This window comes from Raphanus sativus, chromosome 4, assembly GCF_000801105.2.
Source record: "Raphanus sativus cultivar WK10039 chromosome 4, ASM80110v3, whole genome shotgun sequence".
Lineage (NCBI taxonomy): Eukaryota > Viridiplantae > Streptophyta > Magnoliopsida > Brassicales > Brassicaceae > Raphanus > Raphanus sativus.
In genome coordinates, this window is record NC_079514.1 from 24,166,279 (window position 1) to 24,238,367 (window position 72,089).

Genomic DNA, 72,089 nt, shown 5'->3' on the forward strand with positions numbered 1-72,089 from the left:
GGTCACCTATCCTAGCACTACTCTCGCCCAAGCACCCTTAACTGCAGAGTTCTGATGGGATCCGGTGCATTAGTGCATGTATGATCCCACCCGTTAATACATGAATCGCAATTCCATATATCCTTTTAATCCGAGAGTCCGAGCAGATTTGCGTGGGGCCCACCTGATTTTTTTTTAATTTTTTCATGCATCAAAATGTATGGATATTGATGTAGAAAACTACAAAAAAACACCCGGAAACAGCGAATCGCATCTCAATCACGGCCGGTAACATTCGACAGCCTGTTTGAGGCTCTAAACCGCTGAATTTGGGCTCGAAAAATAGCTAGCCCTATTCACTGGCCTTGATGGTTTTGGGGGCTTTCCGAAATGGTGATGTGGGCGTCGTAGTTCCACACGGTTCAAAAGTTATGGGGTTTTCAAGATTTGACCCGTTTCAAATTGAAGAAAAAAAAATAAAAAAGGTGTGCAACACGAGGACTTCCCGGGAGGTCAACCATCCTAATACTACTCTCACCCAAGCACGTTTGACTGCGGAGTTCTGATGGGATCTGGTGCATTAGTGCTGGTATGATTGCACCCGTTAGTGCATGACTCGCAATTCCATATATCCTTTTAATCCGAGAGTCCGAGTAGATTTGCGTGGGGCCCACCTGATTTTTTTTTTCATTTTTTCATGCATCAAAATGTATGGATATTGATGTAGGAAACTGCTAAAAACACCTGGAAACAGCGAATCACATCTCAATCACGGCCGGTAACATTCGAAAGCCTGTTTGAGGCTCTAAACGGCTTTTGGGCTCGAAAAAATCGCAAGCCCTATTCACTGGCCTTGATGGTTTTGGGGGCTTTCCGAAATGGTTCTGTGGGTGTCGTAGTTCCACACGGTTCAAAAGTTATGGTGTTTTCAAGATTTGACCCGTTTCAAATTGAAGAAAAAAAAATAAAAGGGGTGCAACACGAGGACTTCCCAGGAGATCACCTATCCTAGCACTACTCTCGCCCAAGAACGCTTAACTGCAGAGTTCTGATGGGATCCGGTGCATTAGTGCTGGTATGATCGCACCCGTTAGTACATGACTCGCGATTCCATATATCCTTATTGTTCAGATATTTCGACTGGATCGACGTGGGACTCATATGATTGTTTGGTAGTTTTGTCTAGCAGAAAATGCATCGCTAACGATTTAGAACACAGCAACAAGTAAAAAAAACACGCGGAAAGACCTCATCGCAGGTTTTCAACGGCCATCAAAGTTCAGCAGCCTTTTTGAATGTCAAAATGGCTGAATTTGACTTCGAAAAATCGCGACGACCTATCACCAACTTTTACGGAACATCCTGAATAAAAAATCCTAAATATTTAGATATGGGGGTTGAACATCCTAAATAAAAATATCCAATTCAGAGGGTTCATAAATTTATGGAACATCGACGTAACTGTATTTAGATTTGATTAAACTGCTTGATGCGAATTTGCGGATGATTTCATTTATACACTCAATTGAAAGGAATTGAACCCGATCTTGAATTTGAACACCAGGCTGTGGGAGAAATGCATCAACTTACTTTTTATATGCACAAACACAAAAATAAAATTATAGACTTGAGTCCGAAAGTTTTCGTTATCAGTTAATTTGTCTGGATCTATATCCAGCATAGCATGAGGTAAATTCTATTCACGTGATCATTAAGGTTGTTACTAGTTAGGTAGATACATGCACTGAGGATTCATACTGTTCTTTTCTTCCCATGTGGAGATGTTCTTTGTTTCTGAATCTCTGTACCTTTCACATGTCGCAAATTACATGGTCCTTAAAACTCGAAATAAAAACGTTAAAATAAGTATTTCCTCATCCATATAAGAGCTCTCTTCATGTTATCTACATGATAGTAGTGGTAGTGAAATCGTACCCTATTAGTTAGGGCCCATGAAATGACGTAACTATAGGTGGTCCTGCTTCTTCACAAAAGTGGTATACACAGATACGTTAAACAATAAAATTGTTTAGTTATGGAGCCTAGTTTTTCGACAGAATGCACATAAAACATGAAGGACCACACCACACATAGGTTTTGGAAGAAGTGGTGATGAAATGAAGAAACATATTAACTTGTAAGAGCATTTGTTACGTCAAATTTTATTTTTTCTCTGAAATTAAATAAAAGAAAATATTGAGTAAAAAATGAATCTATACTAATAAGAATTTTACTTGGGTTCACCCCCTACGATGAACCTTTAGGTTCACCAACCAATAGGAAGTTGTCATTTTAAATCTAGTATCTTTTAATTAAGGAAACAAAATAATTTGCCAAATTATGTTATGCTTTTAAAATAAATAAAAAGATTAAATAAATAAAAATAACAATAGTTCTAAAAAAATATTATTTTTAAAAAATATTTATTTATAAGATTTAGAGTTTAGTGTTTAAGATTTATAGTTTAGAATTTATCCAAATGTTTATTGTTTTTCCAAGGGTTAGAGTTTACCCAAGGTTTAGGGTTTACCCAAGGGTTTAGGGTTTAGGATTATAATTTAGGGTTTAGTGTTTTGTTGACAACATGTTTAGTGTTTTTCCAAGGGTTTAGGGTTTACCCAAGGGTTTAGGGTTTAGGATTAGAGTTTAGGGTTTAGTATTAGAGTTTAGGGTTTAGTTGACAACATTATTTTTTTTAATTCGTTTTTATATACTATTTTTATTTATTTTTAAATTTTATTTTGAAAAGATAATATAATTTGACAAGTTATTTGTTTCCTTAATTAAAAGATACTAAATCTAAAATGACAATTTTCTATTGGTTGGTGAACCTTTAGGTTCACCCTAGGGAGTGAACCCAAGAATAACTCAATAATAAAGTAGGCTTTTTTATTTCCTTGGAGGGAAAAATACCATGTGACATTTTCTTTTTAAAAATTAAAATATTTTCTCAACTTAAATTTAATGAATTTTGGTATTAATTGTGAAATAAATGGGGGGAGGGGAGGTTAAACTTTTCTTGATACATGTTCAAGCGTTTATAAGAGTGTTTTAAATCTGACCCATATCCGTAACTGAACTGATAAATCTGTGACCCAATAGAAATCGAGTTTGGGTTTTATTGCAGCACTGGTTGAACCAATATATAATTTTTATTTTTACTATTTTAGTTTAAGTTATATTTTGAAATTATTTTTTATATTCTAAATTTTTAATTAAAATTTTGAAATTTCAGTTTTATTGTCGTCTTCCTCCTCTTCTACACTACAATTTACGTTTGCAAAAAAAGTGAGTCATGATTGTGCTTGAGCTGCACGTCCGTAAAACAGACTAAAGCACGATGAGACTTATTATTCCTCTACACTACAATTTACTTTGGCAAGAAAGGTGAGTAAATTATTTTTTTATTTTTTATTTAATTTAAATTAATACAAATCATTACATTTTTAATTTACAGATCAAAAATATAAAATCATATGATCATATGAATTACAAAACAGAGTTTGGATTGTTGATGAAGAAAAACCTGGCGAGATTGATTATAAAAAATTAGAGAATGTTCTTACTGAAAAATATCCCAAAAATGATGAAGTGACAAATTTAGAAAAAAAATTGTTGGTAAGTTTTAAAATTTAGAGAAAACAAAAATTAGTTGATGTGATCTGGTGTTAGTTTATTCTTGTTATTGATAATTTATTACAATAATGTTTTAATTCTGATTTATTTTGGATTGGAAAATGTCTTTATTTTTTTAGATGTCATAATTCTTATATTACAACTTTTTAAATAGTCTAAACTATTTCGTAATATTTTGTATATATTTGTTTTCATAGCTAATATATTATTATATAATAAAACTAATTTATTTATTAACCCGCAATTCATCTGCGGTTAATCCAATGATCCAGTGATTCGGTAAATCATCTGATTTTGTGTCCGGGTCGGGTTTTAAAACACTGGTTTATAGGATTTTTTTGTATTTGATGTTGACGATGGAGAATATAGCCTCTACAATTCTCCTTCTTTAACGCAATCGACGTAATCATTCATATAATTAATCCAGAAATCACATTCATCCCACCATCTCCTATTGAATGCTTCTTCTACTTTCTCAGTTTCATTGTATATGTATAGATGGTGTGAGAGTTCGGACGATACTCCCTTTACTTTTTCCAATTCAGTCATTGTCGAATTTCCGGTTTCATTGCTCGGAGTTAAAGACAAATCAGTGTAGAGATGTTCAAACTAGGCTACAACAATTTTGGCAAGCTTGAAATGTTAAGAAAGGAGAAAGATATTAGGGTTGATATGTTGTTGATTAATGGGAAGGTACTCCGATTTCTTATTTCAGTTTACCAGTTAATGTTTGCTTACTTTTAAAGTAGCAGTTTTCTTATGCATCATCTCCTTTCTCAGATGGTGCTTCTAAATGCATTAATCATCTTTCTCTGGCTTAACACTTTTAAACATTTCTTGAAAGAAAACTCAGTCTATGACACGAGTATTTAAGATTCCAACTAAAATTTTTTTTTACGACTATTAATTTTTATTCTATTTTTATTAAATCGATTAGTAACAACTACTTATGTTATTTTACTTTGAACTAAATAAATTCAAACAAAATAATATATTATGGTTGCCAATCATTATAAAAAGATCAGAAAATATTATTTTTTACTTATTTTCATTTTACATATTTTGTTTACTAAGACCATATAATAAATTATAAATTTAAGTAAGAAAAAAACATACAAATCCGGCGCGTAGCGCCAGAATATCACTAGTATGAAATAAAAATGTTGCAACACCATTTCATTTTTCACTCTATAATAAACACAAAAAATAGATTACTTCATAAATACAATAAACTCTATTATATAGTAGAAAATAAAATATAATTAGAGTAACCTACGTGTGGTCCTTCATGTACATAAAACATGAGAGACCATACGTAGGTTTTAGAAGAAGTGGTAATCAAATGAAGAGACATACTAACTTGTAAGAGCATCTGCTATGTCAAAAAAAAATTTTCTCTCAAATTGAGTAAAAATAAATATAGAACAAAAATGTTCCAACATAATTTTATTTTTCACTATATAATAAACACAAAAAATAGATTATTTCATAAATACAATAAATTCTATTATATAGTAGAAAATGAAATATGATTAGAAAAATCTACGTGTGGTTCTTCATGCACATACAACATGAGAGACCACACGTAGGTTTTGGAAGAAGTGGTAATCAAATGAAGAGACATATTAACTTGTAAGAGCATTTGCTACGTAAAATTTCATTTTTTCTCTTAAATTGAGTAAAAAAAAATATGGAGTAAAAATAAATTTGGATTAAAAATGTTCCAACAAAATTTCATTTTTCACTCTATAATGGAATGATAAAAAACAAAAAAAATAGATTACTTCATAAATAGATTAATTCTATTATATAGTAGAAAATGGAATAAGATTAGAGTACTTTTTACTCCATACTTTAAAATAGAGTGGGATTATTAATGCCCTACAAACTCCGATCGGATATTCCACTAAATTTTACCGCAGCTGGAAGTAGATGAAACTTTCAAATTGAATATGAATCGTTATAATTTTGCCTATATTTTAAAACCTGTTTTGGAACCAAACCCTATCAGAAACATGAAGAGAAGATATTTTTTTACCTACATACTTTCAAGAAAGATGAAAGACATGTTTTGTCTACCTTTTATCTGATTAGTATCAGGCCATACAGTAAGAATCATATGTAGTGATTAGTGAGTGCAATTAGTTAGACATAGAAAACTAGGTCGTTTTGGTTAGTCATCCCTTAGTTTTAAGTTGTTTTTAGTTAGGATTTTCAAGTTAATGTTCAACTTCCCTTTTTAAACCACAGCCCAAACAGAAAACTATGAATTTATGTAAACGGTATATTTGTGAGTAACGGTGCTAACATTTTGATTAGTGGATGTTGGATAACAGGGTCCACCGAGCAGAAGCGGTAAAGGCCACAAACTCGTTAAATCGTGTGTGTTGTGAGATCGTTTTATTAATAGTAAAAACAGATCCAAATTTAACTAAAATCATATGATAGTTTATGTTTACAAGTGCAACCAACAAGGCTGCTTGATTGAGTGATCAGGATCAGTAATCAGGATCATGGTATAAATAAAAAAATTGTTGGTTCGGTGATACTCCGAGTTTAAACTCATTCATCACACTGCAAGTAGACATCAAATCACATTAGTATAGAAGGGTTTTAATCCACAGAATAGTATTATACAATCAGTTTGCGAAAATACAATCAAGCTAAAATGTGAAGAGGGGTTCTTGTTTTTCTAAAGCTAAGAAGAAAATAAATATGCAGATATAAATAATGCAATAAAAGCAATACACGTTAGGAAAATCACAGAAAATTAGATTATGAATGTATACAATCTATCACAGAATCAATTAAGCACTATTGTATAACGCAGTACACGAAGATATAATCTTTAAACTAACGTGGCTCAAATGACTATTCCTAACAACCTAGAGAACTAACTCTCGTCGAACTTAAGAGATTAGACATGCATTAAGCTCGAGTTTGGATAGGTTCAAAAAGCGCAATAATATCAACTCATGTTGGCTAAGTAAACTTTGCTCATAAGGATTATTTTCAAGCAGTAAAATCAACTCCCACTGCACTCATATCATGAACTAGGTGATTCATGTGGATTAAGTTTACTATAGAACAATAACTAATGAATGACGTGATTCATATGGATAAGTTTACCAACCAATCTAAAGCTAAAAAGATACAACTTAATGATTCAAACTCAAGTAAGAAGAAGCAAGACAAGTATTCATTCAAGTTTTAAAGAAGAAATAATTGTCAAAGTAAATTGATCCAAGATGACAAGCTTCTATGTCAGGGTGTTAGTGCAATCAAACATGCTGATGTTAGGAGTTTTGAGGCTCCTAAGTCAAATGATAGTATAGGGAAGTGTGTTGTCGAACCAGTTCTGAGAGATTCAAATGCAGAGAGAATGCAAGTATTTGTCTAATCTAAGTGCAATCAGTGAATTGGATGGTTTTTAAACTAAAACTAGAATGCAAGTAACAGAAATGATACTTTTAAGCTATTAGAAAGGAGAACTCATGGGTATAGAGATTTCAGACCTTGGGTGATCAAGTTTTGAACTAAGGACGACAAATGAATCAATCAAACTATTAACCTTAAGCCTAGACACAATTCTAAGCAAGCTCTATGTTTAGATGAATGCTCATTTGCTAACATGTCTCAAACATCAAATGTCTTTGGTTGAATAACATGCAAGCAATCATTACTAACAAGTCTATTAGCTATCTTAGCATCTTTAACAACAAATATCTTTGGCAAAGTACACTAAGAGTCTAGGAGAGTTAACTCAGGCATTTCATCAAACATCTTTTGGGTGGGAAATGCCTAGAGATCACCCTTTGAGTGGCCTACTCAAATGATGCATTAAGATCACTCTACTATGCAAGGAACAAGTATGATTTACACCTAACACATCCTAGAACTAACCTAATCACCCTAAATCTCCCTAACCCATGAATCCAAAAGTGGATTACTCACTAATCTCCATGATTCCTCTTAAACCCATGGTGGATTTCAGATGAATCATATAGAGAAATAGAAGAGAAACTCACAAGAACACAAGAACAATCAAATCCAAATTAAAGATAACTTTTTTTGAGAGAGTTTTGTGTATTCAATAGATAAAAGATAATCTGCCAAATGGTGGCTACATAGTACTTAAACATTAGGTTTTCCAAGTGCAAAAACGTGCACAACAATTGCAAAAAGGTCCTTGAAAAATAATAAAATCGGGCAGCAGATAACGCGGAGCGACCTCAGAGGGTCACTCCAGGAAGTCGCTCTGGGGTTGGGAGCGACCTTGGGGGGTCGCTCTGAGAGGTCGCTCCAGCCTCCATTTTTGTGTCTCCGGGCGATGAGAACGCGAGCGACTTAGGTAGGTCGCTCTGGTTGGTCGCTCTGGTTGGGAGCTACCTTAGGGGGTCGCTCCAGAAGTTCACTCTGCGGTTCTCGGCCAGGATGGATATGCCTCTAGTAAATTGATTAGGGGTGGGCACTTTACCCGATATCCGAAGTGGCACCCGAACCCGATCCGAAAAACCCGAACCGAAATCCGAACCAAAGTAGCAAAATACCCGAATGGATATTAAGTTAGGAGAGATTGGATATCCGAACCCGAACGGGTAATACCCGTACCCGAATGGATATCCGAAGATAACCGAACATATGTATATTTACCTTTATTTTTCTAGTTTACATCTCTCATTTTATTTAAAATATTTAAATTGATGTTACACATACTTTAAGATCATATAGTATATATATAATTATGAAGAAAATAATTTGATATTCATTTAAAATGCATGTCAAATTTTTTATTTCATGTATTAACAAAAGTTACATCCAAAGTTTAAAAACAATAGCCAAATTAATATTTTTATTTTTGAAATGTTATATCCAAATCTATTAATCACTAAATCTATAAAAAAATAGAAAAATCAGTTAAGTGAAATCTATATTTTTAAATACAAGAAACTTTAAAAAATTGAAAATTTTATTTTTATTTCTTTTAAAATCTAAATATCCGAACCCGATCCAAAATAACCGAACCCGAATTAAAAATACCCGAACCCGACCCGAATTACAGAAATACCCGAACGGGTTTTATATCCCTATACCGAAATGCCCGAAAATCCGAAATACCCGATCCGAACCCGAACGGGTATCCCGACGCCCACCCCTAAAATTGATCATAACTCCTCCATTACATCTCCAAATGACTTGAAACCACTTCCATTAGAAAGCTAACTCAATTTCCTGTGTCTCCACAAAATCTTAGCAGCAGAAGATTTCTCTAAGGCCTCCATCCATGCTCATCTTTCACCCCCTTTTGATCACATTGCTTCCAAATGTTTCCAAATGTTTCCAAGAACTCCATGTGGTGTTCCAATACCTAATAAAGACTTATGTATGCAAAATGCAACCTGAACATGTCTAAATATTATTCTATATGGTGAAAATGCATATAAATGAATAGCTAAAACAATGCAAATATGCAAGATATCAACTCCCCCACACTAGTCCTTTACTTGTCCACAAGTAAACTTTCAAGAACCAAGGAGAAGAGGTTTGAAGATGGGGACTCATAATCAAAAGAAACTCTTCTTAGTTCTCAACCTAACAACCTTGCATAATCATACCAAATAGCAAGAGCAAAGATTTTAGCCATCTCTAACTTCTCTAGGCCTATCACACCTCCTTTGATCTCTACACTCATCATGCATTCCTACAAGTCCACATCTCTCTAACATTCAGGAAGCAAACTCAATAGACATCTCACAAATGGTCAACCGGTCCAAGTCATTTGGTTTGGTAAGACAAAGGCTTTAATACAAGTGAAATCAGAGGTTCAAAATGATCTTTTAAGGTGGTTTACTCTCAAAACAAAGTAGCTTTGACATTACACATAATATATCTAAGAAAGGGATCAACTCATGCATACAATGCTCAATCTCCATTGTTCTACCCTTTTCCAAACGTACAAGATATTTAATTATTCCTCAATGTCAAACCCAACTCACATCTCTCACCAAAAGATTCCAAGAACATTTTTCACTTCAGACTCTTTCTTTTTGAAATCAATAAGGGGTTTTCACAATTTTTAAACAAATCTCAGCTCCTAACAACTTTGCTAGCCCCCTTTTTATTCTTTTTTTTTTCTTTTTTCTTTTCCTTTTTTTTTATTTTTTTTTATATTTGGGGGCCAAGACTTTTCACAATAAGAGCTAGATACTTCTCCACTTTTCCCATAAAGACTAATCATTTAAGCACAAAGAGTCAAACCTTTCATATTCCCAAATCACAATCACAACACTCACCCCCTTCCTATAGCTAGACAATAGAGTGACTAATCTAGCAAGAATGGATACTAAGCATTGTCGTTTCCAATACTCTCAACATTATGCACATGTAAAGCTTTCCAAAGAGTTCTCACTCAACAAATAATGATGGTTTAAAAAGGAGGTATGGGTTTTGGGAGTGGAGTACCACTTGAGTTTGTCAAGAAGATTGGTAAAAAGGATGGGACAACTCAAGTGTGTATATCCATGACTTAGTACACAAGGGACCATATGCAAGAGACATTAAAACAGGAGCTTGCTTCCAAGAGAGAGTATCAACAGTCAAATGAGTTTCAAGAGGAGCATTCAAGGCGCGAAGTTTACAAGCTTTCCAAAGGGTGCTCAAGCTACTTGTCATGATTACAAATGTCAACAAATTCAGTACTTAGCATGAGCTCTTTACAAGGTTGAAATCCCCCTAATGCATGAATGCAACCTATATGTTTCTAGACTCAATCCTAAAAATGCAAATGATGCAACTAAATGATTCTTTTTGTGTTTTTCAATTTTTTTTATTTTTTTTTGAATTTTTCTATGCAAATAAGAATGTAATATTCAATGCATGAGACTCAAAATCATGAAAAAAACATGATCAAATACTTGGTACCTCCCCCACACTTTAAATCACACAGTGTCTGTGTGAGTGAGGTACCCAATGGAAATGTGAAATACAAAGAAAAGTGGGATTGTGTGTTACCTTCCGTGGAGCGAGGTGTGAACGTCGTTGCGACAGGTCGCTCCCAGTGGAGCGACTTCGGTATGTCGCTGTGAGAAGATCGCTCTGAGTTTGGTTTCTGTGTTTCCACTCGCGTGTGACGCGAGCGACCTCGGCATCTCGCTGTAGCGACGTCGCTCCCAGCTGGAGTGACGTCAGCATGTCGCTGCGGAGACCTCGCTCTGGTGTCCGACTTTCTGCTCAATACCTGCACACAACTTCACTTTCCCATTGTTTTATGCAATAAAATGATAATGCAAATACTAATGAAATATATACAAGGATACTCATGGGACTTCCTCCCAAGTGAGCTTGTTTTAAGTCTCTAGCTTGACCTTGCCTCCTTTGGATCAGGCTGGAGTAGGTGCAGAAAGTGGAGTTGACACCCCATCTTCCTCAGGTGGTAACTCATCAAAGTGATCATCAGCAGGAGGAGGATTCATCTCTTCAATGGTGAAGGCTTGTCCAAATACAGTGGGGTTCCTCATCTTCTCCTTGGTGTCAAAGTGGAGAATGTTCTCCTTACCCAAATGGAGGTCAATCTTGCCTTCTTTCACATTCACAATAGCTCCTGTTGTAGCTAAGAATGACCTTCCAAGAATCAATGGGTCTTGAGCCTCCTCACCCATTTCAAGCACCACAAAATCTGTAGGTATCTCATACCTTCCAATCTTCACAGGGAGGTTCTCTAGGATGCCCACAGGGTACTTCACTGAACGATCAGCCAACACTAGAGAGAGTCTACACTTCTTGTATTGAGTGAAGCCAAGCTTATTTGCCACAGACAAAGGCATCAAGCTGACACTAGCTCCCAAATCGCAGAGACATTTCTCAAATACCATAGGTCCAAGAGCACAAGGTAGTGTGAAGCATCCTGGATCCTCTAGCTTCTCTGGAGCATCAAGCCTCTGAATGATGGCATTGCACTCATGAATCAGAACCATCATTCCCTCCATCTCCTTCTTCTTAGCAGCTACAGCATCTTTCAGGAACTTGCTGTATTGAGGAATCAGCATGAAAGCATCAATGATGGGCATTGTAACCTGAGCTTCACTCATCTGCTTCTCAAACAAAGCTTTGTACTTCTGTAGCAGCTGCTTCTTGAATCTACCAGGGAATGGAAGCTTGGGTTCATAGGGAGGAGGGACAGAAGAGCTCTCACTTGCTGGAACAGCAGATGAACCATCTTTTGTTGTCTTCTTCTCTTCTCCAACCTTTCCTTTACCCTTATCTTTCTCAATTTTCTCCAAGATCTCATCATCTGTCTTCTCATCAACAATGAACACTTCATCATCTAGATTGATGGCTACCTCCTCACCTTGTTTCTCAGCATCCTTGGTGAGGGTTCTAGGAGGTAACTGCTTACCACTCCTGAGTGTGACAGCTTTTGCTTCTTTGGGGTTTTGATCAGATTTTCCAGGTAGAGATCCTGGCTGGCGATTCTGTTGGGTGCTCATGGAAGCAAACTGAGTCTCAAGGTGGGAGAATTTGTTGTTGAGCTCATTGTAGCTCCCATCAATCTTGGAGTGAAGGTTCTTCAGCTCATAGCCCACATGCTTCTCACTTCTAGTCTGAGAGTCCAAGATCTGTTTCAGTAAGGCATAAGTGCTGCTCTGTTGAGGGGCAGAGGAGCTAGGAGAGGAGTTTTGCTGAGGCTGATAGTTGCTCTGCTGGTTGTTTCTAGGCTGATAACCACTCTGCTGGTTGTTTGAATAGGGCTTCTGTTGGTAGTTGTTGTACTGAAAGTTTGGTTCCTTCTTGTACCAGCTACCATTGTTGTTGATGAAACACAATTCTTCTTGCCCTTCCAAACCCTCAACCTCATTGACAGTAGGAGGTATCTCCTGTTGTGGGTTACCAACAAAGTTCACCTGCGCTTGTATGGCTTTATCAGCAATGAGTTTGTCAATCTTCTCCTGAAGAGCCTTTATCTCATTCCTTGTTTGCTTGTCATCACCTCTACTGCTTCTGTCATGGTCTCCACTGTAGACTGCATCACTTTTAACCATGTTGTCAACCAGAGCCTCTGCCTCTTCCTCAGTTCTCCCCAAAAAGAACCCATTGCTAGCTGTATCCAGTCTGGCTCTGTACTTAGGAAGAGCACCTCTGTAGAATGTGCTCAGCAAGCTCTCCTTAGAGAATCTATGGTGTGGGCACTGAGCTTGGTAACCATTGAATCTCTCCCAAGCTTCACTGAATCCTTCCAAGTTCTTCTGTTGGAAGCTGGAGATCTCATTCCTCAACTTAGCAGTTCTTGAGGTAGAGAAGAACTTCTCCAAGAATGCCCTTTTGCAGTCTTCCCAAGTGGTGATGGAGTCACTTGGTAGAGACTTCTCCCACTGACGTGCCTTATCCCCCAAAGAGAAAGGGAATAGCTTGAGCTTTAAGGCATCCTCTGACACACCATTAGTCTTTGACATACCACAGTAGCTGTCGAACTTATCCAAGTGATCAAATGGGTCCTCCACAGCCAGACCATGATACATGTTGTTCTCTATGCAGTTTAGCAGTCCTAACTTGATCTCAAAGTTGTTAGCAGCCACAGCTGGTGCTCGGATTCCAAGTCTAGGACCATGGATGTTGGGGCGGTCATAAGTGCCAATGGGGCGAGCTGGTCGCTGTTGGGGCCCTTGTGGAACATTGTTTACTCCATTGGGGTTCAGAGGATTTTGTGGATCAGCAATCTCAGCTTCCTGTGTATGCAGTAAAGATTGTTGCTCTTCTTCTCTTCTTTTTCTAGCACACTCTCTCTCTAAAGCTCTGATGTCTGCGGCTCTTGGAACAAGGTTTGATGTACCTTTGCTCCTCAAGTTCATACACCTGAAAATCACAAAGAGGTGAAGAAGAGAATCAGTAACTTACAAAAAATAAAAATGACTTAGTCTCAAGCAAATGACTAAATCTCAATGTTTAAATCAAACTCAGAATTTGGCAACGGCGCCAATTTGATGTTAGGAGTTTTGAGGCTCCTAAGTCAAATGATAGTATAGGGAAGTGTGTTGTCGAACCAGTTCTGAAGGATTCAAATGCAGAGAGAATGCAAGTATTTGCCTAATCTAAGTGCAATCAGTGAATTGGATGGTTTTTAAACTAAAACTAGAATGCAAGTAACAGAAATGATACTTTTAAGCTATTGGAAAGGAGAACTCATGGGTATAGAGATTTCAGACCTTGGGTGATCAAGTTTCGAACTAAGGACGACAAATGAATCAATCAAACTATTAACCTTAAGCCTAGACACAATTCTAAGCAAGCTCTATGTCTAGATGAATGCTCATTTGCTAACATGTCTCAAACATCAAATGTCTTTGGTTGAATAACATGCAAGCAATCATTACTAACAAGTCTATTAGCTATCTTAGCATCTTTAACAACAAATATCTTTGGCAAAGTACACTAAGAGCCTAGGAGAGTTGACTCAGGCATTTCATCAAACACCTTTTGGGTGGGAAATGCCTAGAGATCACCCTTTGAGTGGCCTACTCAAATGATGCATTAAGATCACTCTACTATGCAAGGAACATGTATGATTTACACCTAACACATCCTAGAACTAACCTAATCACCCTAAATCTCCCTAACCCATGAATCCAAAAGTGGATTACTCACTAATCTCCATGATTCCTCTTAAACCCATGGTGGATTTCAGATGAATCATATAGAGAAATAGAAGAGAAACTCACAAGAACACAAAAACAATCAAATCCAAAAGAGAACTTTTTTTGAGAGAGTTTTGTGTATTCAATAGATAAAAGATAATCTGCCAAATGGTGGCTACATAGTACTTAAACATTAGGTTTTCCAAGTGCAAAAACGTGCACAATAATTGCAAAAAGGTCCTTGAAAAATAATAAAATCGGGCAGCAGATAACGCGGAGCGACCTCAGAGGGTCACTCCAGGAAGTCGCTCTGGGGTTGGGAGCGACCTTTGGGGGTCGCTCTGAGAGGTCGCTCCAGCCTCCATTTTTGTGTCTCCGGGCGATGAGAACGCGAGCGACTTAGGTAGGTCGCTCTGGTTGGGAGCTACCTTAGGGGGTCGCTCCAGAAGGTCACTATGCGGTTCTCGGCCAGGATGGATATGCCTCTAGTAAATTGATATAACTCCTCCATTACATCTCCAAATGACTTGAAACCACTTCCATTAGAAATCTAACTCAATTTCCTGTGTCTCCACAAAATCTTAGCAACAGAAGATTTCTCTAAGTCCTCCATCCATGCTCATCTTTCACCCCCATTTTGATCACATTGCTTCCAAATGTTTCTAAGAATTCCATGTGGTGTTCCAATACCTAATAAAGACTTATGTATGCAAAATGCAACCTGAACATGTCTAAATATTATTCTATATGGTGAAAATGCATATAAATGAATAGCTAAAACAATGCAAATATGCAAGATATCACATGCATTTGAATCAAGTTTACTAACCATCTAGCAATCCTAACTTCAAACCTTATTAGTTTTTCTTGACGTCAAGTTGCTATTCTATTACTCAAATTTTGAGGTGGTATGGGTAACCAGACCAGAATAGAACGACTAATATAACAAAGATCCCTATGAAAAGTTCTCGCAGACTTAGCTAAAGAATTGGAAATAACATTTTGTACCCTTGGGACATGAGATAACTTGAAATCTGGAAAGCAAATCAGCAGCGTCTTTATAGCCTCCAGTTCTGTTGTAATTGGCCAGACTTGAGGCTCCTTCATCATCTCGATCAGATCCTTGCAATCCTTTCAAATACACTGAGCTCATAGCCTATCTTACCAATAAGAAAGAAAGGGATGGGTTTTCGCTCGGTTGATTACTGAAGTGAGGAAAATAAGTTGCTAAAGCTCCATGAAAACAGTATCCTTAAGATAACCCTGCAGAAATTTATAAAAGTTCTGTTAGGTTCGTAACAGTATCAGAATACAATAGAATCCCTTCTTTACTTACGTATAGGCGAGTGACCACTGAACGATAAGAAAAAAAGCAACTTTCAGCTAGAACTTTTATAAGAAAAGGTAGAGCGAAAACTGAACGAAGCAGTAGCCCCCCGTCAGGGCAAGTGGTGAACTCTAAAAGGGAAGATGGAAACTGGGGAGTTAGCTGATAAAGATAGACAGTACCGATTGCGTAATATAAATCTCATTTTTTCCAGTTCCACCAATTTGACAGATAAGTGTTGTAACATACTTTCCATAGCCCATCGCAGGGCTTCTACCCCAAAATTTAGATCCGTCTCTCGTGTTCTTACATTTTGCATCCTTATGAGCTGAGTCTTGCCTAAATTATCCTTTCAAACCCATCCGCATCCACTGTAATGTGCTGTGGCCGTCCATAACCATCTATCATAAAGATATTATCCAGACTTATGATCTTGGCTTCCTCGTTATTAGGCTCTTGCTAATCAGGATTTACCAACTCATTTACATTAAACCAGGCTTGGCATTCGCTTTCTGCATATCAGACTAGCTCCAAAGGATCCATGTCAACCCCCCTAAATAGTTTATCATTCTGAGCCTTCCAAAAATACCAGTTTAACCAGGGATAAGGATACCTATCCAGTTCTGGTTCAACAATGTTATTCATCCTCCAGAAGAGATAGTCCATATTGGCATATATATGCTTGATACTGGAGAGATGTTGGGAGAAGATGGTGTAGCTGATAGAGCCCATACTTGTAGAGCTGGAGGACATTCAAATATGGCGTGAGTAACCATTTCTTTTGGTTCCGCATATCTTGGGCAATAAGCTCAAATTAACCTTCAAGCTATTCTCTCAAATTAGATGTTCATTGTAGTACTTGAGGATCGAATCCACAGGGACCGTGGGCACACAATAGACTTGTGATATTAAGATTAAGCTATGCAAATATTATTAGAAGACTAGACAAAGCAATAAATAGATAAAACGGCTTGTAAGTTATAATGGGAAAGCGCTAGATCTATGGATTTATCATTCAAGGGATTCGAAAAAAAATCAAGGATGCTAAAGGTTTTATAGATTCAATTCTAGAACTCGAATGCAATTATAAGATATCCAGCTTCCACTGTGATTATGCATGTTCAAATCAGTACTCATACTCTCGCATTCAATACAGAACGAGTATCGATCGATACACCTATAGGGTGTCGATTGATACCTCTTTCGAACAAGCTTTAATGCTCAGATTGATATTGTTCAACTAGATTCTTAGTCCAAATAGAGTCTTAGAATAACCAGCAGGATTCAGATTCTGTTAATTGATTGCACTTCCGTGCCTCTCAATTATCCTGTGATTCTAGGTTCAAGCAATTAGTCAGACTCCCATGTTATTTCAACTACTGTAGATCCTAGTATTACAAGTTACACTGGTGTTGACATCTATAAGTAATCCTAGCAATCCTAATTGAGTATCAGTTTGACATTAAGCTCATGAAATCTCTAAATCTAACAAGATGATTACTCAGACATGCAGGCAGTAACACAAATCATAGTCTGAATATAAATCATATATAAAACCAATGATAAAACCAAAGGAGTTCCAATCAATCTCTGAATGAAAATTGATCTTCTCTCCAACACTTAGAGAAAATAATAGAATCAAGAATAATAGAAAGAATAGCCGTCAACAATGGCTTAGAAACCATAATATAGGGTTTCCAATCGTCTAAGGGCATTCTGGTAATTTGTGGTGACTTATGAGCCTTAGTCGGCCATAAAATAGAATCTGCCCGTGTTCTGGAATCAGTGTCGTTCGACACCTATGTATTAGTGTCGATCGACAGTCTTTCATATCTTTGACAGCTTCCTCTCGCGAGTTAGGCGTACCACTCTTCAGTAAATCGGGCATAACTTCTGCTATATGATGCTGATTGACCTCAAACCGGTGGCACTGGAAATATAACTCAAAAATATATCTTGTGTCAAGATATTCGATCAATCTCACCGTGGGAAGATCTCCATTCATAGCTAAACATCTTAATCATATGTGGAGCTATGCACCTCAAAAAGCTCCATAATCACCAAAGTATCCAGAACGTACTTTCACCTGAAAATACCCTAAAACATACTTCAAACACATATATTAGACTCAATAAATGACTTATACCATGGGGTAAAATAGCCCAAATCCATGGTATATCAATTATCGCATCTCATATAGTGTCGTGTCAGATTTCTCGTTACAGCCACATGTCATATTAGCAACTGCCACATAAGATGACATATCTTCTTGGGTGCTTTCACTTTCCAAACTAAGCTTTGGAGCTTGGTTATACTTGGCTCTATTACCTCCTTCTGTTCATCATTCTTCCATAAGTTTTGAGCTACCTAGTATCCAGATTTGATAGTGTATTGATATTACCTAGTGTAAGTCCAACAGAAAGTATTCCTGCGATAAGTTGAGCTTACGGCTAAACTCCTTATATGAGGTATATCATCAGGGCTAATATATTTCTCCAATAATCCAACATCCCAATCTTTTGTTTCATGGTTAATAAGGTTGCTAACTTTCATATTTGTATTCCAGACAAGAACATAATGATGAGCCGGCCTAGATGGCGATGAAGGAACCCATGGGTCTTCCCACACAACCAGACCTTATATCCAGAGTGTATAGTTTGTCTGATTCCCAATATCAATAGCTTCCGTGCTACTGAGATGCTGGTCCACACATAGGATAGGCTGTTAACAGAGAGTGTCCGCAAAGCGAACTCATTCTGCAGTATCTTCCTCTCAAAACTCGAGCCACTAAAGAATCAGGATATTGCACAATCCTCCATAGTTTTTTTGCCAGTAGCACCAAATTAAATTCATGGATCATACGAAATCCAATCATGCCCTCCTCCTTTGTTAAGCAAACATTTTCCCATTTTGCCCAGTGAATTCCTCTCTTTGGGGGATTTTAGATCGACCAAAACTGTGCGATGACACTTGCAAGGTTTTCGCATATCTCCACTGGGAGTAAGAAGCTAGACATGACATATGTCGGAAGAGCTAATAACATAGATTTGATCAAAACTTATTTTCCTCTTTTTGACAACCATCTATCCGTCCACCCATTCACTCTATGCATTAATTTATCTTTGATAATTGCAAAGAGTTGCATTTGGATCCGCTAATATCTTCTGGAATTTCTAAGTATGTCCCCATTCCACCTTCATTCTAGATTCCAAGGATATCTCTAATATGCTGCCTAACATCTGCTCTGGTCCTCTTACCAAAGAGTAGAGAGGATTTTTCGAATTTAATACATTGTCCTAATGCCTGTCCATATTTCATGATCACTTTCATCACTTCTTCACATTCACGGGGCTCCGCCTTACAAAAGTAAAGGCTATCATCAGCAAATAGAAGGTGAGATACCGAGGGGAAACAATTACCCTAGCCTAAACCTATAAAATCCAATCTAATGGTGAATCCAATGCTCCCTGGCAACTGGTATGCTTGCTAAAATTATCCTAGAGCAACAATTACTCTCATCAAAAGAGGTCAACTTGTAGTACTTAGGGATTGAATCCACAGGGAGCTGGGGCACACACTAGATCTTATTAAACTAAGCTAGGTTAATAGTTTTAAAACTGTAAATTGCAAGTAAACTAAAGTAGTGAACAAGACAATTGCTCAATTGATTGATTTGGGGTGTTTAACAGTTATTATGAAGGCGCTAGACTTAGGGTTTCTATTCAAGTAATCAGGATTATAATGATATGAATACTATATAAGGTGCTTGCATGATATTAAAGAACTCAACAATAAGAATAACAGATCAACTTTTGTTTTCTAGGTTATCTAATACTAGATCCATGATCCTCCAACTCATGTTGTCATAGGTAGGAAAGCATCGATCGATGTCTCTATAGGAGAATCGATTGATAAGTCTTGCGTCGTGTCGATCGATGTCTCTATAGGAGAATCGATCGACGCACCTCTAGTAAGCTTTTAGCGCGGGTTGATAGCAGTTCACTAAGGTTTCTAAATCAGCCTTCACTTGTTTCTATCAAGCCTAGCTCAGAAAAGACAGATCAGAGGAAGAATCCACTATTCAATTTTAGGTTCGCTAATCCTAAACAAGCTTTAAGAACAATCTTCTAAGATGAATATCACAACTCAAGAATTCATATTTAGGGCTAATCCCTCAAAACTTATTTGAACCCTGAACCTAACAAGTGGTTTACTCAGACATAGCTAAGCAAAACATAAAAAACATTAAATAAAACTGCATAGAATATAATAGATAGAAAGAATAGATAATGGAGTTTCAATCACAAATCTCTCTAGATCTTCTCTCCAACACTAAAAATCCTAGAAAACCTTTTTCTATGAAAATAGGAATACAAGAATGCTCTCTCTCTCTCTCTCTCTCTCTCTCTCTCCGTCTCTTCTTGCCTCAAACACTTAGGCAAGGTATAAATACTAGGTTAAAACTCGTCAGGGGTAATTCAGTAATTAGATGGATTCTTGGGCTTCAAGTCGATTGTGACCAAAATGGGCTTCTGCGTGCTTGACATCGATCGATGTCACAGGGTGTGCATCAATCGATATGAATCTGTGTCGACCTCAAACGCTGGTTGATATGGTCATCTCGGGTGAAATCTCTAAAGTGCTCCAAAATACTCCAAAATCACCATCTTCTCTCCAATCATTCATGAACTTGTAAATATACTATTTAGACTCCAAAACATAGTTAATATATCCTAAAAATCCTATATACCATGGCTATAATCAAGTAAAATACATGGTATATCAACTCCCTCAAACGTATTCTTTTGCTTGTCCTCAAGCAAAACCAACAGGCAGTCTCTCTGAAAGAGGTTTGAAAACAAAAGGGACTTAAAAGATTTTTAAAAAATCAGTCACCATCTCTCTAGTAGTTCAAGCCAAATCATAAACATCCTAACCTTAGAAGCACATTATAGAATATCCTAGTATAGCAACCAAATTCACCTAGTCAACAACCTAACATATCATGTCTGACAATCCCCTCTACTAACCTCATTTCTTGCATAAAATAGAGGTGTAGGATTTACCTTGGGAGTATCGATCCAGATGTACTTTGTTAAAATGTTTTCAGGCTCTTACATCTGATGGATGAGTCATCTCACCATCCGTCTGAGTATGTTCGGCATGCCATCTCATCTTTCCAGCAGTCTGTTCTGATTGGTACAATCTTTTCAATCTGTCTGTAATTGGTAGGTACCACATCCTTTGGTACGGTACCCTATTACGTTCTTGTCCTTGCGGCTTGAATCGTGGCATCTTGCAGAATCGACATTCTTCTAACTTCTCATCATCTCCCAGTAGATCATGCAGTTGTCGATGCAAACATCTATCATATCTGAAGGCAACCCAAGTGATGCGGCCATCAAACCAATGGTTTAACCAGAGGTCAACCAAGCAGCCCAAACCGGCCACTTTGGAGGTACCAGCGACAGAGGTCCAGTCCCAGGAGAATTTCTCAACAACCAGAAGGTCTTTTGTCATGAAGCCAATTTTCCTAGAAGGCCAACTCATGAAGGATTCACTGAGGCTTGGAATTACAAGAAAATCTTAACGGAGGAAGAAGTTATGAATTTTACAAACCGGAGGTTCTCCAGCCCATCCATCTGCGAGTACCAGACTTTTGAAGGAGATTCAAGCCAAACGAAGGAGCGGCCTGAACCAAAGCCGATCATAGGATTGAATAGGAGTCTCTCAGATTTCCAGGAAGCCCAATACCAGTAGAAATGGCCACGGAATTATGAAGTTATGATCCATTCTCCAAGACCGGTCAAACCAGTTCTACACTTGCCTCAATTGGAAGCTAACCGGTTCAATCAGCTTCAAACCAGACATTGGCGTCCAGGAGATCATTTCAACCAATCAGGAGGTATTCCAGAAGTCCTTAGCTACACCAGAACCCAGGAGATCATTTGGTTCAATGAAGACTCACTTAAATCAAACAGGAGCTATTTATGGAAAGATTGGACAATCTTTCGGTTTGATCATTTCCAAGCAATTCTGATCCGACCAGAAGACATCAGGACAAAACCAAGACGTCCAAGAGACATTATATGTGTCCAAGAAGAGTTCTACAATTTTAAACCATGCACCAGCCCCCATTAGATCAGGAGGATCCACACTTACACCAAACTGCCTTATTTGGAGAGTCTTGCAATAAATCTCCAACAGCTCTTTTCTCTTCAGTTAAGGCACAACCTCAACACCTTGCAGACCATAAAGAAGATTCCCAGAAAGCTTACTTACCCCCTCAAACCGTCCAGATACAAGAAGAACATCAGCTACATTCATTTGGCCAAGATCTTCACCATTAAGTCTCCAACGGCTAGTTTTCATGGAGCCATCAATCCCTTTGCTTCCAAGTCTATTATTTCGAGTTTATTACTTTCCTTTTATCATTTTATGACTGTTAGAGTCTGTCTTGGTCGAGCTTATAAAGCTCTAGTCTTTGCTTCATTATAAATCACCCTTGAATTTTATGAATGAAAATATAGTTTTCTAGTTTTCTTAAAACTATTGTTTCAAGTCTTTAGAGTTTGTGAGAAGCAGCTCCAGAGCAACCAGGCTTATCAAAGTCTCCTATCACAGAGCTTTGTGATTTCTATTCAATCCATCTTGTCCATCATCCCACAGATTGAGAGATTCAATCAAACCTTCATCCGCAAATCCACTTCAGTCCATCTTTTGATCAAGCTGAGAGTGATACACATCCAGCAGCTTGATTCCGCCATATCTATCCTTTATCTTTTTTTATTTACTCTGATTTATTCTTCATATCATTAGCATCTCATACATACTTCATTTGTTTCTGATTTGCTTCATAGAAGCTCATAAAACTCATAAAAATCTATCTTCTTTGTTTTCAGGTTGAACCTCAGTTCATCAATTCTTATAGTCTGATTTCCAGGCTGTATCACCAAGACTATAAACCAGTTTCTGAATCTCATAATAAGAATCAGCAGACATATTATCTTCCGGCAAATACTCTTTAAGCAAGTCTGCCCATTCATTCATGCAACATTCAGGTAGATTGTGATCAGTTTTAATATTCATCATTCTAACAGCCAACAATAATTTAGAGAGACCTTCTCTACAACCACTATAAAGTGGCTGATTCGCCGCATTTAACATTTCATAAAACTTTTTTGCATCTATGTTAGGTTCTTCATCTTCATCATGAGCTACGAATGCATCAGTTACCATATCATGAACCCTATCATAATCTACCATCTGCTCCTCTTGATGGTAACTATGTTCATTATGCAAATGATGAACAACCGGTTCTTTCTGAAAATTGCTATTACTACTACTAGCTTCATTCTGATCATAGTTATAACTTTCTCCATGTTGAAACAAGATATAGTAATTTGGCGTGAAACCTCTATTTATTAAATGCTTCCAAACATTTTCACGATTTGCCAATTTCGAATTGTTGCATTTCCGACATGGGCAGAACATCTTACCGGTTTCTTGGGCGAGCGGTGTGGAATCTGCTTGATGCATAAATGTCTCCAGCCCCGCAAGGTATTCTTTCGTCACTCTCCCGTTAGTATCTGTATGCATATACATCCACTTTTGCAACTCGAAAACATTCCCGGGGCCTGGCATTTTATTTCTTTCACGTTTTTATTTTTGTTTCTTGTTGGTGTGTTTAAAATGATGTTCGAACTTCCATATTTATAGAAAATTTTCGAATCTGGTAGTTGAAGTTTTGCTAGGAATTTACGACGAAATTTAGGTAGTTAGCCGAAAAAAAACGTGCTTCAAAATTTTGTCGTTAAAGGCACGTAAACATTTTCCTCGTAAAGTAGACGCTAAGCTTACGTCGACTTTACGAAGAAACTAACCTTCCTCGTTAAAACCACGTAAGCTTACATTATTTTTGTGAGGAAACACTTTCGTTGTTATTTTACGACGTAATAACGTTTAATTTATTTTTCCTCGTAAGTTGCTCATAATTGCGACGTAAATTTACGATGGTCCATTTTCCTCGTTAAGTTTCCTCGCCAAAATGCTGTTTTCTTGTAGTGTAAAACGAATGTTAAGTTTTTTCAAGAAAAGAAAAATTGGCATATTCATTAGCAAAATTAGCTGACATATCATCTATGTTTGCAAATTAGATGACGTAGCTGATGTGGCGATTAATGTATGATTTCTCCAACAAAATAAGAATAATTTTTGGGTTCACGAACCAATAAAAATTCATTTTTCATATTCAGTATTTTTTAAAAATGGAAACGAAATATTTTCAAGTTTTATTTTGTTTTTATAGTAAAAAAATAGTAGTTCCAAAAGAAATTATTATTTTTTAAATACCATCAGAAAAATACTAAACCCTAAACCCTTGGTAAACTCTAAACCCTTGGATAAATCCGAAATCATTAGATTTTAAAAATATTTTAACACAGTCAACAAAACATTAAACTTTAAATTCTAATTATCCAAAGGTATAGGGTTTATTCAAGGGAATTTGCATTGTACAGCTTTCAAAAAAATTGTAAATGATTATATGACCAATAACCCTAATTCATCGATATGTAATCTGTCTTTTATATAATAATGCTCTTTTGCCCTTGTATACAACCGGCAAAACCTATAATGAAAAATAATTTATATAAATAATTATTAGCTTTAAAAGTAACTCGTGGTCTTTTAATAATCACACAACCTCTGCAACTAACTTTATATTTGGTATATTTGTAGAAAGAGAATAGTTTCATTTTCAGATTTGAGCGACCGCATTGATCACCGACTGTATTCCAGAATAGTTTCGGAGGTGGAGACGATTTGTAAAGACTCTGCTGGTGACAGATGGAGAAGCATCGCGGATTAGGAAATCTGTAACGACGACGTAACAGGTTGGTGGCAATGTGACTGAAGTCTTGCCGGTTCGAGTTCACAACAACGTGTTGCGAAGATATTTTCAACTATTATTGTAAGTCATGGTTGGTTTCTTCTTATCTCTAAATCTAAAGTAATTTTCTATTCCATTTGTATGTTATAAAACAGAGTATACTTATAGATAATAGTTTTAGTATTTTCTAAAAATATAGTTGCTTATGTTATATTTTCAGACATTTTGTGCTTACCTTTGTATGTTTTCCATTGGTTTATTTATCCATTGGTTTCCATGCATTTCATTACGGGTGGTTAGTATGTAATTTGTTATAGATGCATGTAAATAGATAGACTTAAGAACTCGTGTAAATGGAATAGATTTTTTGACTCTTGTAAATAGAATAGTTCGTGGCCAAATGTAGAACATTAGATTTTTGTCCTTGCATGCTTTCATTGATTCACTTATACATTGAGTTCGTCTTTTTTCTATGCATATCGTTACGTATTACATGGTTTCCATTCTACATTTTTGTTATACTATACATTTTATTTCACTTTTACTTTATTATATGGATCCTAACACGTTGATCTTTCTCTTGTGTTTCTCAGATTATAAATGCAAGATTTAGGCTGTCAAGTATATTTTCGGAGCTGGATTTGAACCGGCCAGTGAATACATTCTCATATAATGGTGCGATGTGTATCTAAATGGAATAGATCGTCTGCATGTAAAATGGAAAGATTATACATGTGAAATGGAATGTATGATCTTTACTATTTGTTTTATGGTATTCTATTTGCAGAACAACTATAAATATGATTTTACATTGAACAAGCATGAGTTATATTTTGTTGTTGTATTATTGATATGAATTTTAGTTTATGCATATTGATCAAAACTAAACATTTAAAACTCAATTTAGGAAAATTAATTACTTTACATACTTATTTGATGTTTGGGTGTAGGGTTTATATTTGGGTTTAGAATTTAGTAATTAGGATTTAGGGTTTAGTATTTAGAAGTTGGGGGATAAGGTTAGGGTGAGTAGTAACTTCTTCCATAATTCATAGACATTTTATAATTTCACCAATCTGTATTATACTATTTATTTTGTTCTATTCTATTTGGGTTAAAGGTTTAGATTTAGGTTTATGAATTATACTTTGGTTTAGAGTTTAGTAATTAGAGTTTAGAGTTTAATATTTAGAGGTTGGGATGTGGATGAGAAATGTTTTAGTATTTAGGTATTGTGGGAGAATTGATGTCTTATATTATTTTGGTGATATGAAATATTAATTTTTTGTTTATTATTTAGACTTCGTGAGAGTATTAAATGGAATATACCATTTATTGGAAATGGTTCTATTTTTATCAACAAGTGAAACCGTATGCGGTTGATATTAGTGTGACGTGGTTTTGTTCTATTTCTTAAGTTGTAAACATCTACTTTATTAAAATATAAGTACACATATAGAAATACCCTTAGTTTTTCTTATTATTTACAAGCAAATGCCACTGAGAATTTAATTAAACTAACTAATTTAATAGTTGTCTTTTTGTCTTTTTTGGATGGATTAATACTGTCCTAAAATAGATTTAACAACCTCGACTAATTGAAACAATATCGCAAGTACACGACTAATGCCATAAAATCCCAAAAGGTATCGTATGTTGTTTTGCCTTGGCTTGAGTTATGCCTCACTTCATTTTAACTTCACTTCTATATTAAATCAAAACTTTTACTTAATCCCTCTTTAAATCACATTGAGCTGGAATGTCAAGCTTGGTTCAAGGCTAATGAAACGTTCCCAGCTGTGGTAACAGATAATTCTAGTATGGAACCTCAAATCTTAAGTTTGGGGAACATTTGCTTGATAGATGGATCATGGACATCATCTGCTACTTTCACTGGGTGTGGATGGGTATGGATGAACTCAGATGGAAAGACTCAACTCATGGGGACCCGCAATGTGAGTCGAAGGGAATCAGCTTTGCACTCGGAAGTAGAGGCGCTCAGATGGGCAATGGAAAATATGCTTCAACATTCAACATGCCAGAAATTTGGAACGGACTGCAAGGACCTGATGGCAATGTTAAAGGAGCCTTCTGCGTGGCCAAGCTTTGCAACAGAACTGGAGAGGATAGAGACGCTGCTGATTTGTTTTCCGGATTTTGAGATCATACATGTTCCTCGGGCTCGCAATCAGATTTCAGATTTCTTAGCTAAAACTGCTAGATCTTTCCATAGGGAGTTACTCTTTGTTGGTTGTTCTATTCCGGTCTGGTTACCCAGACCACCTCAAGCTTGAGTAATAGAATAGCCGTTTGACGTCAAAAAAAAAAAAAAAAAAAAAATCACATTGACCTGTTCGTATGAATCTTTGGGCCACGAAGAATTGAAGACGTACCTCTCCAAAAATCATTGCACGTCACTAATATAAAAATCTACATAAATACTTTTATGTATAAACTTCGAACCAACTTCACAATCTTCAAATCAGACCTAAGCTTTCCCAAATCAATTTTTATTTAAAATTAAAAGAAATTAACTTTAATGGTCTTTCCTAATCTATAAACGAATGTTAACTATAAATATAGTGGCATAAATATCGCAAACTATCACATTTAAGTACATAATATATTCAAATTTTGACCAGAATAAAATCTTAATTACCAAATTTATGGAATACTCAACATTAAATGGAAGATTCTTACGAATAGCTCTATGTGATTGAACTAATAGTTCTATGTTACAAAATAAAATTCACTTCATCTATATAAAATCACATTGAAATATTACTGTATAAGACATAAAGATATACCTTAAAAAAAAATCTATGGAGGTCATTAGTATAAAAAATACTACATTTTAAATAATTATAAACTTCAAATCAAACTACGAAATCAATAAGACAATAACCAAATACAAAATCCACCTAAGTTTTGTCAACAAACCAAATCACAAGCGAATCTTCTTTATTTTTCCAAACAAAAAATCAGTGTCGATTTTAATTACCTAAAATATATCGCCATGATTAACTCTACCTATCTAAATTTAAGTACATTAAAATTAAATAAATTTTGTTACTAAGAAAATCTTGGGTTGATATTAGGGACACGAGTTATTCTTAAAAATAACTCAGAGCATTATGTATGTTAGCTAATATTATAAATGTAAATATGCTAATCCAATAGATTTTTTTTTAGATTCACAACTATTTTTCCAATAAATGTAATTTTACAAATTTTTCATAGTGTATTAATATTTGTAATATAAATAAAAAAATTAATTTATCAACTTTGTATTCCTTACTAACTAATATTCTCTTTCATATTGTCAAATTGAAAAATATAAAATTATACATAGGATAAACATGACTCTAATTATATATATATATATATATTGGATTGTTTATGATACTAAATATCAGTTACATGTTAAACTGATGACACAAAACAAATAATAAATAATAGATGTACTATAATCATTTTTTTAAAACTTCATCTAATAATTTTTTTTAAACAAATATAAGCACATGTGCGGTCGCGAAAACCAGAAACGCAAATAGATTTGAACCAAATCCGAGTGAGTATCAAATTTTCATTCCTAACTTAATCAATGTAAAACGGTCAAATATTATTTAGTATAAAAACTAAAATAGATAATTAATACTCGTGCGGTCGCACAGATCAAGGGCTAGTCTATCTTATTAAAAGAGAAGTACAAATATAAATTTACCCTAAAAATTACAACTTATTTACATTTCAATGCCACTGGAATAATAACTATTTCTAACTTTAAGTATTTACTGTTTTCCTAATTTAATTAAAAACTAACTTAAATCAAATTCAGACTAAAGAACTTACCATAAAACCATCATATACACAAAAATCGTAAAGAGTATTACCTATTCACTCAAAGTTCAATTAATGGTGGCTAAAATCTTGTAATTTTCTCTTAACTAGGGTCCAACACTTCCTATAATCTAGCTAACTAATAAATTATTTTCTATAAATGAAATCATCTACCATTCATTTATGAGATAAACATTTTCCTTATGTTTTTCACCCAGCCAGAATAAATATAAACTTCCTCTATTCCAAAATTCTGACCATAAATCGTATAGGCAACATATTCTTTGAACTCAATATATAAAGCACACATTAAATTGAAGAAACATAGTGGCAAGAAGACCCACTAATCGTATTTATATGTATATATTACCAGTCATATCACTCATATCAGTTCTCTTGCAATATCGACATCAACTAAAAATGTTAATTCAAATAAGCTTAGGTATTTTAGCTAACTAAAAGTATTAAATTATTATGTTTAGAAATGTTATATTAAACATTTCCTACCTATTTTAGCTAGCCAAAATTTTCAAAAAAGTCTATGTTTTTTTTTTTTTTTGAAAATCTTACTAACCAAGTTTAAATCCACATATTCAATATCTTCACAATTTTTATTATAACGATAGTATTTAGGAAATTAACAAAAACTAATTAAAATTTAAAATTATACTCATAAATTAATTAAATTGACATGTACAATCGGCCAAGACAGTTATGATTATTTTTAACGTGGTTTAAAAAATATTTTCACAATAATGCACCTTCTCTATTTTGAAAACTATGGATGCAACTATACAAATCGAATATTCTATGGAAAAAATTGCCTACAATTTTTTTTATTTTTTTACAAATATTATAACTAATTTATCAATTTTTAATACCATTCTAACTTATATTTGTCTATTTTTTCCTATTTTTTAATTCATAAAATTTATTTTCTAGATATTTTATACATAAATTTAACAACAAAAATGTTTAATTTGTTTATATGATATCTAATAAATATCGGTTATAAAATTTATGGTAGAATGCAAAAAAAAAATTACTCGATGTAATTAAACACATTGTTATCTTCCAAAATGTTATATTAGTAGTATAGTACACACATTGCAATCATGTAATCATTTACTACAAACAAAGATTAAAAAATTGACACCCGCTCGACCGAGCGGGTCAAAATCTAGTGTAGTTTAAAATGTGGGTCAGATAAATATTGTTCGACGCCATTTATATTTTTTTGTCACGGGTTACTTGCTTTCAACAAGGGGTATAACCGGATCAATTGGACATCAAATGTTACTTACCTTGTTGCATCTGTGTGTCTTAAATCTCTGATGTACCAGTAAAATGCCCAGCACTCGTGGGTCGGACGTAGTCAACCTTGTTTGTAGTAAACGATATGGATGACATAAGTCGTTTGAAAGGGTTACTGGGACAAGAGTTTGAGATGAAGGATCTTGGTGCTGCAAAGAAGATTCTTGGAATGGAGATTCGCAGGGATAGAAGCTCTAAGGGGTTATGGCTTTCTCAGAAGAGCTACATTGAGAAGGTGTTAGAACGTTTTGATATGTCAAATTCAAAACCATTCTCTACACCATTGGCGAAGCACTTCATACTTACAGCAGAGCAAAGTCCAAAGTCTGCTGAAGAACTCAAGGATATGGCGGAGGTTCCTTATGCTAGCGCAGTTGGTTGTTTGATGTATGCAATGGTGTGTACAAGACCGGATCTAGCACAAGCAGTTAGTCAAGTCAGTAAGTACATGTCGAATCCTGGGAGGAGACATTGGGATGCTGTGAAGTGGATCCTAAGATACTTGCGAGGTACAAGTGACTATGGGCTTATGTTTGGTGGAGAAGTGCAGGATTCAGTTATTGGGTTTGTGGATTCAGATTATGGTGGAGACCTTGATAATAGCAGGTCAACTACGGGGTATGTATTTACTCTTGCAGGAGCACCTATTTGCTGGAGATCGGTACAACAAGGTATTGTAGCGATGTCAACCACTGAGGCTGAATACATGGCACTTGGAGAAGCAGCTAAGGAAACAGTATGGGTACAAGGACTTGTATCCGAGTTGGGTGTTGATCAAGAAGGTGTTCAGCTACACTGTGATAGTCAAAGCGCATTATGCTTGGCTAAGAATCAAGTGTATCATGGAAGGACGAAGTACATACGTATAAGGTTTCACAAAATAAGGGAGTTAGCAGCTTCTGGAGAAGTCTTGTTGGAGAAGGTGCATACGTCGGAGAATCCAGCTGACATGTTGACCAAGCCTGTTACAACGGAGAAGTTCAAGCATTGCTTGGATCTGCTCCGTGTTTGCCAATGCTAAGAAGCAATGGAGGTTCCCCCCAGAAGATAGACGGGATAAGGAGTTTTGTAGAGATTTTTCGTCAAGGTGGTGTTTGTTGCATCTGTGTGTCTTAAATCTCTGATGTACCAGTAAAATGCCCAGCACTCGTGGGTCGGACGTAGTCCGACCGAGTGCGGGCGATACTCGTTATCAAGGTTGACATCTCGTGGTACGGTAGGCCTTTTCGGTTTAGGAAAGTTACTATTTCTATTGGGAAAAGGAAATCGGGTTTTTTGAGGCTGTATAAATATGGGTCTAAGGGTTTGTAAATTATTATCACATCATTAATAAGAAACCCTAAACGGGTATTTGCCTCAATACGTTTTCTTCTCTATTCTTTTTCTAACCTAAACGACGGCTGTTCACAACATACCTAATTATGTCAAAATCAGTGTCATTCTCTTAATTTCACTTTAGATTTTAGCTATTTGACAAATTAACCCTTTACCCAATGGTTTAGGATTAATTATCCAAGGATTAAAGGTTTACCCAAGAGTTTACGGTTTAGAATTTAGAGTTAGGTTTACTGTTTTACTAACAGTACTAAAAATAACTATTAGGGTAAACAACTCTGTACATATTTTTTTTTTTTCATAATAGCCACAGATATATAGATACTACTTGTGACTATATGTAGCTACAATAAAACAGTGAAAAAAACGTAGTTATTTTAGCCACGAATGTGACAAAAAAAAGATTTTAGCCACGAAATAGTTTTTTTGACAAAAAAAGGTTAAACCCGGATTTATTAAAGATACAGACCTAACATCCGGGTGGAGGTACAGCCCACAGATAGACTTTTTCCTGGACATTCAAATGAGCCGAAAGCAATAGCTCATATCCGTTTAGTCGATGGGGTTTGAACCAGGGTTTGCCATATTGGGTTTTTAATTCCCTTAAGCATCATTAGGCCACCACCATCGGTTTAGCCACGAAATAGTTTTGTGGCAAATAGTCATGATCAGCTGTGGTGTGCCACGAAATTATAGCCACATAATTTTTCAAGCACAAAACTTGCTATTTTTTTATATAGCTACAAGTTATATGTGGCTACGCTGTGACTATAGCTAGTAGTTAATGTTTACCATATTCGTCATTCCGAACCTGCAAAACACAAAGAAACAGAGTATGTCCACATGAATATCAAAGAGGAAGATGGCAGAAGAACACGTACATCAAGACGTTTACCTTTAGTCTTTCATTTTTATGTGATTGTATAGAGCTCTCTAGCTCACGTTCTTTACGATGAAAGCTTCGATTGTACTTCGCAAGAGCAATCACATTACGAAGTAATTAGTAACAGTGTAAACCCTTTGATTAGTGGATGTTTGGGAGGACAGACTCCCATGAGAAATAGTTATCGATTCCATGAGTTAGATTGTTTGTATGTGTTTGTTTGTTGGTTTGATTGCACGAACAAACATATCCGAATTTAATCATACGGTAGTTTAGAACCAACGAGATGTTGGTAAAGGAGTGTCCAGTAGGCACTCCGCCAGCCGGATTCAACTCTCGTCGGGGAGAGACTACTTACATTGCTCTAGTTCTAAGCAGAGAGATAGAATCACTTTTTTTTACAGAAAATGTTTACAATGTAGATATTATATAATATTTGTCTAATTTTTTCAAGTAAATGATTGATATCTAGACCATGATTAACCCCGGTTTTTTAACTGGGGTTCTTCGTTTTGGTCATCAGAAAATGGTTCTTAACTTTATTTTACATTTTAACTAAGAAAAGTTAATAAATGTCTCTTAAATAAGAGATACTAGATGATAATCCGCGCCATGCGCGGAGTGAGTTTCTTAAAATATGTTGTATTGAAATATTACAATTAGAATGCATCTTGTTATCAAGATTTTTTTTTACATTTGATTTGGGGTGAACATTCGGATACCATTTGGTTGGTTTAGTTATTTTTCAATTTTTTGTGAGTTCGATCCGGTTCGGATCTGCGGATTCGGTTTGGGTTTGAACTCAGATAACTCATTTTATTTTAAAAAAAAATAAAATTCGTATATACTTTAAATTTCTAAAAATATAAAAATAAAAAATTATTTATAACATATAAATGTGTATAATGCAAGCTAAAATACTTAAGCTTAACATAAAATTTGGTTAGCTTCAATATTCGGATAAGAAATCAATAGATATTTGAAGTATTGGTATTTTGAATATCATTTAACTATTTTAATCATGTATTTTTAACTATTTGTAAATATTTTCAAGTATTTTGGACAACTTAATAACATTTTATATATTTTGCATATTCTTTTAGATATTAAATTCTAAAAATAATTAATATATTTAAGTATATAAATCTGGTTTCGATATATTCGATATCCGAAATATTTCGTTTCGGATCAGGTTCCGTTCTAAAAAATATCATCTTAATAACATCTTACAATTTTTGGTAATTTATAGACGTTTTTAAAAATTTAAAATATAACATATATGAAAAATCTATTTTTTAAAAAATATGTTTAAGTGATTTTTTGATAATATTAATTAAAATAAAATGTAGAGGATACAAATTTTTTTATCAAATATTTTGATTTGTAATCATTAATTATCATATATACGTTAATCATATTAGGTAATTTCGTAGCTTTTATTTAAGGAAATAAACTTACGTAGCTTTTATTTAAGGAAAGAATTTAAGACTACTAATTAATATGATAATTAGTTTAATAAAAAGTATAATATATATTTATATGGACCAACATATTTTTCTAAGGATTTCTGAAAATCATCCTAGTGATGACACGTGGCTACAAAACATGTTGTAATGTTCCAGGATTAATATATAAGGGATAAGAGTCTTTTCTAGCCAAAAAGTGTAATAGAAAATTAAAAAAATGTCAAATCATAACTGTTTTAATAAGACATTACATAAACATGTTTTAATGATGTCCTAACTGTTTTAATTAGACATGACATAAACATGAGGAGGAGAATATTCTCGCAAAAAGGACAAAAAGGTTTTTTGTCAATATTTTTGGTTTATCTTGAAGCTTCAAGTGTCTTCATTTTTCACATGATTAATTATACGGGTTTTAAGAAACTTCATCGTACCCATCTAGACTCTATAGTCTATATAAATACACAGATTTTACAGAGCAACATACTACGCTTTTGATGAAAAAAAAAACATATTAAGCTAAAAACATTCTAAGAAAGCAAGAAACACAAAGATACAATGAAGTTCGAGAATTGTCCCTATTCAGATCTCTATGTTCTAGCGGAGGAGATCAAGAAAGAAACATTTGAATTGGATACATTTTGTATAAATCCTTACTCATTTGTCTCTGCCTCAGCTTACGACACAGCTTGGCTAGCAATGATCGAAGATCTCAGTGATGTCAGTACTCAACAACCCATGTTTCGTTGCTGTATAGATTGGATTCTGAGCAATCAGAACGTCGTGGAAGGGTTTTGGGGTAATCACGGAGATGAAAACGAAGGTGAAGCTCTCACTTCGACACTTGCTTGTGTTGTAGCACTTCGCAAATGGAACATTGGAAGTCTTCATATCAAGAAAGGTAATATTTTACGTTGTCTAGTTTTCGCATTAGCTTAGACATCCCTTTTGTTTTGCAGATATTGAGTGAAAACTATACATATAGTGCACACATGCATATATTTGTATTTCACATGCAGTGTAATTCCTTTTTCACGTCGACAATAGTTAACTACATGAATACACTTCTTTTGTGTAAAACGAAAGAAAAATTATGATGTACAATATAAATTTCGTTTAACCATATATGTTACTAATTTATTACTATTTTTGTTATTACCAGTAATGAATGATACATATACCTATGTATAAACTTCTGTTCTTTTATAATTTTTAACTAGATGATAACCCGCGCCTTGCGCGGGGTGAACTTTTTTTTAAATATGTTGTATCTAAATAAATAATACATTTTTTTGTTATCAATAATTTTTTTTACATTTGATTAGGGATGACATGTGGGTAGGTATCATTTGGTTTGGTTAGGTTCGGTTTGGATCTTTGCAAATTTGGTTCGAATCTTTATATGTTCGGTTTGGTTTTAGATTCAGATAACCCATTTAATTTTTTAAAAACTTAAAGTTCATATATACTTTAAATTTCTCGAAACATAAAAATAAAAATAATATGTTACATATAAATTTGAATAATGTATACCAAAATACTTAAATTTAACATAAAAATTGGTATAACTTAAATATTTGGATAGAAAATGAATAGATATTTTCAGTTTTTGGTATTTTAAGTAATGTTTAGTTATTTTAAATATATCATTTTTACTATTTTTATATATTTCTAAATATTTTGGACAATTTAAACATCTTAAGTATTTTGTATATTTCTTTGAGATATTAATTTTTTAAAATAATATATTTAAGTATATAAATTTGATTTGAATATACTCGGATACCCAAAATATTTTGGTCCGAATCGGGTTCGGTTCTGATTTTTAGATACCAAAATTTTAAACATGTTCAGATATCTAATCAAATTGATTAAAGTTCTATACTATTTTGTAGATTGGATTTGGTTCGGTTATTTGGATTCGGATTTTTTTTCCCAACCATATATTTTTTATTGTAACCAAATTTTAAATGAAAGTGACGATGGTTCATATTGATTTTGGGTATGCAACAATTTTTAAACCAAAACACTTTCTTTTATGTACGTGATTTATTTAGTTAATCATTAAAAAATGTTCAAGACCCATTAAAAACGATAGGCTGAACTGAAAAAAAGTTACCATTGATCACAAAATTTTCAATGTGAGGCTTGTACCATTTTTAGTAATTTATAATCGTTTTAAAAAATTCGAAATACAACATATAAGAAAAAATATAAATATTTTTATTATATGCTTAATGTGATTGTTTAATTTATTTTAACAAATAAAATTAAACGAAAAGTATAGAGGATAAAAAATTATTATCAAATCTTTATTATTCATAATCATTAATGGTGATATATATGTCAATCATATTAGGAAGTTCCGTAGCTTTTATTTAAAGAAACAATAGAGAATATTTTTTTGTATATTAATAATTGATTTAATAGTTATTTTATAAAAACTATAATATATCTACACTATAATATATGTGTAGATGGACCAACTTATTTCTCTAACAATCCTCAGAATAATTCTCATGATGACACGTGGCTACCAAACAATGTTGCAATGTTCCAGGATTAATATATAGGGGATATTAAAATATTTAGAAATTATTACAAGTTAAATATATAAGCTCTTCCTTTTTTTCCTTTGCGCAATTTGATAATAGTTAAGCTGCCATGTATTAGGAAAGAGATACATCGAGAGAAGTGTGGAGAGGATTATTGGGGAATATAATAAGAAGGGCTTTTGTCCTCGTTGGCTCGTCCTTATGTTCACTGGACTCCTCGAGCTTGCACAACAACTTGGCCTAAATCTTTTCTTCTCTACTCGAGTTAAGCAAATGATCAACGACTTGTTCTTCCGACGCCAAGAGATTCTCCAGCAGTACGTTAGAATCATGAATATAAACTTAGAAATTAATTATCATTTATATGAGCCAGCTCGATACATATATTTTCTATTTTCCATCTTTATATTAAAGTAAGTATCTGAAAAATTATTTGAATTTGGGCATAAAACTTTCTGTTCATGCCTAAAAAAGATATGTATGTAAAGGTGAAAATCATAGACTCTTGACTTAAAAATAGACATGCATGAGCAATCCGAACTACGTCTTATATATATATTTTTCTTCCTAATGTATGACTCCTGAAACTGGCCTAATCAATTTGCTATTTAGGGAATTGCTCCTTGATGGCCGTTGCAACGGGCATCCTTTACTTGCATACCTCGAAGTATTTCCATTGAAATTATACGCTGAATATAAAGAAGACATAATTGAGCAACTCGATGATTTAGATGGCTCTTTGTTTCAATCACCTTCAGCAACTGCAGCAGCGTTTATGCTCTCACGCAGTACACGATGTCTGGCTTATCTGCAATCTCTAGTTCAAAGATGCCCTCATGGAGGTTAATTTTAAAGTTCTTTCTCAATTTTAAAGTTTTTTAATTTGGAAGACAGGTATTAAGGGAATGAAGAAATATTGTTGTTTTGTATTGTTTATGCTTATTTGTAAAAATACAGTGCCACAAATTTACCCCCTTAATGAAGAATTCATCAAGCTCTCTTTGGTCAATATAATGGACAACTTCGGGTTAGGAGAGTACTTCAGTAAAGAGATTGATCATTTTCTTCTTCAAATTCACAAGTGAGGAATAGTAAAAACCCCTTTTAGGATCCTTCATTCTTTGAAATTAACTACATGTGTATGTGAACAATATACTTTGGTGTTAATCCTCTCGTTTTTGCCTTAGGAGCTATGAAAGCGAGGATGTTAAGAGAATGCCCATATGGTCAAAAGTAGATCAGTTGCACAAAGACTCTCTCGAATTTCGATTGTTAAGGATGAATGGCTTCAATGTTTCACCTGGTAAAGAACTAATTATCAAGTCTATATATACGCACAAATATTATATATTCAATATTTACTTTTCATATAAATTGTATGCAGAGAGCTTTTGCTGGTTCTTGAATGATGAAGAAACCCAAGATCATCTAAAGACAAACATTGAACATGTATTCTTAGTGGTGCTTAGTGTTTACAGAGCAACTGATCTCATATTTCCAGGAGAGTCTGACCTCGAAAAAGCAAAAGAATTTTCACGGAAATTACTCGAGAAAAATGAATTTATTGATGAAAAAATTGTTTTAAGTTCTCACATTAAACATGAAATGAGTACTCCATGGATGGCTAGACTCAAGCATCTTGATCATAGGATGTGGATTGAGGACAGGGACTCAAATGTTATCTCAATTGGAAAAGCCTCTTCGATTCGGTATTAATATTTTTTTAAACTAGATTCGGTATTAGTTACATACTCGCAATCGAATATCATAATTATATATTTACAATAGCAAAGCTTGACCATATACTTTTTATTATTGGATTTGGAACCTTGCACAGTATCCATGCGGACAAGCTTACTCGTCTTGCTTCGAGGAATTTTGAAATTCGACAAGCTGTATACAGACGTGAGATGGAGGACTTGATAAAGTGAGCACTAAGACTTATTTTAAGATAAAATCCTATATTTTTTCCATAGACCTTTCGTTCGTTTTGCTTCTAATAAATCTTCAAATTAAAATTCGATCTTGTAATTTGAATCAGGTGGGTGAAGAAATGGGGACTTAACGATATCGGATTTGGAAGAGAGAAGACAACATATTGTTACTTTGCAGCTTCATCAAGTACCTCGTTGCCATTTGATTCTGCAGCTAATGTTCGTAAGCTTATGGCAAAAAGTGGCATTCTTATCACAGTTGCTGATGATTTCTTTGATGAAGAAGGTTCTCCTGATGAGTTAGAAGCTCTTACCGAAGCTGTTCTAAGGTTAGTTTAAAAAAAAAATATGCAGGCCATGTGAGAAACAATCATAATAACCTAATTTATCTGGGAGAAATACTTGGGTTCACCCCTATAGTGAACCTTTAGGTTCACCCAACCAATATGATTTCGTTATTTCATATTCAATATCTTTTAAAAAAGGAAACAAAATATTGTCAAGTTTTATTATGTTTTAAAAAAAAATATAAAATAATAGTAGTCGCAAAAAAAGATTTATATTTAAAATACCGTCAGCAAAACACTAAACTCTAATCTCTAAACCCTAAATCATAAACCTTAAATCCATGGTAAACACTTGGATAAATCCTAAATCTTTGGATTTAAAAAAAAATATTTTTAACATAATCAGCAAAACACTAAACCCTAAACTCTAAATACTAAACCCTAAACCCTTGGGTAAATCATAAACCCTTGGATAAATCTTAAACCGTAAGATTTAGAATTTATCCAACCATTTTGGATTTACCAAGGGTTTAGGGTTTACCCAAGGGTTTAGTGTTTGGCTGACGGTATTAAAAATATATTTTTCTAAAACGTATTTTTGTTTGCAATTAATATTAATTTTTATTTTTAGTTTTAAAATATTAATATAATAATATTTTATTTCTTTTTTTTAAAAGATACTGAATATGAATATGAAATAACAAAATTATATTGGTTGAGTGAACCTTTAGGTTCACTCTAGGGGTGAACCCAAAAATTTCTTTTTATTTGGCAAACCATTTTAGTATCTAATTAAATATTATGTTGATTTTTGATTAAATTTTACGCATATCTGATAGATGGGAAGGAAAAGAGCTGGAAGGTTACGGCAAGATCATTTTCAAAGCACTTGAAAATCATATAAGAGAGACCGCTGAAACTTACCGTAAGCAACACGGGACGGACATAACAAACCATTTTCGAAACATTGTACGTCTTGAATTAAATCACGATTAATCATTATTTGATAATATGGTTTCTTTGTGCGAACTGACCTTAAAATATCTGTATATCAGGCTATCAGATAACTAGTTAATAGTCGATTTCTTGCTCAATATAGTAAATGCATTGAAAAACATAAGTACATTTTTGAACAAGTAAATAACCGTTGGAAAAAAACAAGAACAAAGTATATACATATTGATTAGTCATTACGTAGTGGATAGTTCAGTAGGCTATCATGCACATGTACATAAGCTTTTCATTGTATGTCAATATACTTATTTATGTATTGTGAAATGTAAGGGTTATAATGCTAGCACCGAGAGGAAAATAAAGGCAAAATAATCGAAGTATAATTAAAATATATATTATGCTTGTACGGAAAAATTGTTGTTCCTCTTATATTTTTGTTTATGAATTTTTTCCTATTTTCAGCTACATTATAGTACAAGGTTTCACCCACGCTATCCATTCTAAGAATTAAAACAATTTAAGTGGGGGTTTTTTTTTTGAGAAAAGGCATTATTTGGGTTTTGTTTTGGCACGACTATTTCTTAAAATATTAATTATGATATTATGATGAACTGATCGTCTTTCATGTGTTAAAGCATATATCTCGCGTTCTTTAGTCCTTAATCACAGATGTTTCCCATTTCAGAATTTGAGTTTTAAGTGATACGAACAATGACTATAAATGCAGTGGGGAGAAACATTTGAGTCGTGGTTATGTGAAGCCAAATGGAGTAAGAAGGGGCACATACCGTCGATGGAAGAATATCTTCGAAACGGAATAATCTCAACCGCAGCACACACCATTGTTCTTCCCATTTCATGTCTAATGGAATCATGTTTTCCCCAGCACAAACTCAAACCCGGAAATTACGATAACATAACAACATTGCTCATGACCATTACCCGACTCCTTAATGATCTACAGAGTTACCAGGTGATCTCACTCCCTCTCACATCTGATTATCTGAATCTACTAAGTTGTTAACACAACTAGCAAATTATTCAAGGCAAAGTCTAGAAATCACCACATTGAGTTAAGTCTAGGACGAAAATAATATTTTATGTTGTGATTTTGTCAGAAAGAATTACTGAGTTTTGGCACAGAACCTCCGAGTAATCTAAAAACAAAAAGATTATATAAATCTATATATCTCTATAATATTATTTGAGAAGTCAGTTTCTTAGGTGTCACGCTCACGTTAATTCTCACGGTGGTTGATTACGTTGATACCCTTAATAAATCAAAAATATAATATTTAAATACTATAATTGATTTTTATTTAAATTCCTTTTGTAAAATTTTCCAAATAACATATATAATAAAAAAGGAAATATTTATAAGGCTATAAAGTGAATTTAAAAACGAAAATATATGTATAAATAACATGATTTCATTAAAAAGGAAAGTTCAAAAAATAGTAATATTGCATTAAAAATATTTTTTAAATAAAATAAAATATACTAATAAAATACTTTCTTAATATTTTTTAAAGTAACAGAAATAATTTTTATATATCTATCTATTTTTAGATGGTTACATAAAATAATTAAGTAACATAAACTGATATATTGACTAAAGTCATTTATAATTAGTATTATTGAAATGCTATTTGTATTTCCTATATTTTGGTTACTATAATGTCTTTCAATTACAATAAAAATACCTATAAATTATATTTTACTTATATAATATGATTTCTCAGAAGCAATCGCAATTTTTTCCTGCTTATTTTTAAGAGATATAACGAGAAATAAAGGTTAACAATAAACATATTTTAATCAAATATTTATAAAATATTTTAAAATCACACTATATATTTAACGAGGTAAATATATTATATTTATTATTATTAAAATTATATGTTTTCTTAATATTAAATTTGCTTTTAAATTCAATGTTTTTATGTTTGTGTAACTTTTTAATATAACCATAATCAGAAGACATGAAATTAGTTAGAATTTATAAAAAAATTTGTTATTATAATATTAATATGAGTTCACGAGCTTCCAAAAAAGTATGAGAAGTAACTTTCTATATATCATCTTTTTCTAATATATTTTTAAAAATTAATATTTAATTTGATATATATTATAAAAACACATTCACATTTAAACGATAAATAAATTAATTTGACTTGACTTAATTATAATAAAATAAAATTATACTTCAGCTTGAATTTGAAATAATATATGTAAGTTAATATACTCACAACATGAGTTACTCGACTAATCCAACTTATATCTAAAATCATAGATTTAAGTATAATAAGAAAATATAATTTTATAATAATAATAATTTGTTTTATAAATATAAATTATAGGATGACTCAAAACACATTAACAAATTAAAATAAAATATTAACCAACTGTAACAATTTAGTTTTTTGTAAAATTTATATATATGCATGAGACTTCAGAATATAATCGTTATATTTATTTACATAATTTTGATTCAAACACTTTAGTTTATTTTTTTATTTCATTCTAAGCACAATATATTTTAAGTTATACATAATCTTCATAAAGTATAATTACATATTTAAGACCAATCTAAATGTTAATAAGAAAATTAATCAAAATTTTAATATATTTAAGATAAAAAATATTATAGTTGAATTCAGAGAAATAGGTGCAATCCAATATACCCAAATCATAACTAAATCGACTGTAAAAATAACAAACCCGACTAGATATAATATATCTACAATTATATGTCTGATTAAAATAATACAATATTATTAATATAAGTTAATTTAAAATTAGAAGTAAATAGCAATCAATTATTATATTATATTTACTTTATAAATATTTATATCCGTGCATGAGCACGGGAAAATCACCTAGTTATGTTATATAAAACATGAACAAAACTAGTAATCTCTATAAACTAAAGCTCTTAATTTTAGGTTAATGTGATGCTCTCTTGTACTACACGACTAAACTTGTGATGTTAAAATTTTCAGAAAGAGCGAGAACAAGGCAAGATCAACTCCGTGTTGCTCAACATGAGGAGTCACTGTAGTTTTAAGATAGAAGACTCGATTGCTTATATTGAAAAGATCATTGAATCGAAGAGGAGAGAATTTGTGGAGTATGTCCTAATGGATGAACTCAGTGATTTGCCTAAGCCGTGCAAAGATATGCACATGTCTGTTTGCAAAGTTTTTGATATGTTTTTTAACAAGAAGAATCGTTATGATTCGGACACAGAGATGCTTCAAGACATTAAGAAGGCTCTTTACGATCCCGTTAACATTCGTAGACTCTCCTAGCGTGATCTAGCGTTCTGGTGAATTCTGTATTATGAATTTATGTATGAATTGTTAAATAATCAACATCATGTGGCATTTAAGATCTTCTTACTTACACAATATGAAACTACTAGGGTTTGGTCCGCCCGTGCGGGAAGTTACCTTAAAAAATATATATATATATATATATATATGAAGCATTTGAAAAATCATTGTATATTAAAAATAATATTATAAAATATCAAATAATAAATAGAATTCTGAGGTTATATTGTTAGTTTTAATTAAAAATTGGCTGTATTTGTTAGTTATTTCAATGATACATGTTTTTATTTTTTTAGTTCTATTGTTGGTTATATGTGTGGATTATAAATTTTAAGGTATCGCTTTTTGCTGAATGTATTGAGATTGGATTTTAGAGTTGCTGCATTGGGCTAAATTTATAATAGAGTACTTAAATGGTCTGAAAGAAAACAGTATTTTTTAGGGGCAATTTGCTCAATAGTCATATGAACCCTGACAATTAAGAATATAGCCATACATGAAAAATTGTATCAATTTGACATAGAGATGGATCACGTTCTCCTTTCTGGCGTGTGAGATTTAATTAATACAACGATTGATATCATATTAACATATCTTTGTCAAATATATAGTACATAACAATTAATTTATACCAACAACCATTATGAAGAGGATGAAGAAAATAAGAAAACTGAAAAAGATGAAGGGTTTGTAGAGAGTACGCTTTACCCTAAACTAAATTATATACTCAAACCATATACCTTAAACCTAAACACTTAACCCAAACCATATACCCTAAACGCAAATCCTAAACCCAAACAATATACCCAAACCATATAGCCTAAACCCTAAACCCAAACCATATACCATACACCCAAACCATATACCTTAAACCCAAACCATATACCCTAAACCCAAACCATATACCCTAAACTCAAACCTTAATCTTAAACCCAAACTCTTATCCATTACGTGACTATGCTATACATGTTATGATATGGAATACTCGACACATCCACAAACTTTGTATATATGAAATTCTCTAAAATTTCCTTAGAGAGAAATGATGAGTGACGACGGTGTTGGAGAACAAAACAGTGTAACTGATCAAGTAAGTAACAAGAATCAGGAGGCAGAGAAGGAGATACGAATTGCAAAAGAAGAGAAAAAGAAATGTATTGTACTATACTGTAATTTAAAATAGTATAGAATATATAACGCATGATATGGGATAGAGATTATTAAGAAAATTAGAGAAGTTTACACGATGGAAAGAGAGAGAAAAAATGATGGAGGGGAAAGAGAGGGAAGATGTCAAATAGATAGAAGAAGATGGAATGTCGAATAGATAAAAGATGATGGAGATGTCGAATAGAGGGAGGGAGGGAGAGAGAATGAGGGAGAGAAAGTGGTGAGGGATGGAGTAGAGGAGAAGGAAAAAATGGTGGTGGCTATGGTAGAGGAGGGAAAGAGAGAGAGAAAGAGGGAAGAGTGATGAGGACCTCAATTCAGTAGCCGAACCACCAACTCATGAGACCAACCATACAAGCTACATTGGAGCCAGCAACAACATATGTGCATTCAAAATGCCATATCTTTCAAACCTGGAGGGTTTTAATCACGAGGAAAATTTTATTGGATTCTACACTCAAGAAGGAGTTCAACCCAATTGTAATTTTAAGAAAAGGTTCACGGAGGAAGAAGTTATGAATTTTACAAACCGGAGGTTCTCTAGCACATCCATCTGCGAGCATCAGACTTTAGAAGAAGATTTCAGCTCAACTAGGAAGCGGCACTCTCCATATTTAATCATGGGCTTCAAGAGGGATTTATTATCTATCCAGAGAGTCCAAAATCAGGCGAATTGGTTCAGGGAAAACCAAGATACAATCAATTTCCCAAAACCGGTCAAACCGACATCAATTTGGGAAAGTTGACAACCACTTCAAATTGGATCGAACCAAACCTTTCTGTGGAAGCCAGGAGATCATCTTAACCATACAGAAGACATCCAAGATGACCTTAGCTGCACCAGCACCCAGGAGATCAGGCGGATCCCCATTTACTTCAAGTTTCCTTATTTGGAGTTTCTTGCAATAAACCTCCAACAGCTCTTTCCTCTTCAGCTAAGGCACGACATCAACACCTTGGAGATTTTATTGAGCAACCAGGAGCTATTATTTCGTGGATACTTCACCAAGATATCCAGATACAAGATCACCTCTCTTCAAAGGCAAGAAATCAGCATAACGGCTAGTTTTGAAGGAGCCATCAAAGCCTTCTCATCCAAGACTTTTATTTTGATTTTATTTCTTTCCTTTTTGTCATTTTATGACTGTTAGAGTCTTTCATTGTCGAGCCTATAAAGCTCCAGCTTTATTTTCATTGTAAAACACCTTTGATCATTTTTATAATAAACCGAGAATTTTCTCTTTAAAGCTTTTGCTTTGTTCTTATGTTTCTCTAAGTAGTTAGGTGGATTCCATTGCTTAGTGAACGTGTTAGTCTCTGTCTTTGTGTGGAATCACTGAGACCGTGGCTTGTGAGTTGTATCAAAGGCCATTCACAACCTTTGTGGTGCTCTTCAATCCATCCAGCCATTCCTGTCCAGATCCTTTTGGTTGATTAGTTCAGTCCAGCCGGATCACCCCTTGTGCTAGATCGATTCTCTCTTGTACTAAGAGTTATACAGCCTTTGATAGCTTAGGCTTGTATCATTTCTGGTCTCAGAGCTGAAGTTCCTTCAGCATCAGGTCATATCTATCCTTGTCTCTTTTATTGCATTTTTAGTTTCATTAGTTTTGCATTCATAAATCAAAAGCCATAAAAATCATTTGTTCTTTGTTTCATTTAGTTATGTTTTGCATAATCATATAAAACCCATAAAAAGTCATATTTGATTCTTTCTCATCTAGTTTATCTTTTCATAAAACCATAAAACCAAATTAAAAAAAAAAAATCATTGCTTGCATTTTCTGTCCCTTTTGCATTTACTTGTTCTAGTTGTTTGAAACCAAGAGAGGCACGAAAAAGATATCTCATTGTCTTGTTTGATTCATTTAGAAAACTAAAAAAAAAAAAAGTTAATTTTTCCATTTGATTCTTATTTGTCAAAAAGAAAGAGAAAAAAATATTAAGTTTCCAATTTTTGCTTGTTCTTCTTTCTTTTGTTAGACCACGACTTGATACTTTTATCCTCTGATTTTGCAAGGTTAAACAATCTTAGAAACCATGGAGAGTGAAGAAGAAGCTGAAGAATACAACACTTCAGAAGTAGATTGGGGAGAAGAAGCTGGTACAGATTGTTGGAGTGATGGGGAGGACCACACTGAAGGCTATTGGTACATAGATCCTGATCCAGAGTGTGCCCCAAACGATGATCTAGGAGGTCAGGAAGAACCAGAACCATTGAAGCAGTATTCAACTTGTTATGGTGCCAAATCCCAGCTCATCTATGATCAAGACTACTCATCTGATTATGAGGAAAGTTATGAAGGGGAACTTTATGGTCAAGCCTATCCAAGGAGAATGAAGACCACAGTGGCTGCACCAGCAAGATCTTACCATGGGACTCGGTCAAGACATGCTCAAAGCAAACCATGGAGCCACAATGGTGATCAGTTCTATCAGAATTGCTTGGATGCACCATCTATACATTTTTCTGGTCAAAACCAAGGACCAAGTTCATACCTAAGGTGGGAGGACGAAATGGAGCAATGGTTTAGCTTGGAGAATTCCAGAGAAGTTACAACCATCTTATGCAAGAGATACCTTAGTTGGAGAAGCATACAAATGGTGGAGCCAACTTGATGCTGATCGGATCTATTACAATGATCCACTTTTTACTTGGGCAGAGTTGAAGAGGCTCATGTATAAGCAGTTTGTGGAAAGGGCAGAGCACAATCAGAAGGTGTCTACAAACAGAGTGGTACAACCCCAAGTCTTGCAGCCGGCAAACAAGAGGCAAAGCTCGAAACCAGTGCATACACCTCAAGTCAAACAAAACCAAGGTGAATACTTTAAATCTTTAGAACCATCTGAGGTTATTTGTTATAGGTGTCAAGGCCATGGTCATCTTGCAAAAGATTGTCCCACAAAACGAGCTGTGAAGTTAGCAAAAGAAACTAACTTGGAGGTAAGTGATTCCTTGACTAGCTTGGATGATTCTTTTGATAGGATAGATAAAAAGTTTGAAGAACTTCTCAACTTGATGAAAGCTAGATATAATTCTGTTTCTAGTAATTCCATGACTGTCTTAACACACTTGTCTAGTGCCCAAGAGGTTGAAAATATTTCAGGTACTAACATGGAAATCAAGGAACAAGAACCCAACCTTGATGTGCAAGCAAGTCCAAGACTTGAAATTTTTCAAGTCCCAACTAATGATGAGGTGATTTCTGAACTTACTGTGAATAATCCTACTTATCAAAACACTGGTATGATGCACTTGCACTCTGTCCAGAATGTTGATGCAGGTCTCAGTGAAGGCCAAGAGAATGTGTCTGAGAGACTAGAACAAGAATAAATCATCCTTGAACCCGATCCACTTCAGGTAAGTGATCTTATCCCTTGTTTGCTTACTGAAAACTTGGATAATGTGCACACTGATTTATTAGGTCCTGATAAATGTGAGGAAAAACCAGGCAGTTTAGATAAGTATGTAGATTATACTTCTTTTCTTATATCACACTTAGAGAGGAAGCAAGAGATTTTAACATCTACTGAAAATGGAATTTTTCAAAACAATTTATATGCTGATTATTCCATGACTTCTATAACACACTTGTCATTAGCCAAAGATGTTGAGTCTATGACAGGAACCAATGCTGAAGATTCCAGAGGAGATCTGCCCAAAGCCAAGATCACACCAGACCGGACCAGAGGAGTGATCCTATCCTATTTTTCCAAAGAAGAACCACCAGATGTGCCATCAAAGTTCAAACCAAAACAATACCAAGGTAAGACCCTAGAATCTCAAAAGAGGATGAAACCTGACTTGCTCTATCTTGGTGCAGATAAATTGGTTTTGAGGACAAAACCTTTTGAAGAAGGAGGGAATGATGAGGACCTCAATTCAGTAGCCGAACCACCAACTCATGAGACCAACCATACAAGCTACATTGGAGCCAGCAGCGACATATGTGCATTCAAAATGCCATATCTTTCAAACCTGGAGGGTTTTAATCACGAGGCAAATTTTATTGGATTCTACACTCAAGAAGGAGTTCAACCCAATTGGAATTTTAAGAAAAAGCTTCACGGAGGAAGAAGTTATGAATTTTACAAACCGGAGGTTCTCTAGCACATCCATATGCGAGCATCAGACTTTAGAAGAAGATTTCAGCTCAACTAGGAAGCGGCACTCTCCATATTTAATCATGGGCTTCAAGAGGGATTTATTATCTATCCAGAGAGTCCAAAATCAGGCGAATTGGTTCAGAGAAAACCAAGATACAATCAATTTCCCAAAACCGGTCAAACCGACATCAATTTGGGAAAGTTGCCAACCACTTCAAATTGGATCGAACCAATCCTTTCTGTGGAAGCCAGGAGATCATCTTAACCATCCAGAAGACATCCAAGATGACCTTAGCTGCACCAGCACCCAGGAGATCAGGCGGATCCCCATTTACTTCAAGTTTCCTTATTTGGAGTTTCTTGCAATAAACCTCCAACAGCTCTTTCCTCTTCAGCTAAGGCACGACATCAACACCTTGGAGATTTTATTGAGCAACCAGGAGCTATTATTTCGTGGATACTTCACCAAGATATCCAGATACAAGATCACCTCTCTTCAAAGGCAAGAAATCAGCCTAACGGCTAGTTTTGAAGGAGCCATCAAAGCCTTCTCATCCAAGACTTTTATTTTGATTTTATTTCTTTCCTTTTGTCATTTTATGACTGTTAGAGTCTTTCATTGTCGAGCCTATAAAGCTCCAGCTTTATTTTCATTGTAAAACACCTTTGATCATTTTTATAATAAACCGAGAATTTTCTCTTTAAAGCTTTTGCTTTGTTCTTATGTTTCTCTAAGTAGTTAGGTGGATTCCATTGCTTAGTGAACGTGTTAGTCTCTGTCTTTGTGTGGAATCACTGAGACCGTGGCTTGTGAGTTGTATCAAAGGCCATTCACAACCTTTGTGGTGCTCTTCAATCCATCCAGCCATTCCTGTCCAGATCCTTTTGGTTGATTAGTTCAGTCCAGCCGGATCACCCCTTGTGCTAGATCGATTCTCTCTTGTACTAAGAGTTATACAGCCTTTGATAGCTTAGGCTTGTATCAAAGAGAGAGATGGAGTAGACAAAGGAACATGGGAAAAAAAGGTGGTGGCTATGGTGGTAAAGGAGAGAGGGAGGGAGGAAAAGAGGGAATACACAAAGAAACATGCAGAGAATGAGAAAATGGCGGGGGTATGGTGGTAGAAGAGGGAGAGAGATAAATAGTGGAAGGAAGGGAGGGATGCGGAGGAAGAAAGAGATGGTATTATGCTATGTTTCTAAATGAAATGGAATACAACAATATTATGTTTTATTTTAAAAATAAAATCTGACTGTACTATATATGTGTGTAAAATAGTATAAATTTACAGTCTTGATTATAAACTATTATATAAAATTTACAAAATATATGTTTGTTTTGAAATTTTCAAAACATACTATATGTAAAAAAAAATATATGTTTTTATCATGTTAACTACAAAGTTTAATAATTGCTTTAACAGAAATTAAAAGTAATTAAAAATAGAAAGGGAAAACATGGTTGTGAGAAAAATAAAAATGAAAAAGAAAATCGGAAAAATGCAAGTCAAGGATAATATGACAATTATTTACAAATATCATAGCCTTTCTTTTGTTATGTGTATATACTTCATTTAATTCCTATAATGGCTATGATTCCAAATTTCTAAAGCTGATTTTATTTGTTTATTTTACTTTAAGTTATATACCTATGTATTTTTCTCTAGTAGTTGTATTTTACCGAGTTCATCCAAACTACACAATTGTTAGTTTTTTTACTTCCATTTAATAAAAGAATCATGGTAGAGTTTTTTTATTACTATACCGTATAGATAAATGTCAATGTTATACAAAAATTATGATGCTTGGCGAAGAAACTGTAGCCAGATGTCCGTGTTGTTTTAATGTTTAGTTACTTTTATTTTCTTTCTATAGGTTATAGTTACTGAGTTAGTTATTGCTTAAACTACTATATATTTATTTTAACATTTGAATCCATGTTGTTGCAAATGGTGGGACTGATATTTATTTTTGTAGACATTACAAGTTTGGCTGTTTCCTCACTTTTCTATAACTGTTAAAAGGATTTCGCAAAATTTTTTAATCAGTTCTAGGTATTATTTTTTTTTGTTAGATGAATTTTTAAAAAAATATTTTCCTTACTCTGTTAATTAATTATAAAATACTATTTATTTTTCTCACAAAAAAAGAAAAATCGTTGAAACAAAATGAATCATATTTTTCAACAAAAAAATGAATCATATACACGCTTGGTTTGAAAGAAGAAATCAAAGAAGTTGCAATTATTAAACTGGCGATTAGTTTAACAATAAAATGGAACTTGTATATTAGCAGAGCAAGGTTTTCTTTGCCTTAAACATAATCATGATCCCTAATTTAATTACAATGGGACATATCTGTCGTCATAAATATATTTTTTGTAATATAATTATCAAAAATCTAGAACACGAAGAAAGTATTTGTTACAAAAAAGAGATAATTTACCACATTAAACCATTTTACCATTTTCTCTATATCTAAAAAAACGCCGATGTGAAATTTATTTGTAAATACTTATTAATGATCGACTTGTGCTGGGATTTTTCTTTCAGATTTCAACTAGATTTTGATCCGCGCTTTCAAAGCACGTGTTTATTTTTGGTGAAAACTTTATATAATCACATTTATATAATCCGTCTTGTATATGCATTTATATAACCCGTTTCATATATGTATTTTATATCCGAGTTTATTTTCGGTTAAAACTATATTGTAAATGTACTTTTAGGTTTTTAATTTTGAATTAGATATTTTAAATATAAATCAATATAACAGTTTTATAGTTTTGATCGGTGTTTTGAAACCCGATTCGGACATGCCGTTGAACGGGTTACCGGTTGGTAACCCGATATTTTTAATATTGTGATTTTTTTTAATAATAAGACAAATTCGGTGACCATAAGTTGGAAATTTGTTTAAAATATATTTATATTTTTCAAAATTGTTTTAAATGATAATGATTGTTGTCAAAATTAATAATTTTAGAATTAACTAAAATCTTAAAGAATAATCGGCATGCTATTATTGAATTTAAATAACTTACCAGTCTAACCAAACTCATAACGGAACCAAACGACTTCACCGAAAACTTTAGTTCTGTTCGGCAATATTCAACCCTATTAGATTTAGAAAAAAGCGGTTTAAAACCAAACCATTAAATAGTTTAAAAAACGACGCAGTTTTAAACATGACCGGTTGGAAAAACACTAAAATGATGCAGTATCAAACATCGAAATAATCACATATCGAAATTGAATTAGGAAACCGGCGCGGAATGTCCACAATACCTTTAATGAATACAAAGGAAAGATTCATGCTATTTTCCATGATACATATAATTATTTAATTCTATAAAACAAACACCATTTAAATATATTAGAGCAGAGATAAGTCCAAATCAGCCTTCTTCATCAAAAGAGTTTCGGGAAAAGAGGTTAGTTTTTTTTGTTTCTTAATCACAATTCACAGCCCATGTGTAACTTATAATCGAGAGCATAGCAATATGATCAAAGAATTGCATTTATCCATTTTTTATCAACACATGATTGAAACCTCAACAAAATACAGAACTGATTGAGTTCACAACTAAAAGTCTACAACTTTCAATCACAGTTGCAACTATTCTTTCAATCATGATCCAAAGCAACCAACTTTACAAAAGAACTTGTCTTAAAGATATTTTAATCAATGCTTAATTGATAACACAATAAAAAAAAAAAGAATGATTCTTGCACAACATACCAGTGTGAGGCGAGAAGGGAAAGTGATTTTGTCGGAGTTATCCTGAGTGATCTCTCTCCACTTCACGCAGGCGTATGGTTTTGCTTAACAACTCAGGGAGCATCACTGACCATGATGACCCTGTAATGCTTGAGACTGAGGAAGCATCGGCGAAAGAGGGACTGTGACAAAGCCATTTGTGACGTGAAGCCAAGTTTCGATCTGGAAATAGATAGAGCAAAAAGGATAGAGAAACCCTTGTTACCAAAAGTCTTCCTACAGTGACCAGCTTTGAGGTCAGAGAAAAAAAGCTGCTGATTAAAGTATCATCGCGGCTTGAGTTGATGCTCCCGTGGATAAGCGTACACTGTGCGTCAAGAATGAACCAAAAGTTTATAAATTCAGGTTTGTAAAATACGTAATTAGCAAAAATAAGAAACAGAAAGTCGTCGAGTTTACCTTGATCATCGAGAAGAAGCATATGAAAACTCATAAGCTCTCCACTTTTACTGACATCTCGAGTTTCCCAGAACACGCGTTTGAGCAACGTGTTCTCGGATTCAGACTAAACACTCTACATATGTCGTACGTGTTCCCATACACATAAATCTGAGGAGCATATTATATTTTAATTAAGTGAAGCTGAGAGTATTTTAGTTGATTGAAAATGGAATTAACAAACAAAAGCAAGATAGTGGGACATGCCTTTTGGTATCCGCTAAAGAAAAAATAACTTCATCCACAGAGCTAAAGTTCCCAGTGTCCTAGTGTTTCGTTAATTCCCATAGCAATAGCTGCACTATGCCAGAAATCACTGATTCTCCTACACTTGAAGATTCGAGGATCAGCTGCTGCAAAAAAAAAAAAAAGAAAAAAACAGGAAAAAAATCCAAAAATTACCAATTTGAATTTCGGTATTTCAGTATATCTTGATTGAGAAGAATATTGATGGCGACAGTGAGGAGTTACAGTTGAGAAAATAGCTATTCCATCTTCAATCCTCAAGAGAGCCTTGAAAGTGTTCATCTCGTGTGTGAGGCAATAGAACCTTGAATCAAAGTCGACTGGAAAAAAAAAATCCAAAAGAAAATGTGGAAAGTCAATTACGTTTTCGTAAGATCAACTACATATATTAAGAACACTTGATTATGAAAACCTGTAGTTTCTTCTTCAGCATGAGGACCATATATATACGACATCAACAATTAATAGAGAAAGTGAAGAGGCTGTATCTAAGAATGAGAGGATGATTAACGAAGGAGTAAAGCATACCTTTTTATAACTAAACTTCCACCGCTTTGCAGATCCAGAAATCTCATTGAATATAGATAGTGTGGGGAAGAGTTATGGAGGGTTTTGAGATGATAAACGGCGTAATCGTAACGTTGCATTACTCTGAGGAAGAAGATGGAAGGTCGATTTAGAAAACCATGTTGAGATGTTCTGTTGTTCTTGTGCGGTGAAGAAGAAGTTACTAAACGATACGCCAATGTATCGACAAAAGGCCTGTGACAAAAAAAATACCCAACAAACACTACATAAGCCCAGTGTAAACAATTTGAAGCCCAGAACAAAGTGAAATAATGTTTAATGTAACGCAACATTTCAAACGAAAAGAGACAGGTGTCAGATCATGGTGAAACGAAATACTGACGTGGCACTTCCTAGAAGGAGGGAGTCTCTCATTTATAGTATAAGATTTTAAGGCTCTTTGAGTTTTGGGTTTTTTTTTTGTCAACTTTTGAGTTTTATTAACTCGATGAAGAAGAGTACAAAGTACAAGAAAAGATATATTACACGTGTATTTTAACTAGAGAATAACAACCACGTGGCAAAAAAATATCATGCAAAACACCAGAAGCTTCACCGTCGGGAACAAACCACCGTGTTAGCTCCATCTTCTCTACCACAAAGCTGCTACCTCCATGTTCTTGCACTCTTCAAATTCCAATCTTTCACTCAACCGTAGCTTGTAATCAGAGTTCCTTTATCAACTTCAGTCATAATTCTCGGAAAACTCAGATGATTCAATGAAAGATTTTTATTGGACCACCTTCAAAAGATGCCAACTTAGCTAAATATCCATTAAAATCAACCAAGATTAATCCAACACCACATCTTCCTTTTCATCAAGGATACTTCACTCAAAGCCAAACAATTGGCTCCATAACAAAGAAAGAATGAAGATTGATTCCTGTGAAAAGAAATAAGTGCATAACTGAGGAGAAGATAAGGACCCAACACAAGCAATACGGGATTTTGATGACACTTTGTGAAAGAAGGAGAACTTATTCAATCAATCCCAGGAAACTAAATAAGAAATTGAAGATTTGCCCAGAAATTGATTGAAACAAAACAAAAAAAATCGCCTAAGCGAAGAGACAATCGCCTAACGCGAACAGACAATCGCCTAAAGCGAACACGAAATCGATCTACGATCGAACTATAAACATCAAAAAACAAAATCTCTCTGTTTCTCTCTGCTCCTTCTGAAAGATATGATTTTGATATGAAGGAAAACAGAGAGAATTTTATCTCTCTAAAAGAGAGGAGAGAGAGTTCGAGTTTCGGGTTTTAAACTTAGCAACAATGTAAAATCAAAAAGTATTAAAGATTTTAGAAAACTTTTTGTTTCGACCAAATTTTTCTTTATTCAATGAAACCTACATCTTCAAAAGAATTAAGTTTTCGTTAAGATTTTCCTTTCTGGTTTTAGTTATGTTTTCTTGAAACTAGTGAAACATTTGAACATTTTTAATTATAGGATTTTTAGTGAATTAAACCCCCAACTAAAGATGGATCGTAAAATAAACCCCCAACTAAAGATTTAGTGAAAAAAACACTCAACTTTATTTCCGTTAGTGATTTAGACCCTCCGTAACGTTTATCGGAATAGTAGACGTGCGTCCGTTAAATTGAAACACTGTGTTTCATACAAAGAGAAAACGTCGTGGTGTGTGCTCAAATAAGTTGAAATCGCGAGACACAATCCAAAAACCCCCAAATATAAAAATTAGGGTTCTTCAGAAGTGTAAGAAGAGATTGATTGCATCATATGTAAGTTACTTTCGTTATATCTGATATCATATATTGATTTCTTTACATGATTCTATAAACTCGATCTGAGCATTTTGTATCATGGTCTTTGTCCAGTTTGAGTGATATCTGGTAGATTTCGATGGATCTAGGGCGTGGAATTCCAAGGAGGTGCGACTGTGGAGCTGCTACTGTCTTGTTGAGGTCGAACACAGCAAGGAATCCATGAAGAATGTTCTATCGATGTGGAGCAGTTTCAGGTCAAAATCATGTTTTTAAATGGCTTGATGAAGCACATGATGAAGAGTTTGAAGTTGTGACAAACAAACTGGTGATGATGGATCAAGATTTGGCTGACATAAAATCAGACCTTGCTGATTTGAAGAAGGACATGAGTGAGATCATTGGAATCATCGAGTGTCTTAGGCTGAAGTCTTTGATGTCTTTTGTTGTTGTTTATGTCGATGTCTCTGACTTTTCTGATTAAGTGGTTGTTTATGATGTCTCTATTGTTGTTGTTTATGACGTCTCAATTGTTGTTGTTTACGACTTTGTGTTGTTTATGATGGTAATGACATGAGTTTGTGTTAACTAATAAGCAGCATTGTTACAAAAGACATAAGACATAAGCAGCATAAATATCAAGTATAAATATCAAGTCTAATATATAACATAAGTCTCATCATCCTAAACAAGCAGCATTGTTACAAAAGACATAAGCAGTTAATAAGTTTCATCATCCTAGATTTTTAATACAAGCCAACTTTGAACATTAAAAACATATCAAGCTTCATCAGCTGAAGGTTTTGTGTCGTCTCCTTTGGGTTCTTGAAAGGTCTTCCACGAGACAGCTTAGGTGGTTTAGGAACATGATCGAGTTTACATTTCCGCTTATTGTGTCCCGTTTGTTGACAATTGCTACAAGTCTGCAAAATGAAGTAGATGCAAATGAGTGATACAATGAACAATGTTCAGTACACATACAAGAGAGTTAGGCAATTACCATCTTAGTATTGGCATGGTAAGATGGAAATTCTGGAACCGGCTTAGGAGCCACAGGAACAATGACTTCTTTACATGATCGTCTATTATGGCCGGTTTGGTGGCAATTGCTACAAGTCTGCATAATCCAACTAGAAGACATTAATATTGTGAAAGTTAAATGCTTAAAAGGAAAATAGATAGAAGACATTACCACTGGAGGTTTTTGAGAATTTTGTGATGGTCCATCTTCACTTGGATCTCTGATTCGAGCATTGTTCTTGGGTCGTCCTGGCATTATCCTGTCCGGAGGAGGCATAACAACAACATCACTATGTGTTTCCCACAACTCCATCCCATTCACAGGAAACAAAAGTGAGCTGTAGCAAAGCTTCCACTTCTCCACTGAATAACACTCTAAAATAACAGTTTCTGGCAGCTTTGTTTCCTTATACTCGGCATACATCGCAGACATGATATGACAACAAGGAATGCAACTCACATCATACTCTCCACAAGTGCAAGATGTCTTATCTCGGACATGTACAACGTACTTGTGCTTCCCATGATCCACTTCATAGACGCCTCTTCCACTTGGCAATGTAACACACCACTTCAAACTACGCTTCCGCTTCTCCATAATAGCTAAAGCCTTTGGTGTGATCAATAATGTCGTCCTTTCTATCTCCTTCAGCTTCATCATGTTAGTAGACATGATATGCCGCCTAATGTCTTCTAGCAAAGCCACAACTGGTTTTTCCCGAGCCTCTTTCAAAACACCATTGTAAGTCGCTTATGTTGTTTTCAACTGCAGCCGACTTAGTGACACCACTGAAATATGCCCTGCAATAAGAGAAGAAAACGGTCATTGAGTTAACCAAACTTGAAAAAAAAAGTAACATACAAATATTTTGCATCTTATCTCACCTTGACCAATTCGAACCAACACATTTCTTAACTTCCTCATAAGCTTCAAGCTTAATGGTCTTCATCTTCTCAAGCTGTCTTTTAAAAACGCCTTCATTGTAGGCTCGGGCGCACTTCCAAAACACCTTATGAAGAGGACCCATCTGTTTGTATCTCTTTTGCAAGTTAGCAAAAATGTGTCTTGCACACATTCTATGTTCTGCATAAGGCAAGACGGTTTTGATGGCATATGCAAGTCCTTTCTGCTGATCTGAAGAGAGTGCAAGAGTGTTTCCTTCCTCTAATCCTAAATCGTCCCGCAAAAATTCCATAAACCACAACCAGTAGACTTTGTTCTCAACCGGTACAATAGCCCAAGCGATGACATATGTGGCATCATTAGGATCCCTTCCCACTGTGGTTAACAGTATCCCTTTCATGCGTCCTTTTAAAAAAGTTTCATCCAAATGAATTATACGACGACATGCACTCTTCCAACCTGTTTTTTGCGACTGAAAGCATGTGTAAAACTTCTCAAAAACTATGTCCTTTGTTCCTAATATAACTGTAGAACCTTCATTGGTCTTCCTTAACTCCTCAACATAATCATAGAGTCTTGTAAACTGCTCCGCATACTCATCACTTATGATATGTTTCAGCATCTGCCTAGCACTTTGACACTTGGTCTTTGTAACCCGAAGACCTCTTAACGCCAACCTTTGCTGAATCATCAACCCAGAAAGCTTTGGGTTCTGCCTGAACTCATTTAGAAAATCTGCAGCTATCTTTGGTGCGGTATATAGGTCAACAACACATGTAGGGTAACAGCTGTGGGTTCCTATGAGTGATCTGATAACCATCTTGTCTGATTGGCTGTTAATGGAAGCATACAATCTCGAGCAAGTCTCTTGCTCACATACCACAGCTATCTTCTTCTTTTCAGATTTCTTGAAATGTATGTTGACCTTCTCGTTGATAGCATACTTCTGGATCGTCTCTCTGCACTTTTCTTTCGACACAAACTCTTGACCAACATAAAACTCAATTCTGCGATCTTCATCATCATCATCAGACCCCTCACTCTCAACATAATCATTTTTATAGAAATCACAGGGCTCTTCCTCACACTCTTCTTCCTCCTCCTCTGCATCTAAATCTCCCACAAGAACATCATCTAAACATGGATCGTCTTCCCTAACGACATATATATTCAAGCTAGCTGAAACATCTAAAGCTTGCAGCATATTTTCTACATCGCTATCAGATACCAAGTCGACACGATCCTCCCCAACAGCTCGACCAGGGAAGTAAGAGAACTTGCACATGTTCTCTGCATAACCATTGACTAGGACGACATCTTTCAGCATTTCAAGTGTTGGTCTCCTGAAATCCACTCGACAACACTTAGTCCAACCACCATTGTAAGATCCATCCGAAGCCCAATATCCTCCAACCCACAAACGAAAGAAGATAGTCCTGTAAAATCAAAAGAAAATTGCTTAGATTGATTGAAAAAAAACTCAATCAAAATTACAAATCTTCTCGATTTGGGATTCAAATTCAAAAGTAGAAAGAGATAACAAAACAAACGAAGAACTAACTTTGGGGTTGGAAAATCCATTCTCCTTAACACGATACTCGCACACTCAGCAGTCACAGAAGATTCATCTCTCTCGATTTGAAAATTAGGGTTCATCGATTGAAAGAGGTGAGTGAATTGGGGGAAACCAAAATCAATTCCCCGATTAAAAGTCTTGAGTTTCAGACTTCGTGTCGTTTTTATGAGACATCTTGTTGTTTTGAGCACACACCTCGACGTTTTCTCTTTGTATGAAACGCAGTGTTTCAATTTAACGGACGCACATCTACTATTCACGATAAACGTTACGGAGGGTCTAAATCACTAATGGAAATAAAGTTGAGGGTTTTTTTCACTAACTCTTTAGCTGGGGGTTTATTTTACGATCCATCTTTAGTTGAGGGTTTAATTCACTAAAAATCCTTAATTATATAAGACTGATATCAGTTTTTGGTCGATCATTGTTTACTACATCGGTTTCACAAAAAATATTTTAACATATATTTATTATATAAAAAGGTTATTTTTACAATTTCAATGAAGTTTATTATTATTATTATTTAGATCTGATATTAATTACAAAATGCATTGATCTTATAAATATGATTTTATTTATATAAAATACTATTGATTAAATATGTGTAATTATTAAGAACATAAACCCTTTGTCAAAAAGGATTATTAAGAACATAGATGCATTCAATTATTTTGTAATATATTTTAAAGTGTCAAAGTGACATTATTTGTGAAACGTAAAGTATAACATTTTATTATTAATCAATGCAATGTATTCATTCAGATAAATCTAAGTTGCTAACTCATTTGTTATTCTTTTTGCAAAACTAACAATTCTACCTACTTTATGAAGATTCGCGTCTGACTACACTACCTTGTACCGTTCCATTAGATCAACGTTTGATGGTATTTTTCACAACGCTGAAGATCTTTTCTATGTTTTTCTCCGTTAATCTGCATAATTCTGCTTTATTTAAAACTCAAAATCCAAACCTCCTAATGTAAGAATATAAATAAAACTCTTAATGAAACCGGCCGGCTGGGGTATGTGGACGATGCTGAACCCCGAGAATCCATCCTTGAATAGCCGGAAAGAGACTAGTTCGGAGGCAATGGCCGGCCAGTCAGCAGGGTTACTAATCATGTCCACCAGATTGGAACAATCAATCTCCATGCGGACCGTGGTACAATATAACTCTCGTAAGCAGGATATTGCCCATATGAGTCCCTCAATCTCTGCATGGAGGGCTGATAGACTCTTCCGACATCCTTGTAAACCAAATCTTTCGACTCCCATTTGATCCTTGTAGAACCACCCTAGACCACTGAGTGTGCCATTATCAACCCATGATGCATCAATTTGACAGGTCGGGCGTTGGGGGTCCTCTGGGAGAGTTGAAATAACCGCCTGAATAGGGTGTGTCCCTACTTCCTCCTCATCCTCAGGTAAGTTGGCTTTTCTCCAGCACTCAGCTTCAACGGAAGCAACCTGGAGGGTGTCAATCGGTGATATCTCCTTTCCATTGAACAATTTGTCGTTGCGTGCCTTCCAGATGTACCATAGAATCCATGGGAAGGTCTTAATAAGTGGTTCCATATAGGCCACGTCTTTATTCTTCCAAAAGAGGAAGTTCATGTTTTGGTAAACAGATGTGTTTGAGAAGTACCCGGAAGGGACATATAGTCCCATAAAGCCCACACCTGAAGGGCCAGGGGGCATTCAAAGAGAAGGTGATTAATGGTTTTCTCAGGGTCACCGCATCTAGGACAGCTCATATCGGTGCCCAGGTGTCTATAGGCAAGTCTTTCGGCCGTAGCAATACATCCCTTCAAAGCTTGCCACATGAAGTGTCTCATCTTCCCAGGAGCCGGGATACGCCACACATGGCTATGTAAACCATTGATACTAGGCTGTACAATCTGAGCTCCAACGTTGCTCTCTTTACTCATCTGTAACCGGTGGTATCCTGATTTTACCGAATAAACGCCCGAGTTCGTGTAGTTCCATGCATGCCCATCCATCGACCATGTACTACTTGGTCGTAGTTTCAAGATTAGAGGAATATCCTCAGGGTGACAATAATCTAATAAGAGGTTAGTATCCCAATCCCTTGTATCACGTCTAATGAAGGAATGAACAAGAAGTTTTGGGTGTCTATAAGTAACACTGACAGACAGTCGCAGAGGACGAGCATGAGTATCCGGGATCCAAGGCTCAGTCCAGGCACATGTATTTAAGCCCGCCCCAATAGTCTTTCGTAATCCAGATTAAAGAAGCGGTTTTGCTGCCATGATACTGCACCAACCAGAAGAAGGTTAAAAAACCTTACGGTCTTCCAAAGGGCTTGATCGATTATAGTAATTTCCTCTCAACACTTGGGCAAGAAGAGAATTTGAGAACTATATCAATCTCCAAATTGTTTAGCTAATAAAGCGATTCTAAAATCATGTAAATCTAAGAAGCCGAGTCCACCCTGATCTTGTGAAGTACATATTTTGTCCCAAGCAATCCAATGTAGTCCGCTATTTTCTTGGCTCGAACTCCACCAAAAATTTGAAATTGCACTCTTCAATTTTTCCACAATGCTTTGTGGAAGTAAGTAACACGACATACTGTATGTCGCCACAGCTTGCGCAACTGATTTTATTTGAACCTCTTTACCCCCTTTCGAAAGTAGTCTAGCCGACCACGAGGAGACACATCCATTGAGACAATCTTGTACGTAGGAGAACACTTTCATTTTAAATATAAATATATATATATATATATATATATATTTTTTTTTTGAAAAAATCTAAAAAAACTGTTTAAAAGATTTAAACAAGATCTCAATTTTCCAAAACTATAAGTAAATATTTTCACTAATTTCGTAAATAGTTATGAAATATTATTACACATTAATTTATTTTATAAAATGAAAAATATAAATTATCTCATATTTTTATCTATTATATAATCATAATCAATCATATTAAGACAAAATTATTGCATTGAACTAATATGATAATATATATTAAATTTATAAATTTTATTTTCAAAATATTTATGTTCAAAATATAATATGTTAGTAACACAGGTTAACATTAGAAAACTATATAATACTTGTATTAAGAATTAACATGTATTTCATTAAAGCTAATAATATAAAATCTTTGTAACTACTTTAATCATGATATCTTTTCATTTTACGTACTTTAAAGCTCAGGTACGCAAGATGGCGGACGTGACTGAAACTCTCATCGCAGTGAGATTCAGCCGCAATACTCATCGAAACTTAAGTGAAGAGGTCAGGAGAAGGTTCTACAAGAACTGGGCCAATTCTAAGAAGATGCAGTACGGAAGCGAGTAGAGCATCCAATCTAACCATCAGAGATATGTGACTCTAATGGATGGATTCGCACACAATGGTGTGGGGAAGGATGATTACTTTATTCAAAAAAATGAGGAGCTTAATTGGAGTGCAAGAAATTGATCTTCCTAATTCAAGTTGGAATTAAGGGGTAGATGTTGGATAATTAATTTCAAGCTTGTGGAAACTTAACATATTATTAGCTGTTTAATATGTTAAGGATAAACAAAAAAAGGAAATCTAGAAATAGAAAAAAATGAAATTTTCTATTTAGGTTAGTTTATTTTTTCATATTCCACATGTTAAAGGGAATTGTCTTCCATAAAATCTAAGAGAGAGATTCATAGATCTAAGGAAGAGATCAATAAGAGATCTAAGAGAGAGATTCATAGATGTCATGTCTCCGATCCTGAATATGATCATTAGGATCGACCATGGTGCAAGGAGACGCACTAGTCAGGTCATGTGACCTAAACAGAAGGGTATCATGGCCTGGAAGTAAGGTTAAAGGGATAAGGAAGCTAAGATTCAGCTAAACCAAAAAGGAGACAAGTATAAAGGAGCTGTACAAAGTGTATGGCAGCTGGGCGATGCAGTGAGCAAGCTCGACCAACTAGATGAAGTGTACTGCAGCTCAGTGTAGCTCACTGAAGTGTGTGTCAGCTCCCTGAGCTGGATGGAATAGTTCACTCATCTGGGTCAGCTGGGGATCAGATAAACTCAGCTGGACTGAGTGTTCAAGTCTTGGGCAGTTGGCCAGGTCCGGACAGTGGTCGGACCATGTGGATCACCCGGGTGTGCCGGTGAGCCGGTGGGCACTTGTGGTTGAACCAGGGGCTTGGGCAACCAGCCTAGGCTTGTGTGTGATGTGTCTAGGAGCAGTTAGGGCTGTCAGGGACGTCTGGTAACTGCCCTAGACGAACAGGTGTGATCTGGCCCATTGATTAAATCAATGGCCAGAAATGAAACCGAAGGGATGCAATTGTTGGAAAGTAATCACCACTTCTTCAATAAAAGGAGGGCAAGTCCGTGCCTTTGCAGGCACGCCAGGGCTTCATTCTTCTTCCTGAAACACAAAGAAAAACAGGGAAAAACAGAGAGATGGTCGGATTACACAATCCAAGACCAAGAGAGGCTTGAAGGCAGCAAAGAGGCAGTTTTGATGGCAATCAAGAGGGGAGTTGAGAACGACCCTCTGGTGTGTTTTGATTGTGGTTTGCCACGCCATAGGCTTCCTATACATCCTTAATACACAAGCAATAGGACAGGGAAGAAGAGAGATGACCGGATTCACTCTCAAAGTCCAAGAGCAGCCTTAAGGGCAGTGGTGTGTAGAAAAGCAGTTTCATGGGAACTGAAGTGGGAAGTGATGCACGACCCTTGGGTGGTGTTTGATCCTGGATGAACACACCCTAGGCTTCCTCTGTGTCCTAGGGACACACGCAAATGGTCAGAGTAGAATGGAGAAGGCCGGACTCCACTCTCAAAGGCATGAACAGCCTTGAAGGTGGATGCAGTGCAGAAACTGGTTTCATGGAAGTTCCATGAAATGGATGATGGGTGCGACCCATGATTAGTTCTTATGAATACTGGAAGTATATGATAAGACTTGATAGAGGCGTGCAATGGAGGAGCATGGCCAGACATGATACATGAAGCACAAGACCTAGTAAGATCAATTATAAAGGTAACATGTACATATGATTACTTTGTGGTTTATGTTGGTGTCTCTTGAGGTGCATATGAAGCCAAGTATGGCACGCCCTTGGAGACCATATATGGTGATGTATTGTAGGGATACAGGACCCTGGACAAAGGGGCGGATCATAACTGATCTAACTCATCCATGTGGGATGATGGTTAGATGATGTTCATTGGATAGTGATCCATGATGGATCATGGTTTGGTGTTGGGTTTGATCATGGTGTGAACCATGAGTCCGACCCACTGATGAGACACATGGGAGTCCTAGTTCCAGAGGAACCATGTGGAGTGTATGGTCCAATTCGTTTGGATCCAACAGCAAGCAAAGGAGAGGAGTAAGGCTTGTACTTGTTGGTATGAACCACAAGTATTGTGCTGGTGTGTTTATACAAGGAAGGCATGTGTGTGATCTGATCATGGGCAAGGATGGACGACCTGATCCATGGATGATGGATCATGGTGTCTGATCTGATTGATCAAAGGATGCACCAGTGGTAAGAGCAACACTAATCAGGTTCAGTGGGACATAGTTCCATGGCCGGTTAGGAGGAGTGAAGACTCATCAGTTCTGAGTCATGTGGGGTGGTTGGTTGATTGACTCAGGAACTGGTGGGCATTGTTAATCTTATGCTCTGTTGTTTAGAAATGGAGGCACTGAGCCACAGGTTGGCCGGTTCAGAGAAATCTCTCCATGGCCTTGGTTGGGCAGGTAAGTGGAGATCTAATAGTACCTGAAGGAATTGTTAGGATCCGACTTCAAATATCTCTTAATGGGTATTTATCATGAATTATCATGGTGAAAGATTATTTTTATCTCATTGATTTAGAGGTGGTCAGTTATGGCCATATGTGTTGTTCATAGGCGAGATCAGTATGATCGAGGCCAGTTCTGAGAAATCCGACTTGACCATTCTCTTAGTTATGAATTATCATGAATTTTAATTAGTTTTTGGAGCATGTTTGCTTGAGGTTGTTTTTGTAGCTGAAGACTTCCCAAAGGTACTTGGTCTGTGGGGATGGCTGGTTGAATGACTAAGTAACCAAGGGAAGGGTTTATGCAGACATAGGAGAGTTGGACGAGTGGACGGGGAGCTAGGCAAAGCTACCTTGCAGCTCGGTTAGCTGGAAGAGAGTTGGGAACCTCAAGTGAAGTGGTTCAGCTCAGCTAGCTGGATGAGCTAGTTAAACAGCTAAGTCAGCTGATACAATGAGCTATCAAGCTCTGTGGATGTGGCAAAGGTATGATCTAACAATGTTGCTTAGATCTAGATATAATAGTTAGGGGAATGGAACCTCGGTTATTGTATGACTTGGATTAGGTTCAGGATCGACCTTGGAGCTGGTAGTAGTTGTGTATACTGACCATGGCTAAGGTGATTTGACCCGACGAGTGTTAGATTGGTTTTAGACCAATGGTTAAGTAGAGAATATTCCGCTGTGCATAAGTTGAAAGGATCTAAGCTAGGGAATGACTAAGGTAGTCTTAAGCTAAGGTCTAAGATAGACTTCGCCCTTAGGCGAAAGTATAGATAAAGCGCGAAAAATTGAGTGGTTCGGTCAGTGTGTGGAACGAGCGACGTGAGGCGTCGACCGCGGCCTAGTCGGCCCGGTTCGAGTCTTACAAGTTGGTATCAGAGCATGCTTGATTCTAGGATTCTAGGATCGTTGGGTTGTGGTTGTTCACCCACACGTCCGGACAAGTAAATGCTGATGTGGTTAATCAGTTTGATTTGTTGCCGACTCAGTTGGAGAATGTTAACAATGAAGCTGGATTGTCTGTAAGCTAGCTCAACCCTACTGAGGTTTGAGTGGGAATGAGCTGAGCTGCAGCTGGAACAAGAGCTGGAAGGGGAAGCCGAATCCTCTTGTGATGTGAACTGGGCTGATCCAAACATTGTTGCAAACAATGGGAGGACTAACCGGTGGATTAGACAGCTGTTTCGACAGCTAATGATCAAGCTGGGCCAGTAGCTGAGGTGGTCTAGATTGATCCACCAGCTAAGGAACCTTGGTTAGTGGACTACCTGAGGGTGCTAGAGCATATATCTCAGTTGAGAACTAAGTATTTCTCAGGTAGTATGGATCCTTTTGAGGCAGATGAGTGGAGGTTCTGATTGGGTTGTAACTTCAGCTCAACTCACTGCTCAAGGGTATTGTGTTTCAAACCAAAATTATTCTGGAAACTGAGATGACCATGGAACCTTACTAGGTGAGCCAAGAGAGAGTTGAGGCAAGATAGGGTATCATGCTTGTGAACGGGAAAGTTCCAAGGTGAACCGGCTTGGCCAAGATGCACTCCCCAAGGGCAAGATCCTGAAACAGAAGGTTGGTTGATCTAGTTATCTGGAAATAATAGACGGGTTGGACGGATCGATGCAATGCAAGATCTTTTATGGACGACTGGACCAGGGAAGTAACATGAACCTGAGAGTGGCTTTGGTTGAAAGAAACGTGCAACACTCTTTAGGGGTAAGTGTTATCCTTGGTGGACGTTCAAAACAAGTGAGCATTTGCGAGGTTCAAGTTGGTTTAAGGGAGACGCTACATGGCTAGTATACGAGTGGCTTTGGATCAGATGGATCAGCTTGGACTCGGTATAAGCCAATGTAGGATTCCTTAGATCAAGTTGAATGGATTGAGAACACGATGTTAAGTGGCTTGGTATGATGGGGATTGAGTTATATTATAAACACTCTTGTGAATGGTATGGGACATTCACAGAAGTGTGACACTTTGGAGAATGGTATGGGACGTTTTCCAAATGTGTGATCAAACCGATATGTTACTCATCTAGGTACTTAATGTCTGTGGATTTGATTGTGGTCCGCCTTAAGAATCACGAGGTGATCATAGGCTTGGACTGGCTTGGCAAGAATCGGGCCACCTTGGACTGTCATCATGAGAGGATGCAGTTTGAGAGTGGGTGTGGACCCCCGATCAAGTACCAAGGTATTAATCCGACCTCTGGATGCTTAGTGTTATCAGCAGTCCGTGCAGAAAGGATGCTGGAGCAAGGTTGTGAAGCTTATATAGCCACAATCACCACTAAGGAGGTCGTAGGGGTTGGTGGCCCGGATGGGATACCGCTGGTCAGTGAGTTCGAGGATGTGTTTCGGGCGCTACAGGGCATTCCCCTGATAGGGCTGACCCGTTCATAATAGAATTGGAACCAGGGACGACCCCAATGTCAAAGAACCCATACTGCATGGCTCCTGCCGAGATGGCCGAGCTGAAGTCGACTAAGTCCAGTAAAGGACGAGGGTCGCAGCACAACCAAGTCGGAGATTGACCTAGGGTTGGAATGAAGTCGACCAAGTTCAGTGAGGGACGAGAGTCGCATGACAACCAAGTCGGAGATTGACCTATGGTTGTAATGAAGCGGTGGAGTCCCGGACTGGACATGACCGGAAATCGAGTTCTTTAAAGACTTAATTGATACATCGAGTGTCTTGGAGATTGGGTAAATCTACTAAGACTCGAGTATGCAGTAAGTTCTTAAGGACTGAAAATGATCTAGTCATGGACTAGGCTCAGATAATAATTGACTTGGTGTATACTAGGACTGCAACTTAGAAAGTTGAGTTCGGTGACACAAGTCTGTTATTGTGCGATATGTAATAGGCGAGGACCACTTGGTTCGGATTCTAGTGTGTTCCGTCCAAGTGGGGGAGACTTGTTCATACGTTGATCAAAAAGGTGATCAGTGAAAATGAACAAGGATGATGATGCAAAAGAGTTTGGTGGAACCTTTGGCATCAAACAAGACGACAGCACCACTGGATTCGAGGACGAATCCATCACAAGTGGGGGAGACTTGTCAGGTCCCCGATCCTGAATATGATCATTAGGATCGACCATGGTGCAAGGAGACGCACTAGTCAGGTCATGTGACCTAAACAGAAGGGTATCATGGCGTGGAAGTAAGGTTAAAGGCATCAGGAAGCTAAGATTTAGCTAAACCAAGAAGGAGACAAGTATAAAGGAGCTGTACAAAGTGTATGGCAGCTGGGCGATGCAGTGAGCAAGCTCGACCAACTAGATGAAGTGTACTGCAGCTCAGTGTAGCTCACTGAAGTGTGTGTCAGCTCCCTGAGCTGGATGGACTAGCACACATCTGGGTCAGCTGGGGATCAGCTCAACTCAGCTGGACTGAGTGTTCAAGTCTTGGGCAGTTGGCCAGGTCCAGACAGTGGTCGGACCATGTGGACCACCCGGGTGTGCCGGTGAGCCGGTGGGCACCTGTGGTTGAACCAGGGGCTTGGGCAACCAGCCTAGGCTTGTGTGTGATGTGTCTAGGAGCAGTTAGGGCTGTCAGGGACGTCTGGTAACTGCCCTAGACGAACAGGTGTGATCTGGATCATTGATTAAATCAATGGCCAGAAATGAAACCGAAGGGATGCAATGGTTGGAAAGTAACCACCACTTCTTCTATAAAAGGAGGGCAAGTCCGTGCCTTTGCAGGCACGCCAGGGCTTCATTCTTCTTCCTGAAACACAAAGAAAAACAGGGAAAAACAGAGAGATTGTCGGATTACACAATCCAAGACCAAGAGAGGCTTGAAGGCAGCAAAGAGGCAGTTTTGATGGCAATCAAGAGGGGAGTTGAGAACGACCCTCTGGTGTGTTTTGATTGTGGTTTGACACGCCATTGGCTTCCTCTACATCCTTAATACACAAGCAATAGGACAGGGAAGAAGAGAGATGACCGGATTCACTCTCAAAGTCCAAGAGCAGCCTTAAGGGCAGTGGTGTGTAGAAAAGCAGTTTCATGGGAACTGAAGTGGGAAGTGATGCACGACCCTTGGGTGGTGTTTGATCCTGGATGAACACACCCTAGGCTTCCTCTGTGTCCTAGGGACACACGCAAATGGTCAGAGTAGAATGGAGAAGGCCGGACTCCACTCTCAAAGGCATGAACAGCCTTGAAGGTGGATGCAGTGCAGAAATTGGTTTCATGGAAGTTCCATGAAATGGATGATGGGTGCGACCCATGATTGGTTCTTATGAACAATGGAAGTATATGATAAGACTTGATAGAGGCGTGCAATGGAGGAGCATGGCAAGACATGATATAGGAAGCACAAGATCTAGTAAGATCAAGTTTAAGGTAACATGTACATATGATTACTTTGTGGTTTATGTTGGTGTCTCTTGAGGTGCATATGAAGCCAAGTATGGCACGCCCTTGGAGACCATATATGGTGATGTATTGTAGGGATACAGGACCCTGGACAAAAGGGCGGATCATAACTGATCTAACTCATCCATGTGGGATGATGGTTAGATGCTGTTCATTGGATAGTGATCCATGATGGATCATGGTTTGGTGTTGCGTTTGATCATGGTGTGAACCATGAGTCCGACCCACTGATGAGACACATGGGAGTCCTAGTTCCAGAGGAACCATGTGGAGTGTATGGTCCAATTCTTTTGGATCCAACAGCAAGCAAATGAGAGGAGTAAGGCTAGTACTTGTTGGTATGGACCACAAGTATTGTGCTAGTGTGTTTATACAAGGAAGGCTGTGTGTGATCTGATCATGGGCAAGGATGGACGACCTAATCCATGGATGATGGATCAAGGTGACTGATCTGATTGATCAAAGGATGCACCAGTGGTAAGAGCAACACTAATCAGGTTCAGTGGGACATAGTTCCATGGCCGGTTAGGAGGAGTGAAGACTCATCAGTTCTGAGTCATGTGGGGTGGTTGGTTGATTGACTCAGGAACTGGTGGGCATTGTTAATCTTATGCTATGTTGTTTAGAAATGGAGGCACTGAGCCACAGGTTGGCCGGTTCAGAGAAATCTCTCCATGGCCTTGGTTGGGCAGGTAAGTGGAGATCTTATAGTACCTGAAGGAATTGTTAGGATCCGACTTCAAATATCTCTTAATGGGTATTTATCATGAATTATCATGGTGAAATATTAGTTTTATCTCATTGATTTAGAGGTGGTCAGTTATGGCCATATGGGCTGTTCATGGGCGAGATCAGTATGATCGAGGCCAGTTCTGAGAAATCTGACCTGACCATTCTCTTAGTTATGAATTATCATGAATTATCATGAATTTTAATTAGTTTTTGGAGCATGTTTGCTTGAGGTTGTTTTTGTAGCTGAAGACATCCCAAAGGTACTTGGTCTATGGGGATGGCTGGTTGAATGACTAAGTAACCAAGGGAAGGGTTTATGCAGACATAGGAGAGTTGGACGAGTGGACGGGGAGCTAGGCAAAGCTACCTCGCAGCTCGGTCAGCTGGAAGAGAGTTGGGAACCTCAAGTGAAGTGGTTCAGCTCAACTAGCTGGATGAGCTAGTTAAACAGCTAAGTCAGCTGATACAATGAGCTATCAAGCTCAGTGGATGTGGCAAAGGTATGATCTAACAATGTTGCTTAGATCTAGATATAATAGTTAGGAGAATGGAACCTCGGTTATTGTATGACTTGGATTAGGTTCAGGATCAACTTTGGAGCTGGTAGTAGTTGTGTATACTGACAATGGCTAAGGTGATTCGACCTGACGAGTGTTAGATTGGTTTTAGACCAATGGTTAAGTAGAGAATATTCCGCTGTGCAGAAGTTGAAAGGATCTAAGCTAGGGAATGACTAAGGTAGTCTTAAGCTAAGGTCTAAGATAGACTTCGCCCTTAGGCGAAAGTATAGATAAAGCGCGAAAAATTGAGTGGTTCAGTCAGTGTGTGGACCGAGAGACGTGAGGCGTCGACCGCGGCCTAGTTGGCGGGGTTCGGGTCTTACAATAGATCTGAGATTGATATCAATGATCTAAGAGAAACATTGAGAGCTTTAGTTTTGAGAAGTTTATAAAGCTAATAAGAAAAATTATTCGTATAAATTCTTTTTTTCTGGAGATCATAGAGATTTGAATTTGTGTGGGAAGAAAGTTTTTTCTGGTTTTAATAATCAGTAGTCATTAAAGGTACTTTACCCCAACGAAAAAAGTTATAATAAGAAAAATAAAATTTAATGATTTTTAGTTGTTAGAAAAGTATTTGGTTTATCATAAGAAGAATATTTATTCGTTGAAATGTCATCTGATGGAAGTTTGTACAAATAAAAACAACTGATAAAATGGCTAGTTGGGTCATTGATTAAAAGATGCAAAATGTATCTACTTGGGAGCTAGACATGGCAAAGTGGACTGATATGAATACCTCCGTAAGAAGAACATGTTTGGAGACACTTAATCTTCAAAAGAATTCAAAGATTTTTTTGGTAATCTATTTTATGTTCTAAACTTATGAAGATATTTATGTTAGATTATCTATAATGAAGGTGTTGAATAAAAGATTCAACATTTGAATCACTACAATAAAAGTGTTGAAAAATAAAATTTGATGATATAGATTACCTCGAGGGTGCATTGACCATGAATTTTAGAAGATTGTGAGATTTGATTAAAATCCTCTCTTATTCAAGTGAAGATTTAGAATTTTTTTTCAAATCACCTGTTATTCAATATGTAGTTTGTATAAAGTCATTAAACATCACTTAAAATTTCTTGTTGTTCAATTAACAATTTAAAAAAATTATATTAAATCTAGTGTTATTCAAAGATAAACAATATTTAGAATTAAAAATATTGAAAAGAGAATTGGAAAAATTCTTTATATCCTTTTTAGTGGAAAACAACACCCTCAGAATAACACCTCTGCAGATGTTATTTGAGAGAATTGAAAGAAAAAGAAAACATTGTCCTGCCGTAAAAAAACTCCTCCTTTTGTAACAAGTTTCTCTAACCTAAAACTATGTGAAACCTGAACGGTAATTTCATCACGTGCATCTCGCATATTAATTCAATTGAGTAAGCCATCGTGAGAATGGGACATAGTGAGGGTGATTTCATGGATATCAGCCGTTTTATCATTTCTCTTAAGCATTCACCACCTTTTTTTTTGTAGAATTGTTGATCGGTTCGAGCTGCCGCAAAATGAATAGCTTTGAGCTGCTTTTTTCTCAACTCAGAAGCTCATAGATAAGAACCAGGTATTGTGAATTTGTTCTTTATCTTATCTCACATCTCTCTCGTTTTTGCCTCTCAATGTAAAAATGGAAGGCTTTGACAAGTTAAATTAGTGATAAATTGATGAACTTTATGGTTCTCGGATCTCATTTACATCTAAAGATTTACAAAACATGGATATTAACAGGGACTTTGATTTTTGTTTTTACTTTGATTGATCACTTTTCATGCTAGAGATTCTGTGGAGGCCACGTCTATTTTTTAATTTCTTGTATTCGAATGTGGTAGTCTAGGGTTACTATAGAAACCTTGAAGTTGATTAGGAATCATTTGAAGGTTAAAGTAAGGTGTAGTGTGTGTGTGTGTGTGTGTTTTTTTATGCATAAGCTACGTTGTTTCGTTTTGCTTCTTTTTTGTTGTTGTTCATAAATCTGAATAGGAAGAAAAAGACATCTCTTGATGTATTGGTCAAGCCATCGATAGCTCACCCGACACAGAAAGTTCTTAAGTTTTTTGAAGTATTTGCTCCATCGCATTAGTCAGAACTGGCCCTGCTTTTGCGGTTTCTCAAATTTCGCAGTCATTTGTTACTTATCTTGGAGACCTCAGAGACATTAGCTCATGTTTTTCCTCGGTTAGATAATCTTCCTTTTGCATTGAACCGGGAACTATGTCTTCTTCAGTACCAGTCCTTTTATTATATTTATGTTTTATTCTGTCTATGTCTCTCTCTGAAGGCCTTCTTGCCTATCTTCTTCAGTACCAGTCCTTTTATGTTTTATTATATTTGGTTTTAGAGCGTTAGTGAGTCTCTCTACCCTAGAGAGAGAATAACTCTCTCAATCCACTGTTCACCGACTACAATCTATCACAGGGGATGAGATAAAATCATTTTGTTTTTTTTTTGTGTTTGATCTACAAATTGATTTCTAATATTTGCTTTGGCGGTTTCCGTTTCGTAAAGGCGATTGTGATGTGTTGTAGTTTCACCCACGTTGTTTTGTTTATCAAACCTATCTTTCATCGTTTTGGGTTGAAACATAAATAAAGTTTTAGATCGGTTCTTATCCTTCTGTTCTAATCAATATATTGTTTGATTGAGAGTTTTGTTTTCTCTCTTTGTTAGATATGATCAAAATTTTGATTTGAGGTGGTGTTATGCTTTGCTCCGAGTTCGAG

General features: G+C 35.8%; 1 protein-coding gene, 1 long non-coding RNA gene and 4 other non-coding genes across 8 annotated transcripts in view; 3 read left to right on the forward strand and 3 right to left on the reverse strand.

Annotated features, from left to right (window-relative positions):
• The window catches only part of LOC130512257 (5S ribosomal RNA), a 119-nt gene extending 27 nt beyond the window's left edge, over positions 1-92 (reverse strand). The window contains exon 1 of the ribosomal RNA XR_008945813.1: positions 1-92. This exon is cut by the window's left edge and continues 27 nt beyond it. This is a non-coding gene — a ribosomal RNA (5S ribosomal RNA).
• Positions 93-463: 371 nt separating this feature from the next.
• On the reverse strand, positions 464-582 carry LOC130512251 (5S ribosomal RNA). Its single transcript, XR_008945807.1, has one exon. It is a non-coding gene; the product is annotated as a 5S ribosomal RNA (ribosomal RNA).
• A 367-nt stretch (positions 583-949) lies between these two features.
• Positions 950-1,068, reverse strand: LOC130512189 (5S ribosomal RNA). Its single transcript, XR_008945747.1, has one exon. It is a non-coding gene; the product is annotated as a 5S ribosomal RNA (ribosomal RNA).
• Positions 1,069-12,783: 11,715 nt separating this feature from the next.
• LOC130512106 (small nucleolar RNA R71) lies at positions 12,784-12,890 on the forward strand. Its single transcript, XR_008945667.1, has one exon. It is a non-coding gene; the product is annotated as a small nucleolar RNA R71 (small nucleolar RNA).
• Positions 12,891-21,704: 8,814 nt separating this feature from the next.
• LOC108828917 (uncharacterized) lies at positions 21,705-25,289 on the forward strand. Its single transcript, XR_008944474.1, has 5 exons — positions 21,705-22,631; positions 22,767-22,851; positions 23,060-23,130; positions 24,310-24,541; positions 25,054-25,289. It is a non-coding gene; the product is annotated as an uncharacterized LOC108828917 (long non-coding RNA).
• An 8,490-nt stretch (positions 25,290-33,779) lies between these two features.
• Positions 33,780-42,419, forward strand: LOC108828927 ((E,E)-geranyllinalool synthase). Of its 3 annotated transcripts, XM_057008482.1 has the most exons (11): positions 33,780-34,199; positions 35,972-36,170; positions 36,466-36,695; positions 36,811-36,934; positions 37,041-37,156; positions 37,238-37,562; positions 37,691-37,780; positions 37,895-38,116; positions 38,914-39,043; positions 39,756-40,001; positions 42,031-42,419. In XM_057008482.1, exons 1-11 carry the CDS (start codon positions 33,857-33,859, stop codon positions 42,337-42,339), a joined length of 2,334 nt encoding a protein of 777 aa, XP_056864462.1. In that variant the 5' UTR covers positions 33,780-33,856; the 3' UTR covers positions 42,340-42,419. The 3 variants fall into 3 exon arrangements, with proteins under 3 accessions (XP_056864462.1, XP_056864464.1, XP_056864463.1); XM_057008484.1 differs by lacking the exon at positions 42,031-42,419 and having other exon boundaries at positions 39,714-39,840; XM_057008483.1 differs by lacking the exon at positions 35,972-36,170 and having other exon boundaries at positions 34,028-34,199.
• The last annotated feature ends 29,670 nt before the right edge of the window (positions 42,420-72,089 follow it).

Coding starts and splice junctions, on each gene's coding strand:
- LOC108828927 (XM_057008482.1), top strand. CDS start 33,857: ATGAAGTTCGAGAATTGTCCCTATTCAGATCTCTATGTTCTAGCGGAG. Junction 36,935..37,040: donor TTTCTTCTTCAAATTCACAA/GTGAGGAATAGT, acceptor TTTTTGCCTTAG/GAGCTATGAAAGCGAGGATG. Junction 38,117..38,913: donor CTTACCGAAGCTGTTCTAAG/GTTAGTTTAAAA, acceptor CATATCTGATAG/ATGGGAAGGAAAAGAGCTGG.